This window comes from Triticum urartu, chromosome 3A (assembly GCF_056163025.1).
Source record: "Triticum urartu cultivar PI428250 chromosome 3A, HENAU_Tu73, whole genome shotgun sequence".
Classification (NCBI taxonomy): Eukaryota; Viridiplantae; Streptophyta; class Magnoliopsida; order Poales; family Poaceae; genus Triticum; species Triticum urartu.
In genome coordinates this window covers 479,652,496-479,724,584 of record NC_141875.1, presented here as the reverse complement: position 1 = coordinate 479,724,584, position 72,089 = coordinate 479,652,496, and the positions used below count along the sequence as shown (strand labels likewise).

General features: G+C 44.9%; 2 protein-coding genes across 3 annotated transcripts; both read right to left on the bottom strand.

Moving 5' to 3' along the window:
- Nucleotides 1-20,537: 20,537 nt before the first annotated feature.
- Nucleotides 20,538-20,987, bottom strand: LOC147980188 (uncharacterized). Its single transcript, XM_087515506.1, has one exon. It carries the CDS (start codon nt 20,985-20,987, stop codon nt 20,538-20,540), a length of 450 nt encoding a protein of 149 aa, XP_087371632.1.
- A 7,494-nt stretch (nt 20,988-28,481) lies between these two features.
- LOC147980187 (uncharacterized) lies at nt 28,482-31,568 on the bottom strand. Of its 2 annotated transcripts, none has more exons than XR_015619145.1 (5): nt 29,644-31,568; nt 29,491-29,565; nt 29,317-29,406; nt 29,013-29,230; nt 28,482-28,869 (listed from the first exon to the last, which is right to left on the bottom strand). XR_015619145.1 is itself a non-coding variant. In XM_087547416.1 (5 exons), the coding sequence occupies exons 1-5, from the start codon at nt 29,746-29,748 to the stop codon at nt 28,836-28,838; spliced, it is 522 nt and encodes a 173-aa protein (XP_087403542.1). In that variant the 5' UTR covers nt 29,749-31,556; the 3' UTR covers nt 28,482-28,835. The 2 variants fall into 2 exon arrangements, 1 of the variants encoding a protein (XP_087403542.1); XM_087547416.1 differs by having other exon boundaries at nt 29,644-31,556.
- Between the last annotated feature and the right edge of the window lie 40,521 nt (nt 31,569-72,089).

Below are 72,089 nucleotides of genomic sequence, written 5' to 3'. Positions count from 1 at the left end.
CACGGCAGATGTCCTAGTGAAAGGACTTAGTCGTGGAGCCATCGCAACTAGGAAGCTTAAAGGGGTTAAAACGGGACAAAGGACACGGGAGTTTATACTGGTTTGGCCCCTTGCGGTGAAGGTAATGGCTTAATCCAGTTTGAGGTGGGATTACTTATGTCTCGATTACCAGGGAGTGAATCCGCTTGACCTAGCTCTCGATCTGATGTTACTTGTCCTGAACCGCCGCCGGGTCGTCCCTTTATATATAGAGGTCGACGCCCAGCGGCTCTTAGAGCCCGGCCAGCTCATAAACAGTGTCCGGCTCGGTCTCTGTCTATTCCTATCTTACAACACAAGTCATACACACATATGGCGGTTTATCTCTACGGGCTTTAAGTCGCCTTTGGGCCTTGGGCCCTTAACTGAACCGCCATCTTCAAGTGTTGTCTTGGGCTAGATGAATCGCCATAGGTATAACCCGGCCCCTCCTGGGCGGGTCATACCTAATAGTTATATCCCCAACATTAGGCCCTAGATTGATTTGAACTGGTTCATGTCAATCTTCAACACTTAGAAAAAATCTTCTGCTCTTCATTGTGCGAGAATTTGTAACCCGCCATGACATCATCTTCTGAATTTGCGATAACCCCCATGACGTCATCTGCCATTAATTCACGCTTTATCCAGCATATCTCAATGGATCCTTATCTTTAATGACCATCCCGAGAATCGAGGCGTCCTGGCAGCCGGATAACCATATTTTCGGCCTCCTCGTTTTTCGCGCCCACTTATCAGGCTTTCCTTATAAATAGGCACGACTGGTCTTTCCTCATTCTCCCCCTTTCCAGCGTCTTCTTCCTCTCGCGACCTCTGCCGCTCTAGCTCCGCCGCCACCGCAGAGCACACCGTCGTCTTCGTCCCAGGCCGCTGCATCACCCTGAATTGATCTAGAGAACGGCGGCGACCTTCCACAGTAGATCTGCACCTAAAAGTTCTTGCCTTCCCGAACCTCAGATCCGCATTAGGGTTTCTGCACTTCCCTGTGTTCTTCGTAGTTCATCATGAATGCTCACCGTGAAACTCTTTGATCTGAAAATGGCGTATAACCAATGCGGTAGTTGTTTTACTTTCACCTTTCATACCAGTAGATCCCCTATCCTAAAGAAAAGATCCTTTTAGAGCTGATGAACTCATTTGTACTGGTTTTTAGGTCTAGATTTATTTCCTTTTCCTGAATAGCCGTTGATCCAAAATAATAGCGGCAACTTGTGAAACTTGTTTGTGTAACACTTAGCCAAAAACTGCATTTTGTTAGATCCACCTAGCCATGGCGGCTCAAACCGCCGGCTTAAAAGCAATGCTCAATAGATAACATCAACCACTCATGGCGGCTTAAATAATTTGACTGCTCATGGCAATTTAGATAACCTGACATAATTAGCCCTATACCATTAGGCCCCTTCATAAGCCGCCACTCTCAACATGTGCTGTAATACTTTTCCTCCGGCTTAAATTTGAACCGGCAATTTTTACTCTTTGTTAGGCTTCCTTCTTCACAATGCCACGCAAACCACCCACTTCATGCAATTGGTCAAATCCATCGTCACGGATAGCACACTTGATGACTTCGTGAAGACCGGCTATCTGCCAAAGAAGGAAGTCATGTCATACCGTGCTCCTGATCCAACAGAGGAAAAGCCTCAGCCCAAAGAGGGGGAAGTCATCGTCTTCACTGATCACATGAACCGGGGCTTTTCACCACCCGACTCAAAGTTCTTCAGAGACGTCCTGCACTTTTTTGACCTTCGTCCTCAAGACATCGGACCCAACTCCGTGTCTAATATCTGCAACTTTCAAGTATTCTGCGAGGTGTATCTTGAAGAAGAACCCAGCTTGCTACTCTTCATAGAGTTATTTTATTTGAACTGCCAGAATGAATGTGCCAACGGACCTAGTTTGGAGCTCGGCAGGGTCTCAATCCAACGACGGAGAGACGCCATTTTCCCTTACGCGAATCCACCAAGTCACCCCAAAGACTGGAACCAGACATGGTTCTACTGTCAAGACACTTCTCCGGCTGATGAGAACCCTCTGCTCGGCTTTCGCGCCCTGCGCCTCGAGTCTAATCAGCCTCTTCCACACAAGTTGTCAGCTGCTGATCGCCAGAAACTCGCCCCCACCATGGCTAAAGTCAACGCTCTTTCGGGGAACGGTTTAAGTGGTATTGACCTGGTCCGGGTTTGGGTTGCCTGGCGGATCATTCTGTTGAGCCGCCACTCCGGTTTGATGTGCACCTATACGGGCGAGAAGAATGATCCTCTGCGGCACAGCCCTGACGATTTGCCTGACGATGTCATCGATGATATGACCAAGTCACTCTTGAACGAAAGCCTAGCAGATTGTGGCATGGTGGGCCTAAGCCCTTTTTGCAAAGCTAACCTGGCTGCAGCGGTAAGCCGCCAAACTGAGTAAATTTACCTTCATCCTTGATGTTTTGTCTTTACTCAAACCTTTGCTGATTTTCACAGGCTGGCGACAAATTTTGGAAGAAAAAGTTGTTGGGGAACGTAGTAATTTCAAAAAATTTCCTACGCAAACACAAGATCATGGTGATGCATAGCAATGAGAGGGGAGAGTGTGTCCACGTACCCTCGTAGACCGAAAGCGGAAGCGTTAGCACAACGCGGTTGATGTAGTCGTACGTCTTCATGATCCGACCGATCAAGTACCGAACGCACGGCACCTCCGAGTTCAGCACACGTTCAGCCCGATGACGTCCCTCGAACTCCGATCCATCCGAGTGTTGAGGGGGAGTTTTGTCAGCACGACGGCGTGGTGACGATGATGATGTTCTACCGATGCAGTGCTTCGCCTAAGCACCGCTACGATATTATCGAGGTGGACTATGGTGGAGGGGGGCACCGCACACGGCTAAAAGATCAATGATCAATTGTTGTGTCTTTGGGGTGCCCCCTTCCCCCGTATATAAAGGAGCAAGGGGGGAGAGGCGGCTGGCCAGGAGAGGGGCGCGCTAGGAGGAGTCCTACTCCCACCGGGAGTAGAACTCCCTCCCTTCCTTGTTGGATTAGGAGAAGGGGGAAGGAGGAGGAGGAGAAGAAGGAAAGGGGGCACCGCCCCCCTCCTTGTCCAATTCAGACTAGAGGGGGAGGGGGCGCACGGCCTGCCTTGGCCGCCCCTCCTCTTCTCCACTAAGGCCCATGTAGGCCCATTAAACCCCCGGGGGGGTTCCGGTAACCCCCGGTACTCGAGTATATATCCGATAACCCCCGGAACCATTCCGGTGTCCGAATATAGTCGTCCAATATATCAATCTTCATGTCTCGACCATTTCGAGACTCCTCGTCATGTCCGTGATCACATCCGGGACTCCGAACTACCTTTGGTACATCAAAACATATAAACTCATAATATAAATGTCATCGAAACTTTAAGCGTGCGGACCCTACGGGTTCGAGAACTATTTAGATATGACCGAGACACGTCTCCGGTCAATAACCAATAGCGGAACCTGGATGCTCATATTGGCTCCCACATATTCTACGAAGATCTTTATCGGTCAAACCGCATAACAACATACGTTGTTCCCTTTGTCATCGGTATGTTACTTGCCCGAGATTCGGTCGTCGGTATCTCAATACCTAGTTCAATCTCGTTACCAGCAAGTCTCTTTACTCGTTCCGTAATACATCATCTCGCAACTAACTCATTAGTTGCAATGCTTGCAAGGCTTAAGTGATGTGCATTACCGAGTGGGCCCAGAGATACCTCTACGACAATCGGAGTGACAAATCCTAATCTCGAAATACACCAACCCAACAAGTACCTTTGGAGACACCTGTAGAGCACCTTTATAATCACCCAGTTACGTTGTGACGTTTGGTAGCACACAAAGTGTTCCTCCGATAAACGGGAGTTGCATAATCTCATAGTCATAGGAACATGTATAAGTCATGAAAAAAGAAATAGCATAATACTAAACGATCGTGTGCTAAGCTAATGGAATTGGTCAAGTCAATCACATCATTCTCCTAATGATGTGATCATGTTAATCAAATGACAACTCATGTCTATGTATTCGCACATGTATCATGTTTCCTTATTTCATGATAAATGTTTATTATTCATGCTAGAATTGTATTAACCGGAAACATAATACATGTGTGAATACATAGACAATAAAGTGTCACTAGTATGCCTCTACTTGACTAGCTCGTTGATCAAAGATGGTTAAGGTTTCCTAACCACAGACATGAGTTGTCATTTGATAAACGGGATCACATCATTAGGAGAATGATGTGATTGACTTGACCCATTCCGTTAGCTTAGCACTTGATCGTTTTAGTTTACTGCTATTGCTTTCTTCATGACTTATACATGTTCCTATCACTATGAGATTATGCAACTCCCGATTACCGGAGGAACACTTTGTGTGCTACTAAACATCACAACATAACTGGGTGATTATAAAGGTGCTCTACAGGTGTTTCCGATGGTACATTTTGACTTGGCATAGATCGAGATTAGGATTTGTCACTCCGATTGTCGGAGAGGTATCTCTGGGCCCTCTCGGTAATGCACATCAATATAAGCCTTGCAAGCAATGTGACTAATAAGTTAGTTGCGGGATGATGCATTACAGAATGAGTAAAGAGACTTTCCGGTAACGAGATTGAGCTAGGTATTGAGATACCGACGATCGAATCTCGGGCAAGTAACATACCGATGACAAAGGAAACAATGTATGTTGTTATGCGGTTTGACCGATAAAGATCTTCATAGAATATGTAGGAGCCAATATGAGCATCGAGGTTCCGCTATTGGTTATTGACTGGAAACATGTCTCGGTCATGTCTACATAGTTCTCGAACCCGTAGGGTCCGCACGCTTAACGTTCGGTGATGATCAGTATTATGAGTTTATGTGTTTTGATGTATCGAAGATAGTTCGGAGTCCCGGATATGATCACAGACATGACGAGGAGTCTCGAAATGGTCGAGACATAAAGATCGATATATTGGATGACTATGTTTGGACTTCGGAAGTGTTCCGGGCAAGTTCGGGCATATAACGGAGTACCGGGGGGTTACCGGAACCCCCCGGGGAGTATAATGGGCCATATGGGCCTTAGTGGAGAACAGGAGGGGCGGCCAAGGTAGGGCCGTGCGCCCCCTCCCCCTCTAGTCCGAATTGGACAAGGAGGGGGGCGCCCCCCCCTTTCCTTCCCCCCTCTCTCCTCCTTCCCCCTTCTCTACTCCTACTAGGAAAGGAGGAGTCCTACTCCCGGTGGTAGTAGGACTCCCCTCTTGGCGCGCCCTCCTCCTGGTCGGCCTCCTCCCCCCTAGCTCCTTTATATATGGGGGCGGGGGGCACCCCAAGACACACAAGTTGATCATTGATCTTTAGTCGTGTGCGGTGCCCCCTCCACCATAATCCACCTCGGTCATATCGTAGAGGTGCTTAGGCGAAGCCCTGCATCAGTAGCTTCATCAACACCGTCATCACGCCGTCGTGCTGACGGAACTCTCCCTCAAAGCTCTACTGGATCGTGTATCGTGGGACATCACCGAGCTGAACGTGTGCAGATCGCGGAGGTGTCGTACGTTCGGTACTTGGATCGGTCGATCGTGAAGACGTACGACTACATCAACCGCGTTGTCATAACGCTTCCGCTTATGGTCTACGAGGATACGCGGACGACACTCTCCCCTCTTGTTGCTATGCATCACCATGATCTTGCGTGTGCGTAGGAATTTTTTTGAAATTACTATGTTCCCCAACATATGATTCCCCCACAAGTCCAAATAAAAAAAAGGTCAAAGAAGCCCAAATAAAAAAAGAAAAGAAAATGAGAGAAAAGAGAGAAGGGACGATGTTACTATCCTTTTTCCACACTTGTGCTTCAAAGTAGCACCATGATCTTCATGATAGAGAGTCTCCTATGTTGTCACTTTCATATACTAGTGGGAATTTTTCAATATAGAACTTGGCTTGTATATTCCAATGATGGGCTTCCTCAAAATGCCCCAGGTCTTCGTGAGCAAGCAAGTTGGATGCACACCCAGTTAGTTTTTTTCGATGAGCTTTCATACATTTATAGCTCTAGTGCATCCATTACATGGCAATCCCTACTCCTCGCATTGACATCAATTGATGGGCATCTCCATAGCCCGTTGATTAGCCGCGTCAATGTGAGACCTTCTCCTTTTTTGTTTTCTCACATAATCCATATCATCATACTCTACTCCACCCATAGTGCTATGTCCATGGCTTACGCTCATGTATTGCGTGAGGGTTGAAAAGGCTGAAGCGCGTTAAAAAGTATGAACCAATTGCTTGGCTGAAACCGGGCTTGTGTATGATGGGAGCATTTTATGTAACGAAAATGAAGCATGGCCAAACTATATGATTTTATAGGGATGAGCTTTCTTTGGCTATGTTATTTTGATAAGACATAAACTGCTTGGTTAGCATGCTTGAAGTATTACTATTTTTATGTCAATATGAACTTTTATCTTGAATCTTTTGGATTCTAACATTCATGCCACAATAAAGAAAATTACATTGAGAATTATGTTAGCTAGCATTCCACATCAAAAATTCTGGCTTTATCATTTACCTACTGGAGGACGAGCAGGAATTAAGCTTGGGGATGCTTGATACGTCTCCAATGTATCTATAATTTTTTATTGTTCCATGCTATTATATTATCTGTTTTGGATGTTTAATGGGCTTTATTATACACTTTTATATTATTTTTGGGACTAACCAATTAACCGTAGGCGCAGTCCAAATTGTTGTTTTTTGCCTATTTCAGTGTTTCGCAGAAAAGGAATATCAAACGGAGTCCAAACGGAATGAAACCTTCGGGAGAGTTATTTTTGGAACAAACGCAATCTAGGAGACTTGGAGTGGACATCAAGAAAGAAACGAGGAGGCCACGAGGCAGGAGGGCACGCCAGGGGGTAGGCGCACCCCCCATCCTCGTGGGCCCCTCGTGGCTCCCCTGATCGACTTCTTTCGCCTATATATACTCATATACCCTGAAAACATCCAGGAGCACCATGAAACCCTATTTCCACCGCCGCAACCTTCTGTACCCGTGAGATCCCATCTTGGGGCCTTTTCCGGCGCTCCGCCGGAGGGGGAATCGATCATGGAGGGCTTCTACATCAACACCATAGCCTCTCCGATGAAGTGTTAGTACTTTACCACAGACCTTCGGGTCCATAATTATTAGCTAGATGGTTTATTCTCTCTCTTTGGATCTCAATACAAAGTTCTCCCCGATCTTCTTGGAGATCTATTCGATGTAATTCTTTTTGCGGTGTGTTTGTCGAGATTCGATGAATTGTGGGTTTATGATCAAGATTATCTATGAAAAATATTTGAATCTCCTCTGAATTCTTTTATGTATGATTTGTTATCTTTGCAAGTCTCTTCGAATTATCAGTTTAGTTTGGCCTACTAGATTGATTTTTCTTGCAGTGGGAGAAGTGCTGAGCTTTGGGTTCAATCTTGTGGTGTCCTTTCCCAGTGACACCAGGGGCAGCAAGGCACATATTGTATTGTTGACATCGAGGATAAAAAGATGGGGTTTATATCATATTGCTTGAGTTTATCCCTCTACATCATGTCATCTTGCCTAATGCGTTACTCTATTCTTATGAACTTAATACTCTAGATACATGTGTTGGGGAACGTTGCAGAAAACAAAAATTTTCCTACGGTTTCACCAAGATACATCTAGGAGTTCATCTAGCAATGGGTGATTGGATTGCATCTACATACCTTTGTAGATCACACGCGGAAGCGTTCAAAGAACGGGGATGAGGAAGTCGTACTCGACGTGATCCAAATCACCGGAGATCCTAGCGCCGAACGGACGGCACCTCCGCGTTCAACACACGTACGGTCAGCGTAACGTCTCCTCCTTCTTGATCCAGCAAGGGGGGAGGAGAGGTTGAGGAAGATGGCTCCAGCAGCAGCACGACGGCGTGGTAGTGATGGAGCTGCAGTACTCCGGCAGGGCTTCGCCAAGCTCTATGGAGGAGGAGGATGTGTTGGAGAGGGAGAGGGAGGCACCAAAGGCAAAGGTGAGAGGTCCTCCATCCCCTCCACTATATATAGGGGGGCCTAGGGGGGGCGATCCATATATACACAGGCAAGAACCCCTTCTTAGACTGATCCATATTGAATTTCTTCAATATCTTATCAAGGTATGTGCTTTGTGAAAGACCTATGAGGCATCTTGATCTATCTCTATAGATCTTGATGCCTAATATATATGGAGCTTCTCCAAGGTCCTTCATTGAAAAACTCTTATTCAAGTAGGCCTTAATGTTGTCCAAGAGTTCTATATCATTTCCCATCAAAAGTATGTCATCTACATATAATATAAGAAATGCTACAGAGCGCCCACTCACTTTCTTGTAAACACAGGCTTCTCCATAAGTCTGCGTAAACCCAAACGCTTTGATCATCTCATCAAAGCGAATGTTCCAACTCCGAGATGCTTGCACCAGCCCATAAATCGAGCGTTGGAGCTTGCACACCTTGTCAGCATTCTTAGGATCGACAAAACCTTCCGGTTGCATCATATACAATTCTTCCTTAAGGAAACCATTAAGGAATGCCGTTTTGACGTCCATTTGCCATATTTCATAATCATAGAATGCGGCAATTGCTAACATGATTCGGACGGACTTCAGCTTCGCTACCGGTGAGAAAGTCTCATCGTAGTCAACCCCTTGAACTTGTAGATAACCCTTAGCGACAAGCCGAGCTTTATAGATGGTCACATTACCATCCGCGTCTGTCTTCTTCTTAAAGATCCATTTATTTTCTATGGCTCGCCGCTCAACAGGCAAGTCAGTCAAAGTCCATACTTCGTTTTCATACATGGATCCTATCTCGGATTTCATGGCTTCTAGCCATTTGTCGGAATCCGGGCCCGCCATCGCTTCTTCATAGTTCGAAGGTTCACCGTTGTCTAACAACATGATTTCCAAGACAGGGTTGCCGTACCACTCTGGTGCGGAACGTGTCCTTGTGGACCTACGAAGTTCAGTAGCAACTTGATCTGAAGTTTCATGATCATCATCATTAACTTCCTCTCTAGTCGGTGCAGGCACCTCAAGAACATTTTCTTGAGTTGCGCCATTTTCCGGTTCAGGAGGTAATACTTCATCAAGTTCTACTTTCCTCCCACTTACTTCTTTCGAGAGAAACTCCTTCTCTAGAAAGGATCCATTCTTGGCAACAAAGATCTTGCCTTCGGATCTGAGGTAGAAGGTATACCCAATAGTTTCTTTAGGGTATCCTATGAAGACGCATTTTTCCGGCTTGGGTTCGAGCTTTTCAGGTTGAAGTTTCTTGACATAAGCATCGCATCCCCAAACTTTTAGAAACGACAACTTAGGTTTCTTCCCAAACCATAATTCATACGGTGTCGTCTCAACGGATTTCGACGGAGCCCTATTTAAAGTGAATGCGGCAGTCTCTAAAGCATAGCCCCAAAAAGATAGCGGTAAATCGGTAAGAGACATCATAGATCGCACCATATCTAATAGAGTGCGATTACGACGTTCGGACACACCATTACGCTGAGGTGTTCCAGGCGGCGTGAGTTGTGAAACTATTCCACATTTTCTTAAGTGTATGCCAAACTCGTGACTCAAGTATTCTCCTCCACGATCTGATCGCAGGAACTCGATTTTCCTGTCACGTTGATTCTCAACCTCACTCTGAAATTCCTTGAACTTTTCAAAGGTCTCAGACTTGCGTTTCATTAAGTAGACATACCCATATCTACTCAAGTCATCAGTGAGGGTGAGAACATAACGATAGCCACCGCGAGCCTCAACACTCATTGGACCGCACACATCAGTATGTATGATTTCCAATAAGTTGGTTGCTCGCTCCATTGTTCCTGAGAACGGAGTCTTGGTCATTTTACCCATGAGGCATGGTTCGCACGTGTCAAATGATTCGTAATCAAGAGACTCTAAAAGTCCATCAGCATGGAGCTTCTTCATGCGTTTGACACCTATGTGACCAAGGCGGCAGTGCCACAAGTATGTGGGACTATCATTATCAATCTTACATCTTTTGGTACTCACACTATGAACATGTGTAGCATTACGCTCGAGATTCATTAAGAATAAACCATTCACCATCGGAGCATGACCATAAAACATATCTCTCATATAAATAGAACAACCATTATTCTCGGATTTAAATGAGTAGCCATCTCGAACTAAACGAGATCCTGATACAATGTTCATGCTCAAAGCTGGCACTAAATAACAATTATTAAGGTTTAAAACTAATCCCGAAGGTAAATGTAGAGGTAGCGTGCCGACGGCGATCACATTGACCTTGGAACCATTCCCGGCGCGCATCGTCACCTCGTCCTTCGCCAGTCTCCGCTTATTCCGCAGCTCCTGTTTTGAGTTACAAATGTGAGCAACCGCACCGGTATCAAATACCCAGGAGCTACTACGAGTACTGGTAAGGTACACATCAATTACATGTATATCACATATACCTTTCGTGATGCCGGCCTTCTTGTCCGCTAAGTATTTGGGGCAGTTCCGCTTCCAGTGACCACTTCCCTTGCAATAAAAGCACTCAGTCTCGTGCTTGGGTCCATTCTTTGGCTTCTTCCCGGTAGCTTGCTTGCCTGGCGTGGCAACTCCCTTGCCGTCCTTCTTGAAGGCTTTCTTACCCTTGCCCTTTTTGAACTTAGTGGTTTTATTCACCATCAACACTTGATGTTCCTTTTTGACTTCTACCTCTGCTGATTTCAGCATTGCAAATACTTCAGGAATGGTCTTTTCCATCCCCTGCATATTGAAGTTCATCACAAAGCTCTTGTAGCTCGGTGGAAGCGACTGAAGGATTCTGTCAATGACCGCGCCATCCGGGAGATTAACTCCCAGCTGAGTCAAGCGGTTATGCAACCCAGACATAGTGAGTATGTGCTCACTGACATAACTGTTTTCCTCCATCTTACAGTTGAAGAACTTGTCGGAGACTTGATATCTCTCGACCCGGGCATGAGCTTGGAAAACCATTTTCAGCTCTTCGAACATCTCATATGCTCCGTGTCTCTCAAAACGCTTTTGGAGCCCCGGCTCTAAGCTGTAAAGCATGCCGCACTGAACGAGGGAGTAGTCATCGGTACGTGCCTGCCAAGCGTTCATAACGTCTTGTTCTGCAGGGAGAACAGGTGCGTCACCTAGCGGCGCTTGTAGGACATAATCTTTCTTGGCAGCTATGAGGATGATCCTCAGGTTCCGGACCCAGTCCGTGTAGTTGCTGCCATCGTCTTTCAGCTTGGTTTTCTCTAGGAACGCGTTGAAGTTGAGGACTACGTTGGCCATTTGATCTACAAGACATATTGTAAATATTTTAGACTAAGTTCATGATAATTAAGTTCATCTAATCAAATTATTCAATGAACTCCCACTTAGATAGACATCCCTCCAGTAATCTAAGTATAACATGATCCGAGTTAACTAGGCCGTGTCCGATCATCACGTGAGACGGACTAGTCAACATCGGTGAACATCTTCATGTTGATCGTATCTTCTATACGACTCATGCTCGACCTTTCGGTCTTCTGTGTTCTGAGGCCATGTCTGTACATGCTAGGCTCGTCAAGTCAACCTAAGTGTTTGCATGTGTAAATCTTTCTTACACCCATTGTATGTGAACGTTGGAATCTAACACCCGATCATCACGTGGTGCTTCGAAACAACGAACTGTCGCAATGGTGCACAGTTAGGGGGAACACTTTCTTGAAATTATTATGAGGGATCATCTTATTTACTACCGTCGTTCTAAGTAAACAAGATGCAGAAACATGATAAACATCACATGCAATCAAATGATAATAGTGACATGATATGGCCAATATCACATAGCTCCTTTGATCTCCATCTTGGGGCTCCATGATCATATTGTCACCGGCATGACACCATGATCTCCATCATCGTGTCTCCATGAAGTTGCTCGCCAACTATTACTTCTACTACTATGGCTAACGCGTTTAGCAATAAAGTAAAGTAATTTACATGGCGTTTCTCAATGACACGCAGGTCATACAAAAAATAAAGACAACTCCTATGGCTCCTGCCGGTTGTCATACTCATCGACATGCAAGTCGTGATTCCTATTACAATAGCATGAACATCTCATACATCACATATATATCATTCATCATTCATCACAAATTTGGCCATATCACATCACAGAACACTTGCTGCAAAAACAAGTTAGACGTCCTCTAATTGTTGTTGCAAGTTTTACGTGGCTGCAATAGGGTTCTAGCAAGAACGTTTTCTTACCTACGTGAAAGCCACAACGTGATTTTTCAACTTCTATTTACCCTTCATAAGGACCCTTTTCATTGAATCCGCTCCAACTAAAGTGGGAGAGACAGACACCCGCCAGCCACCTTATGCAACTTGTGCATGTTAGTCAGTGGAACCGGTCTCATGTAAGCGTACGTGTAAGGTTGGTCCGGGCCGCTTCATCCCACAATACCGCTGAAGCAAGATAAGACTAGTAGCGGCAAGAAAGTTGACAACATCTACGCCCACAACAAATTGTGTTCTACTCGTGCAAAGAGAACTACGCATAGACCTAGCTCATGATGCCACTGTTGGGGAACGTTGCAGAAAACAAAAATTTTCCTACGGTTTCACCAAGATCCATCTAGGAGTTCATCTAGCAATGAGTGATTGGATTGCATCTACATACCTTTGTAGATCAGGTGCGGAAGCGTTCAAAGAACGGGGATGAGGAAGTCGTACTCGGCGTGATCCAAATCACCGGAGATCCTAGCGCCGAACGGACGGCACCTCCGCGTTCAACACACGTACGGTCAGCATAACGTCTCCTCCTTCTTGATCCAGCAAGGGGGGAGGAGAGGTTGAGGAAGATGGCTCCAGCAGCAGCACGACGGCGTGGTAGTGATGGAGCTGCAGTACTCCGGCAGGGCTTCGCCAAGCTCTATGGAGGAGGAGGATGTGTTGGAGAGGGAGAGGGAGGCACCAAAGGCAAAGCTGAGAGGTCCTCCATCCCCCCCACTATATATAGGGGGGGCCTAGGGGGGCACCGGCCCTAGGAGATGCAATCTCCTAGGGAGGGCGGCGGCCAAGGGGTGGGGGGCTTGCCCCCCAAGCAAGGGGGCGCCCCCCTTTAGGGTTTCCCCCACCCTAGGCGCATGGGCCCTAGGGGAAGTGGCGCCCCAGCCCACTTTGGGCTGGATCCCTTCCCACTTCAGCCCATGGGGCCCTCCGGGATAGGTGGCCCCACCCGGTGGACCCCCGGGACCCTTCCGGTGGTCCCGGTACAATACCGGTGACCCCGAAACTTGTCCCGATGGCCGAAATAGCACTTCCTATATATAATTCTTTACCTCCGGACCATTCCGGAACTCCTCGTGACGTCTGGGATCTCATCCAGGACTCCGAACAACATTCGGGTTACTGCATATACATATCCCTACAACCCTAGCGTCACCGAACCTTAAGTGTGTAGACCCTACGGGTTCGAGAGACATGTAGACATGACCGAGATTGCTCTCCGGTCAATAACCAACAGCGGGATCTGGATACCCATGTTGGCTCCCACATGCTCCTCGATGATCTCATCGGATGAACCACGATGTCGAGGATTCAAGCAACCCCGTATACAATTCCCTTCGTCAATCGGTATGTTACTTGCCCGAGATTCGATCGTTGGTATCCCAATACCTCGTTCAATCTCGTTACCGGCAAGTCACTTTACTCGTACCATAATGCATGATCCCGTGACCAGACACTTGGTCACTTTGAGCTCATTATGATGATGCATTACCGAGTGGGCCCAGTGATACCTCTCCGTCATACGGAGTGACAAATCCCAGTCTTGATCCGTGTCAACCCAACAGACACTTTCGGAGATACCCGTAGTATACCTTTATAGTCACCCAGTCATGTTGTGACGTTTGGTACACCCAAAGCACTCCTACGGTATCCGGGAGTTACACGATCTCATGGTCTAAGGAAAAGATACTTGACATTGGAAAACTTTAGCAAACGAACTATACGATCTTGTGCTATGTTTAGGATTGGGTCTTGTCCATCACATCATTCTCCTAATGATGTGATCTCGTTATCAATGACATCCAATGTCCATAGTCAGGAAACCATGACTATCTGTTGATCAACGAGCTAGTCAACTAGAGGCTTACTAGGGACATGTTGGTGTCTATTATTCACACATGTATTACGATTTCCGGACAACACAACTATAGCATGAATAAAGACAATTATCATGAACAAGGAAATATAATAATAATGCTTTTATTATTGCCTCTAGGGCATATTCCCAACAACATGCTAGATAGCGGTCGATGTGTGGAGTAATAGTAGTAGATGCAGAATCGTTTCGAACTACTTGTCGCGGACGTGATGTCTATATACATGATCATGCCTAGATATTCTCATAACTATGCACTTTTCTATCAATTGCTCGACAGTAATTTGTTCACCCATCATACTACTTATGCTATCTTAAGAGAAGCCACTAGTTGTCAGGACCCCGATTTCAAGTCACATCGATCTAGCCGGTAACACCTCATATCACTTTGCGGCCTCACGCACGGTATTCCCACGGGTGTCGCCTTACCATGGCCCGGGACCGTTTGCGCCTTTTGGCTCACATATATGATAGTGTCGCTAGCATCCATATGACAGAGAACCCGGGCTGACATGGCTAGTCGTGAACCCAAAGCGGCGCTAACTTATGGGGACAGGCATACATGAATCAACATCGAGCATGTCAGTCTGCAGTGTGTGAATCTGGGTTGTAGCACTGGGCTAACAGGACTCCGGTGAACCAGGCTGTAGCAGGCTAGGCAGGACTCCGGATGTCACCGCGTGACATTTCCCTGAAGGGACAGACACATGAACGAAGTGAATCACATGCCGGCCAGTCAAGTGTTCCGGAGCAGTAGTGTTGGGCTAGCAAGACTCCGATGAACCGGGCTGTAGCGGACTACTATGGCTCATGGAAGCACAAGACTACATTTCCCCATAAGAGAGGCTACCAAGGATAAACAACTAGGTTGTCGGATCCCACACATACCAAGCATTTCAATCATACACACAATATGCTCGATATGTGTAAATACAACATGGCATCACAGCATAACTCTACGACTCAAATATTTATTCATTAGGCTCCGAAGAGCGAGATATTACAAACATGGGTCTCATGACCCAACATTCAGAGCATACAAGTCAAAGCACATGCGGAAGCTTAACATGTCTGAGTACAGACATCTACAAATGAAAAAGGCTGAGAAGCCTGACTATCTACCAGATCCTGCCGAGGGCACAAGATCGTAGATCTGGTGACAAGCTAAACGTTGAAGTCCACGCGGAACTACTAGCGAGACTGATGTCTCTCTGCAAAAACATAAAATAAGCAAAGTGAGTACAAATGTACCCAGCAAGACTTACATCACAACTAACTACATATGCATCGGTATCAACAAAGGGGGTAGTGGAGTTTAACTGCAGCAAGCCAGCTTTGACTCAATGGCTAACCTGAACTACGACTGCAAGCAACTCTTTTGAGGTGGCGCACACGAGTCCACATATTCACCAATCAATACACCACTATGGATCCACTCCCGTCTACCTACGAGAACGCCATCCATAGCACTCACGCTTATCTTGCGAGTTTTAGAGTATCTACTTTCACTTGTCTATGAACTGTATAGGCAACCCAGAAGTCCTTTACCACGGACACGGCTATTCGAATAGATGATGTTAACCCTGCAGGGGGTGTACTTCTTCACACACGCTCTCGCCACTTACCACCATGTACACGTCGTGTATCTCGGCAACCTTCAAGCGGAAGCCTGGCGAGGGAGCCGGCCATGACCTAACTAACCACACAAGTCTCTAGTCTAGGTTTATCGCCTATTCAGGTTCCATCCGCAAGGAAATCTGGCCGGGGTGTCCTCAACGGCCCCGAACGATGTGTGCAGGGTTCCCGAGACACCAAACAGGCGCCTGGTACACCGTGCCACGTGCCTACCGCAACACAGCCCACCCCTCGGGTCAGCGCTGCGCACGGCCCCCGGCATACTACAAACACCAGAAACTACTTGCAACTCCTAGACAGAGGACAAGGGCAGTTAATAAGTCGAGAGGGTCCATTGGTTTCGGGCCCAACGCGTGGTAGTAGCTGATCATGGATCACAAACACAGAACTAAGTTCCTAAAGACGGCTTCAATGAGACAAACCACCATGTACTCCTACATGGCCTCTCACCGCTACCTTTACCAAATCGTGTTCACACATTTAGCTCACACACAGTAGGACATGTTTATCACCATTCCAATTCATCCCCGATGAATCAGACCTTACTCAACTCTAAGCATTAGCAGGCATGACAAACAAGCATGAATGAGTAGGCACATCAGGGCTCAAACAACTCCTACTCATGCTAGTGGGTTTCATCTATTTACTGTGGCAATGACAGGTCATGCAGAGGAAAGGGGTTCAACTACCGCAACATGTAACAGTTGAATCATTGTTGTCCTAATGCAATAAAAGAGAGCAGGAGCGAGAGAGTGGGATTGTATCGGAATGAACAAGGGGGTTTTGCTTGCCTGATGGAGTGGTAGTAGGATACTGCCCTTCAGTCGGATATTCGTGGGTATCCTCGGAGGCAGAACCTACCACGAAAGATACATCGGAACACAATCATCACATGGCAATATGCAACAATATGATGCATGCTATGACATGGCAATATGGGTGTGTTTTGGCTAATGCATTCTAAAACAGGTTGGTTGGAGTCCATTTGAATCAAAGATTCAAATGAAAGCCCATGATATGAAGTCATATTAATGCATTAGCTTGTTTCACTTAAAAAGCAATGTTGAAGTGTTCTGACATGCATGAAACCATTACAGATGGAAAGATTGGATTTTTCTGATCAATTTTCATATATAAATCTTTGCATTTGGAGTTACAGATTAATTTCTATGAATTTTTTAAGTTTGTAGCATTTTCTGGAATTTCCTATATAAGAATAAATCCAGTAAATCCTTTATTGCGTCAGCAGTGCGTCAGGGTGACGTCAGCAGTCAACGGGGACGGTCCAAGTCAAACCTGACCGGTGGGTCCTGCGCGTCAGTGTCATTAGTCTAACTAATTTTTAGTTAGTCCTAATCCTAACTTAATTAGCAGGCGGGTCCCATTTTTCATAGACCCAGGGGGTCTAACTGGGCCCACCCGGGGTTAACTCGGTCAGCGGGGTCAAATCCCTGGTCAGCAGGGTCAAACCCGCTGGCGTTGAGTCGCCGGCGAGGCCAAGACGGCGGAGAGCGTCGGAAACGCTGCTCCGGCCACGGTTCGATGCGCGGGTGGGTGATACGGGTAGCTGGCGGTGTGGCGCATCCAACAGTGGCGGTGGGTGGTGCTGGGGTGGCCGGAAACGACGACGGCGACGAGCCGGGCGGTGGCCGGAGCTCGGGTGTTCGCGGGATCGGCGCTGCGGTGTGCAAACGAGCGCAGCGAGGCGCTGGGGAGACTCTACGCGCGGCGGTGAGCATGTTGGGTGCACGCCCGGGACCAAATGGTCACCGAAGCGTCACCGGCGATGAGCGCAGGCGGCGGCGCGTTTCAGCCGCGGTGGGGAACGGAGCTAGGGGACGAGGGCGAACGCTAAAGAAGAGGGGAAAGAGAGAGGAGCTCACGGCGGAGTCGATGAGTAGGTCAGCTAGCTCGGGGGAGGTCGGCCGGTGACGTGGTGTTCCCGGCGATCTCGGCGACCCGAGGAGGAAGAAGAGGTCAGGGGCGGCGCTTCAGGGCGTTTGGCGTCGCGTGAGTCGATGGAGAGGCGTAGGCGACGGTGGCGGGGCTCGTGGACAGGTCAGTGAGACAAGGGGGAGACGGTGGCCATGGTGAACGGCGATGGTGGCGACGAGCTCCGCTCGGTGGTGCGCGCGAGAGGGGAGCAGAGGAGGGGAGAGGAACGGGGAGAGTGAGAGAGAGAGACCAGGGAGGTGCGTGGCGACGCGAGGGAGGTCCAGGCAGGCAGGGAGAGAGGAGGTGGCCGCAGCGCGTGCGCGCGCGCGGAACACACGCCCTCCTGCCTACTGGCAGGACGTTAAAGACGGTGCGGCGGCTGGGCTGGGCCAGCTACAGTGCTGGGCTGGCTGGGCTGGACAGGTAAGGTTTCTGTCCTTTCCTGTTCTTTTCTAATTCTGTTCTGTTTTCTATTTTACAGGTTTGTTTTGAATTTGGTTTTGAAACCAATTCAAACTTTTTTTTCTTCTAAAAATATTTTTAGGAGCTAAAAGAATGAAACCAATGCTCCACAAAATATTTCAGAATTATTGGACCTATATTTATTTAATAGTAGATATAAATCCAATTCAAATAGCTATTGATTTAATTCAAAGGCCTAAATTAATTGTTTCTGAGACATCAAAAATATTGGTTTGGATTTTATCTCTTGCCAATATTTCCGGAGGATAACAAGAACATTTTCTTGGACTAATTTGAAGCGGTTTTATCTTGATCATTTTTAAAAGGATTCTGAGGTTTTGAAAATTCCTCAATTCAAATTTCATTTGAATTTAAACATGATGCAGCAACCAAGCTAGTCCAAGGCCAAGGTAAAGCTAGGGATGTGACACTAGTGAAACCTATCCCCCCGGGTCTATTTTTCATCATATAATTTTCCGATCTATTTTATTTTGCAATCTTTTCTTTCTAATCTATATCATAAAAATACAAAAAAAAAATTATCTTATCATCTCTATCAGATGTCACTTTTGCAAGTGGCCGTGAAGGGATTGACAACCCTTTTATCGCATTGGTTGCAAGGTTCTTATTTGTTTGTGCAGGTACGAGGAATTTAAGTGTAGCCTTCTACTGGATTGATACCTTGGTTCTTAAAAACTGAGGAAAATACTTACGCTACTTTGCGCTGCAACACCCTTTCCTCTTTAAGGAAAAACCAACGCATGCTCAAAAGGTAGCAAAGAACAAACAAGTGTTGATGGTTAATATATAAGACCGCCAGTTTCAAGAAGAAGGGCAAGTCCAAGAAGAAGTCTACTGGTGCCGCCAATAACAACATAGTGCTACGTGTCAGGCCCTCACTGGATGTGGGACTACCGGACTGTCGGGTTTCAAACTCGGCTGCCCAGTTTTATTAGTTATAAACTCGGTAAAATGTGGCACTGGGCAATAACGTAGTTCCGCGAGACGCGTCCTTATTGGTTAGTAGACTACCGAGTTTGGAACTCGGCAAAGAATTTGCCCAGTTCTGCCATATTAAGAACTTGGCAGATATTTTGTACTGGGCAATGAGTGGTGGCATGTGGCTAATTTTTATTGGCCTTATTTTGCAGAGTTTCACGTCACAAAACTCGACAAATTTAGGTGCCACGTGGCACTTTTGTTAACGTCCCGTCCCGTTTGATGGTGTGGTTCACCGAGCTTTTTCTGGGAGGAACTCGGTAAACATGTATAAATACTCATTGAGTTCGCGATAAAATTAAAAGAACTCGGCTGTATTAATGATTACCGGGCCCCGTCCAGCCAAGTGCGCTACATCGAGTTTGGCACTCGGCGAAGATTTCGCCGAGTTTAATATGGCCTCTGCCGAATTTCTTTGGAACTCGGCAAAAATGACGATTCTAGTAGTGTAACTACGTAACGAATCTATTGTATATCCAGAATTCCAGATGCATGATATATGATTTATCTTTTATGTTTGTACAAAATAACAGTTGATTTCTAGCCATTGTAACCGATTTGTATATCTATTTATATACGTGATTTTACCATTAGTTGCACTTCATCCCCTTGCTAAAATGTTGACTCGTCATTTCTCGTAGGAACATAGCACTGTCGTGACCTCGACTCAGTGATCGTTTGACTTGAAAGTACCACAGGTACGATTCCTCACAATAATCTAATAAAAAAGGATACGAAGTTGCCTTGATGTCCTATCATGAACACTTAACTAAGTGTCCCCTTGCTTAAATCCATCTAGAGTTTATGCATGTGTAGATTTATAGGGTAATGATGATTCCACATAAGAAATTTTGCCTGAAACTATCATGAAATGCCAGAAAAATGTGGTTTTCTAATGCAACCCTTCTTCCAATATTACTCATATCAACATATGTTGGTTTAATTTTTGTGAGATTCCCACTTCCTGATGTATGGATGTACGAGCCTAAAACTAAACCTGTGACGTCCAATTTGGTCGGAGAAGTTTTTTTTTTCGCAAATACGCAGAGGATGCGTAACCTGTGACGTCCAATTTGGTCGGAGAAGTTTTTTTTTTCACGAATACGCAGAGGATGCGTATCTTTGCATTGATAGAAGAAGAGTTATACAGCATGGGATTACAAAAGCTCACTAAGCCATGTATACACGGGGGCATGGAAGTGAACTAGGAGCAGAACAGTCCTGGGGGTGCTCAGCCCCATTAGCCTACAAAGCTATCTCTCGGGGATGATGTTGTGCAGTCCGGTGGCGCCAGCCTTGGCCCATAAGCGCGCCTCATCTCTTATAATGCGGGAGAGCCGGGAGGTGGAGGGCTGCTCGCTATCAAATATGCAAGCGTTTCGGTGTTTCCAGATCCACCACGCGGTAAGGATGATCAAGGAAGCCATGCCCTTGCGAGTCGGGGAAGGTGAGCGGTTGCAGGACGTCTCCCACCAAGTGTAGAAGTCAGTGTCGCAGTCCGGGATGTCGGCCGTGGAGCAAACCCAGCTGAGGGTCTCGTGCCAGATTTGTCGAGAGAAAGAGCAGCCTGCCAGGAGGTGTTGCATGGTCTCCTCCTCTTGGTCACAGAAGGCGCAGAGGTCCTCATGTGGGAGGCCATGTCGAGCGAGACGCTCGGCCGTCCAGCAACGGTCTTGTAGAGCCAGCCATATGAAGAATTTCATGCGGAGAGGAGCCCACAGTTTCCAAGTTAGCCGTCACAGGCACCTTGGAAGAGCGCCTAGTAGCAGGACCTTGCCGAGTAGATAGAGGAGGTGGTCCAGCGCCATCGCAGAGAGTCAGGCGAATCCGAAAGGGCGACGTGACGCACGCAGCGCCAGAGGTCAACGTATTGGACCAGAGCGGCGGGTCCCAAAGCGCCCTGGATGTCGCGAACCCAGGAGCATTGGAGAAGTCCATCATGGACGGTGCGGGCCTTGCGCCGCCTCCGAGTAACGCGTGCGAGGACGAGCGGCGCGATCTCGGCGACGGATCTGCCATTGATCCAGTGATCGTTCCAGAACATGCAAGTGTGGCCGTCGCCAAGTGTCCAGGTCGTAGAAGCACGGAAGATGGCGGCGACGGCGGGGTCATGCGGGATGTGCAGGTGGCTCCAAGGTCGCGTTGGGTCGGTGTACTTGAGCCATAGCCAACGGGTTCGCAGCGCAATACCAGCGTGCTGCAGGTCACGGACGCCGAGGCCGCCAAGGGAGAGAGGGCGGCACACTCTCTGCCAATTGACCAAACATTGTCCACCAGAGGCATCTTTACTTCCCGCCCAAAGAAAGCTGCGGATGATGCGGTTGGCCATCTTGAGGATGGAGGAGTTGAAGGCGATGGCGGTGAGGAAGTGCGTGGGAATGGCACTTAAGACATGACGGACAAGGGCGAGCCGGTCACCAAGGGAGAGGAGCGAGGCCCGCCATGTGGGGAGCTTGCGCTCTAGCTTGTGGACGATTGGCATGAGACTCGTAGTAGACGGCTTGCGAATGGACAAGGGGAGTCCCAGATATTGGATTGGGAATTGCTTCACCGGGCATTGCATCTCGGAAGCTATTGTCGCGATGTCCTCGTCGTTGCATTGGATGGGGGTGGCCGAGCACTTGGGGTAGTTACTGTGCAGCCCAGAGGCAACCCCAAAGACCCGAAGAAGCTCACGGACGGTCGAGATGTCGTGGTGGTCAGGGCGGTAGAAGATGGCGACGTCGTCGGCATAGAGGGAGATGCCGGAGGCCGCGTGCCGCGTGGTCAGTCGTTGGATGAGGCCGAGATCGACGGCCCGGATGAGCATGGAGTTGAGGACGTCGATGACGAGGGTGAAAATCATCGGGGATACTGGGTCACCTTGGCGGAGGCCACATGCATGATCGATCGGGGGGCCGGGTGGCCGTTGAGCATGACACGAGTGGAGGCGGTGGATAGAAGTATCGAGATCCAGTCGCGCCAGCGTTGGCCGAACCCAAGGTGTTGGAGAGTCTCGAGGAGGAAGGGCCACGAGACACTATCGAAGGCACGCGCGATATCGAGCTTCAGAAGCATGCGGGGCACCTTGAGGTTGTGGAGGAGACGCGCTGTCTGCTGAACAAGCAGGAAGTTGTCATGGATACATCTGTCGGCGATGAAAGCGCTCTAGTTTGTCGAAACCATGGCCCCAAGCCGAGGAGCGAGCCGCAGGGACAGCACCTTTGCAAAGAGCTTTGCAATGAGGTGGATGAGGCTTATGGGGCGATAGTCGGATAAGGCAGCGGCGTCCGGCCGCTTAGGCAGAAGAGTGAGGAGTGCTTCATTTACCTTTTGGAACCCACGCCCATTGGCGGTGTACAGCTTGTTGAAAGCTTCACAGATGTCGATCTTGATGATGTCCCAGCAGGCACGGAGGAACTCGGCTGTGAATCCATCCGGGCCGGGAGCCTTTCCGGTCGGTAGGCTTTTAACGGCCCGCCAAATCTCCTCTAATAAAGGCGCTTCCAGGTCAGATAGGTCAAAAGTTGCCGCGTGCAGGTGGGATTGGTCCAGGGAGAAGGCGCGCTCATCCGATGAGCCAAGGACACCGGAGAAGTAGTTGAAGGCCGCCTCGGCCATGGCGGCGTGTTCGATGACCAGATGGTCGTCAACGCGGAGGGAGGAGATCAGGGTGCGCTGCTTCCGGCGAGAGGCATGCACGCTGAGGTAGGATAGCGGGGAGTCACGGAGCCAAGATATGCGCGATCGCTGGCACTTAATGGATCGCTCCATGGAAGCCAACCCTAGGTATGCGCCCTTGAGCTTGCGCTTGAGCCACATCTCGGGCGGCGAAAGCGGCCGGAAATCCTGCGCGGCGTCGAGGCGGGCAATCAACTCCCGTGCAACCTGCAGATGCAACGAGATGCCACCAATGGTGTGTGCGCTCCAGCGCTGAAGGTGTCGCGCCGTGGCCTTTAGGCGAGCCACCAGGCGCCTGAAGGGGTCCATCTCCGGGGTGGTCGAGTTCCAAGCCTCCAAGACCGTGTCGTGGAATCCGTCGAGCTTCGGCCAAAAATGCTCTAAGTGGAAACGGCGCGCCCCAGCGGGACGAGCGGTGCAATCAACAACCAACGGGAAGTGGTCGGACACCGCGGAAGAGAGGCAGTGTAGAAGGCAATGCGGGTGGGCGATCTCCCATCCGGACGTGCAAAGAATCCAGTCATTCCGCACGAGGGTAGGCGTATCACGTTCACTGGACCAAGTGTAGCGGCGTCCATGCATGTACATATCACGGAGCTCCTCATCAGCAATGAAGCGCCGGAATCTGCTCATGACGCGGCGGTTCAGGGTCGGGGTATTCTTGTCGGCGGCCGAAGTGATCATGTTGAAGTCACCGCCGAGGAGCCAAGGCCTGATGCGCGCCTCGCGCACGTCCTGGAGGTCGGCAAGAAATCCGAGCTTGGCCTCGTCGTCTTGGGGGCCGTAGACACCTGTGAGCCACCAATGGCCGGTGCCATCAACGGGGGAGACCAGGGCGGTAATATGGTGCTCGCCAATGAGGGGGTTAGATAGGGAGACGTGGGATCTGCGCCATGCAAGAAGCACGCCACCGCGAGTGCCCGCGGCGGGAAGGAAGAAGAAGTCCTCAAATAGAGAGCCGAGGGTATCAAGGATGATCGAGTCTGTGACATGCGCAAGTTTAGTCTCCTGCAAGCACACGATAGTGGGGGCGGCAGCGGAGATCACGCTGCGGACGGCCGTACGTTTAGCCCCGGAGTTGAGGCCGCGGACATTCCAAAAAATGATCTTGGGGTTGCAATCCATTAAAGTAAAATTATGGGGGCGTTGGGAGACATGGGGCAAGCTATCTATGCTAAGCCTCGACTAGACGAGGCGCAGCACGGGAGCACGATGCACGTCCAGGGAGTTGCCAACCAAAGAAATCAGCAAACGCCTCGAGCACATCCTCCGCCAGAGGCTTCTCGAACAGGTGAGCGTATTTGTCAAGTGTGTCACGCGGGATGGGCATGTTGTCATCTTTGATCAGCCCCAGGAGGCGAAGAAGGACCCGTTTGGCTTTCATCTCAGAGTCAAGACCCTGGTCAGCCTTGGCAATCCGAAAACTTCGACGGGGGGTAAAGTCAGCGGGCAGCTCACGGCGACGGCGACGCGGTGGCCCGCGAGGATGGGCTGGGAGCGGACGGAGATCACGTCCACGAACGCAGCCAGGAAGTGGGAGCCGCTGTCTGTAGCGGCATGCACGGCAACGGAGGGAGCGGTGCCAGGCGACGAGGGGGAGGCCGACGCGCAAATGGGAGCATCCACGGCATGCGAACGGTCGTGCATGCGCAAATCACCACAAGGCGGGCCACTTGCAGCCAATGAGGCGATCGGAGCGCGCGGGGGGGGGGGATCCGCGCGGCCCGCTGAGGCAGCGTTGTCGGCATGTGCGGGACCAGGAGAATCTGCAGCGGGAGCATGGGTTGCGTCGGGCTCGGACACCGAGATTAGCGCGGTCACCGGTTGGCCGAGCAGCGGATCCGATGCCGCGACCAAATCGCGGGTGGGTCCGGGAGAAGATACGTCTCCATGGGTGTCGGCAGCTACCCGTTGGGCAGGAGGCAGGAGCAGCGGGGCAGGCGCATCAGCCGTGGCAGGAACGGCATGCAGGAGTGGGGCCGCAGGATCAGGGCATGCGGTTGGAGCGACAAGCATGGACGGGGTCGCGGGATCAGCGCTGGGGGAAAGGCAGCGGCCTCGGGGCTAGGGGGAGACCGGGTTGTCCACGCCGTTGAAACCCGAGGCGGGCCCAAACACCAGGGGGCCCAACACAGGCTCGACAGCTGGTGGCAGAACACACGCAGTCTGCGAGTCGTGGTGGGCCAAAGGTGATGCCAGGACAGCGGGCGCGCCCAATCGCAGGCGAGCGAAGACTCGCATGACGTCGGCCACGGCGCCGGGGTGGGCCCCGAGGATGCCAGCCCAGAACCGACATGGCGGGGGCACATGCACACGGCGGCGGCGGCGTCGCCGGCGGCCACGGCCATCGCCCGACGGACGAGTCGCGCTGCTGCGAGCCGGGGGGAACACGTGGTGCTGCGGCCAGCTTGGAGGAAGCGGTGGGGAGTCCGGCGCATGGCCAAGGTCATCGGACTCCAGCGGCGAAGGCGATGGCAGCGGCGGCCGGCGGAAGTCGACGCATTCCGTGACGTGAATGCGAATAGGGAACCGGGCCAGGCCCAGGGCGAGGCGCTCCGCACGATCAGGGTCAGCATCAGGCAGCACCGCATCATCGTCGGGGAGGAGGAGCTCAGCGGTGCGTGGGATGGCGTCGGGGTTGAGCGTCCATGCGGTGAGCTTGAAGACGGACATGTCAGACATGTTTCGCGTCTCGGGGGCGAGGTTCTCCACCTTGCAGAAAGGCGAGAGGAGGGTCTCGGAGGAGGAGCGCAGCCACGCGTGGTCGGGGATGCCGTAGAGCTCGAGGGAGACGAGGAAGCGCGCGGTCACCGGCTCGGAACCGGCCGTGCGGCCTCAAGGGTGGAAAATAAAGGCGAAAACGGCGCGTGCGCGCGCGGCCGGCGAGAGCAACACAACAGCGCGCCGCGGGGTCGGGGAACCTGACCAGGAAATCCTCGGGTGCGTGCTTATGGACCGAGAAGTCGGTCGCGGCGAGCCCGAACTGGGAGCAGAGGACGGCGGCGACCTCGTTGCCAGACACGCCCGTGCGACAACCGGCCACGGTGACGAGGAGGGCGCGCTCCACGGCGATGACCTCGGAGGACCGCGACAGGTAGCAGATGGCAGCCGCCGGGCGGCGCGCCGGATGTCCGGAGAACGGGTGGCATGGGTGGAGGCAGAGGCCAGAGGCGACACCGAGCGTGAGGGAGTCGTCGGCCCGGAAGACACGGGCGGCGTCGGAAGACTCGAGGAGGAGCGGGTGGCGACCAAGGTGCCGGCAAGGGAGGAGTCGGAGGGAGGCGCAGACGGCCAAGCCGACGGCCCGGAGGACACGGGCGTGTGCAGCCCCGACGAGGTGCGGGTGGTGGCCGCGGAGCCAGCGCCGGGGTCGCCAGAAGGGGGCGGCGCGGCAGGGAAGGGGCGAGCCGGCTCGCTCGAGGAGACGCGGCGTCGCTGCGGGGGCGGGACGGACCCGCCGGACGACGAGGGGAGCGACGCGGGGTGGGCGGTGCAGTCCTTGGCCTTATGCCCGAAGAACCGGCAGCGCGCGCAGCAGATGTCGCGCCGGCACTCGGAGCGCAGGTGTGCAGTGCTGAAGCAGCGGGGGCATTCCCCCCTCGCGGAGCCCGGACGGGCGCGGGCGGGATGACTCGCCGGTGCCGCGACGCAGGCGACGGGGAGGGCCACGCGGGCGCGGGCGCTTCTTGCCCCGGGCCACCAGCCAGCCGTCGCTAGGGGCGGGCGCACCATCCGTCCGGCAGACCTCGGAGCGGAGCATGCAGCGGGCGGCCAGCGGCTAGGGCGCAGGGGCCGGAGGCGGGGAGGAAGGGGACGCAGGCGCCGGGAGAGGGGAGGCAGCCGGCGAGGGCGTAGGTGCCCTGCAAAGGGCCTGCCGGTAAGACATGGCCGAGTCCGCGGATCCGCCCGAGGACGGGCTCGACTCCAGCCAGCGAACCTCGCACGAGCGACCCAGAGCGAGCGCGGAGAGGAGGCCATGGAGGGTGGACGGCGGGGCCGGAGTGACCAGCGTCGGGGAGGGTGGGCGCCAGGGCCAGGGTGGCCACCGGCGAGCGTGGGAGGCTAGGAGCGTCGGTCGGAATATGCCCTGGTCGGAGAAGTGTATATGTATTCTTATATTTATTGTTTTAGTAGAAGTTTTGTAGTCCTTGTGATGCAAGTACAAGGTGACAGTGCTTGTAGTTATTTGGAAATCAAGACCCGTATCTACAGACCACTCCAGCAATATGTAATCTTTCTGTTGTAAGAAATTTTATTATCTCTTGACAAGAAAGCTAGTCAGACTTGCTTTGAAAAAATTACTTAGCCTAATTATATGATATACCATATTCATATGCACCCGGTCACTATTTTGTAGCAGGCGTACTATTTTTTTCTAAAATAAAAATTGTACCAATACAATTTATATTAAACATGCATATTAGAAATAAATAAGCATCAGATTCCAGAAAAGAAAATAAATAAAGAAGCATGCTATAGAGAGGCGGGTAACCTATTTTTATTTGCACTTGAATACTTGATCATAGAAGTTCACACAACACTAATGTGATTACAATTGTACAATGTCAGTCTATATGTTTGAACCAGAAAGATTCATACATGTTTTTTCGAGTCTTTTATGTATGATTTTTAGGTGTAAACATGTGGTTTGTGCTACCCTTAACGACTGAAAATGAAGCTGCTTGCACTACAAGGTAATGTGCTGAAACTCCAGCTGCTACTCCTGCTACTAGAATTGAAATGACTATAGGTAGTTCATAGTGAGCGACATCTTTGTTGTAAGAAGGTGAGATTACCCATACATATGAATTTTAGCTCATCTTTTTAAAATCTCTTTATACCATATTCTCATGCTCAGTGTTGTCACCATCAGAAATTGTCACCTTTCTTATTACTGAAAATTGTCATCTATGAACCACATTTTGAAAGTAACAGATTGATTTTTCTCAAAGTGCACATTACAACCGCTTTTAAGGGCGTTCTCCCTATTGCTGGCCTAAGATTATTCTTGGTTAGTTACTAGCAAAACGTCAGGTTACAAAAGGACATACGTTTCTGCAGTTTTTAAGCATGTCAACCAAACTGGAAACTGTACGTCAGGTCATACTGTCGTAGCACAAAAGAGCATAGCGCTCTACTTCTCCATGGTTGATGCAGAGAAACGAGGGGAGAGATCAGATCAGACAATAGACGAGAACAAAGGAGAGGAGAGAAGCCTCTCGATTCCATGCCGCCGGCACTGCCTGTTACCTACCGTCGGCGCTCGCCGAGTCCAGCCGGCATTCCAAAATCACCCATGCTGGGGGCTGCAGGAGGTGATCGGAGTGCAGCGAACACGGGTGGTTGCCACCATCCGCCAGACTTTCGGGAACAGCCTCAACCAGTTTTTCGTGAGAATATTCAGGAACCGTGGCTGCCCTCAACCACACTATCCTCTCATCCAAACGACTGCCATCCCTCAAAGAAAAAGGGCTATCCCTATCCCATCCTGGGATAGCCACAACCAAACGCCACCTTAGAATCTTGCAGCAATCAAACGACCAGCATAAAAGGGCTCAGCTTAGCATTTTCTGAGGCAATCATGCTTGGTTTCCAGAAGATATCAACCAATAGAAAGTTTCCGGAAGCTATCAATCTGTCATGTGTCTTCTCCCCGAAGGTACCACTAAACTAGGAGACTGGGATAAAAAGATGTGCTAAACCACACGGCACTCGCTCAGTATCATTACAAAAAAAATACTAGCTAACAAAGAACTTGATCAGTTATCATGGGCAGCGAGCGCCTTCTCCCAGCTAGCCCACCTCCTTCTCCCAGCTCAGTATCATCACAAAAAATACTAGCTAACAAAGAACTTGATCAGTTATCCTGGGCAGCGATCTCCTTCTCCCAGCTAGTCCACCTCCATGACTTTTTCACCTCCAGAGCTAAAAAAAACACAATTCCAGCTATTAAAACATCATCTTGGTACAAGTAAGAAACCTCCACCAACTCAATGTCAAATAACACAACATATGGCCGAAACAGAATGTTGCAGCACAAAAATGCAATACATAACTTGAAGGAATACCTGGCATTGTCTTCCTCGAGTTCTTCGAGAAATCTCTCAGGAATCATATCATAAGGTACATACCCCACAATGGGAATACCTCTATCATAAGAGTTCCAAATTTCCCGAAGACACTCTTGTTTATCCTTCTCTTTGTACAAGAGGTCAACAAATGCAGGCATAAATTCTCTGAAATAATAATGGGCCAGCATGTCTCTCTCCGGCATCAGCAACAACACCTTAATGCACAATTACACAAATACAATTAGAAACAGGCACCTACTGAGCAGTGGGATAGGGATGGAAAAAGGAATGCGAACAATACCTTGGGCTTAGGGTGGGGACCTGCGGAGGAGCTGCTGGGGGTTGTCTTCTTCGCTTTAGCTTGAGACATAATTGCAGGAAAGAGAGCGTCCTGATTTAATGTAAATTATGAGCTGGAGAGTAAGTGCGGGAGAAGTGAGACAGGGGAAGATGAGAGAGTAGAGGATAGCCATACCTTTCTTGTGGGCTGAGGAGGGAGGCGGGGGCGAGCTCCAGAGTGACTCGCCGACGCCGCCAAAGGATCATGGGCCTGTAATTTGTGAGTCAATTGGTTAAAGCAGGCAATTTAATATTGTTTTCCTCATCAGGTAGAAAAAGAAACGAGTACCTTCTTTTTGTTATCAGATAGATACTTCTTCTTCTCCTTGTCCTCAGGTGAGTGCACCACAAGATGCCGCATGTAATGGCACTGCTTCCCAAATTTGTCCTCCATACCACTGCTCTCTATTAACTTTTTAACAGAAGTTCATCAACCTTGGTGATGTGCTGCCAGTCCTCTAAATGCACTGGGGCAGAACTGTCAAAGGCCCTCCATTCAGGAGTGTCAAATTCCAGGTCCAAGGTGTTGGTGTAGAACTCTTGAACACCGTATGACCTCAGTTCAGGTGTAGCGAAAGCAGGTCTTTTCAACACCTTCAAGTGGAATTTTCTTAGTTCCTCAACATTCAGTGTTCTTGGTGGTTTCTTCAGTTTGTCTATCATTTCAGCATAGTATTGTGGTAAATGACCGTTGATCCTGTACAATGGATCAATTGCTTGTATAATACTTAAGATGTCGTCGGCCATGTCTTCCTCGCTTGTCATGTTCACCGTCTTCAATAGGATAGCACACAAGTTCATTTTTTTTATATGGCTAAATGCCTTGTCTTGATTTTACCTTTCCAGGTTCTTCCACTCAAATGCGCGGCGAATGCATGCCCGAGTATGCTAGCGACGATGTAGTTTCCCATAGGGCCTGCTGCACATAGCGTTATCTTGGGGCTGACCGAACCTCGGATTGCAGCAGCCACAAACTTAAAAGCCCTCACAAGCTCATTCTCAGGTTTTTCTTTTGAGAAGTCCTCAACCGTGCACCATTTATAGGGGTCGTCTTGCAGACTCCTCGCTGCATCATCTCGTTTATGTCGCTTCACTGCTTCCATTTGAGACGACTTTATTCCAACTTCTTCCTCTCTCTGTCTCTTAGTCGCTATGGAACCCAGCTCAGGTACCATTCTGCCGTATGGCACTGATCTGATGTGCTTTTTGTAATCTTCACTCCTTTGGAGAATCTTTTCCTTAATGGTCCATCTTTTTTGTGCTGCCTGTGCATCTTCAAAGTTGCTAAATTGCACTGTGCCTCTTTTTCCAACCTTCAGAACATGCTCTGGTATCTTCCTGAACATGAAGCATAGATTGCTTTCCTCAATGTGGGGAGGCAGATCTAGACCAATTGTCCAAAGAACTGGTACATTCTGCACACTGGATGTTGTCTCAGGTGATGAGCCTACGAGCAGCTGCTGGTGGTGAACCTCCTGGGATGATGATTGTGAATCTGCAGCTGCTGCTGAATCTGATGGGCTCTCGTGCTGCAGCTGGGGCTGACTGGCGGAGGAGATCTGACCCTGTCCTTGCTGCTGGATCTTACTGGCTGTTGAGAGCTGCTGCTGCTGCTGCTGCAGCTGCTGGGCCTGACCAGCTGACGAGAGCTGATGCAGCTGCAGCTGCTGGGCCAGACTACTTGATGAGAGCTGCTGCTGATCATATGAAAGCTGGCCGAATTGGTGCTGACTGTATGAGAACTGGCGAAGTTGCTGCTGCTGCTGACTATATGAGGACTGGCCGAGTCGCTGCTGCTGTTGCTGGCCGTGATACGGGTTGTACTGGCCCTGTTGGTGATGCCCCTGGGCGTAAGGGTGTTGATCCCGCCAATAGGTAGACAGATTCAGAGGGGGTTGATGCTGGACGTGGTGGTGGCCGTAGGCGTCACAGTAGGGGTTGTAGACAATCCCCGCCGGCAAGGGGGCATCCTCCTCCTGCGGGGAGCGGGAGGGGATGAATTCCTTCGCATCAAAATTTAGCGGAGGAGTGGGGTTGGGATGTTTATCCATGGAGAGGACGGCGCGGCGGCGGAGAGGACGGCGCGGCGGCAGAGAGGACGGCGCGGTGGCGGGTGGAGTGCGGCGGGACGGCGCGGCGGGCGGAGGCTTCCTCCTCTCTCCCTCGGGAGAACGCAAAAACCTAGATCTGCTCCTCTAGTCCTCTGTTGGGGTTGGGTGCCCTAGGAGGTCTAGGGGGTTTTGTTGTGCCGAGAAAGTTTGGGCCTGGCTGTCTCTCCGAGAAAGTTTGACCCGCTTTTGGGCACCCATGTTTTGTGTTTCATTTTCGTTCATTTTTGTTTTTCTTTTCTTTTTTCCTCTTTACTAAAAAATGTTTGGGATTAAAAAAATCAAAAATTTCATGAATTATTTTTACCTGCAAATTTTAAAAAAAATTGTTCCCAATTTTTTTACAAAATTTTGATTGATTATACAGATGCTTGCTGATTTTAAAAAAACCAATTAAAAAATCTTTGCGGATTTCAAAATTGTTTGTCGATTTCAAAAAATGTTCCCAAATTTTTAAAAACTTTTATGACTAAAAAATGTTCACCAATTCAAAAATCATTCACGAATTCAAGTCGATTCAAAAAATGTTAACAGATTCAAAAACCGTTCACCAATTTAAAGAAATATTTGTTGATTCAATAAATGTTTGATGATTCAAAATATTCATGAATTTATAAAAATGATTTTTAAAAATATTCATTGATTCAAAAAATATTTGCCAATTCAGAAATTGCTCATGAATCATAAAAAAGATCCTTAATTAAAAAACATATTTAGAAGAGGTAACAGAAAAAAAGAAATTAGAAGAACAAAACAGGTTGAGGGAAGGTTCTAGAACCTTCCAAACCATGTGGGAGAAGAACACATAATAACCCAAATATGGGTCAACCCATATCTAGCAAGGTCTCTCGTGAGGGGCGCGTGTGTGGACACTGTCCACCGACCCGCGCAATAAATAGGAATTCCGTTACACAACCTTCTCATTAATTATCTCCTCCTTCTGATTTAACGGGGTGGGCCCGTTCTTCCCCTACCCAACATAGTATCATAAGCAGTGACCTAGCTAGGCCCCAAGCTACCAGGGATGTGGCCTAGGGCGTAGCGGTGATACGTCATATTGTTTTTTTATGCATAATAATATTTTATGGAGTAGTTTTAATGCTTTTTGTCTCATAATGTGCAATGTTTACACAAAGAGGGAGAATGTCGGCGGATGGAATTCTGGACCTGAAAAAGCTACGTCAGAGTTACCTATTCTGCACATCTTCAAATAAACTGAAAATTTACGGAGAATTGTTTTGGAATATATAAAAAATACTGGAGCAAATAACTACTGGAGGGGGTCACCATGGTGAGCACAAGACACCAGGGCGCGCCTGGGGCCCCAAGCGCGCCCTGGTGGGTTGTGCCCTCCTTGGCCCACCTCCGGTGCCCATCTTCTGGTATATAAGTCATTTTGACCTAGAAAAAAATGAGAGGATGACTTTCAGGACGAAGCGCGGCCGTCTCGAGGCAGAACTTGGGTAGGAGCACTTTTGCCCTCTAGCGGAGCGATTCCGCCGGGGGAACTTTCCTCCTGGAGGGGGAAATCGAAGCCATCATTATCATCACCAACAACCATCTCATCTTTGGGAGGCCAATCTTCATCAACATCTTCAACAACACCATATCCGCTCAAACCCTAGTTCATCTCTTGTGTTCAATCTTTGTACCATAACCTCAGATTGGTACCTGTGGTGCCTAGTAGTGTTGATTACATCTTGTAGTTGATTGCTATATGGTTTATTTGGTGGAAGATTATATGTCCAGATCCATTATGCTATTTGATACCCCTCTGATCTTGAGCATGATTATCATTTGTGAGTAGTTACTTTTGTTCTTGAGATCACGGGAGAAATCTTGTTGCAAGTAATGATGTGAACTCGATATGTGTTCGATATTTTGATGATATGTATCTTGTGCTTCCCTTAGTGGTGTCATGTGAATGTCGACTACATGACACTTCACCATATTTGGGCCTAAGGGAATGCATTATGGAGTAGTTATTAGATGACGGGTTGCTAGAGTGACAGAAGCTTAAACTCTAGTTTATGCGCTACTTCGTAAGGGACTAATTTGGACCCAAAGGTTTAATGCTATGGTTAGATTTATCTTAATACTTTTCTCGTAGTTGCGGATGCTTGCGAGGGGGTTAATCATAAGTAGGAGGTTTGTTCAAGTAAGAACAGCACCTAAGCACTGGTCCATCCACATATCAAATTATCAAAATAGCAAGCACGAATCGAATCAACATGACGAAAGTGACTAGATGAAATCCCGTGTACCCTCAAGAACGCTTTGCCTATATAAGAAACTGTTTTGGCCTGTCCTTTGCCGCAAAAGAATTGGGCTACCTTGCTGCATTTTATTTACCGTTACCGTTACTTGCTCGTTATAAATTACCTTGCTATCAAACTACTCATTACCGACAATTTCAGTCCTTGCAGAAAATACCTTGCTGAAAACCACTTGTCATTTTCTTCTGCTCCTCGTTGGGTTCGACACCCTTACTTATCAAAAGTATTACGATTGATCTCCTATACTTGTGGGTCATCAAGACTCTTCTCTGGCACCGTTGCCTGGGAGTGAAGTGCTCTTGGTAAGAAAAAAATTATTACTACGTGCTGAAATTTATTGTCACTTGTTACTATGAAGAATCATCCTTTGAGGGGTTTGTTCGGGGTATCTTCACCTTGACCGGAACCACAATTAGTTGCCCCTCAACCTACTGCACCTACTGAAAATATTGGTTACGAAATTCCATCGGGTATGATAGAACAACTGCTAGCTAATCCTTATGTAGGAGATGGAACTGAGCATCCTGATATGCATTTGATATATGTGGATGAAATTTGTGGATTGTTTAAGCTTGTAGGTTTATTCGGGGATGAAACTAAGAAGAAGGTTTTCCCTTTATATTTGAAGGGAAATGCATTGACATGGTATAGGCTATGCGATGATATCAGATCTTGGAACTGGAATCGACTGAAATTGGAATTTCACAAAAAAATTATCTTATGCATCTGGTTCATCATGATCGGAATTACATATATAATTTTTGGCCTCGTGAAGGAGAAAGTATCGCTCTAGCTTGGGGGAGGCATAAGTCAATGTTATATTCATACCCCAATCATGAGTTCTCGAGATAAATTATTATTCAGAACTTTTATCCTTGGCTTTCTCGTGATGATCAATCAATGCTCGATACCTCTTGTACGGGTTCTTTTATGAAAAAGGCTATTGAATTCGGGTGGGATCTTTTAGAAAGAATTAAACGCAACTCAGAAGATTGGGAACTCGACGAAGGTAAAGAGTCGAGTATTAATCTTGAGTTTGATTGTGCTAAATCTTTTATGAATACCGATGCTTTTCAAAAGTTTAGCACTAAATATGGACTTGACTCTAAGATAGTAACCTCTTTTTGTGAATTATTTGCTATTCATGTTGATCTCCCTAAGGAGAAGTGGTTTAAATATCATCCCCCTATTAAAGAATAAATTAAAGAACCAGTAATAGCTAAAGATGAAACTATCATTTACAATGTTGATTCAATTGTGCCTACTGCTTATATTGAAAAACCACCTTTCCCTGTTAGGATAAAGGAACATGCTAAGGTTTCAACTATGGTTCGCAAAAGTAATATTAAAGCACCTAGACCCTCAGAACAAATCAAAGTAGAACCTAGTGTTGCTATGGTTAAAGATCTCTTGGTAGAAAATATTGATGGGCATGTTATTTATTTCTGTGATGAAGTTGCTAGAATTGCCAAACCCGCTGAAAAAGATAAACATAGACCTGTTGTTGGAATATGCCTGTTGTCTTAGTCAAAATAGGAGACCATTGTTATCATGGTTTATGTGATTTAGGTGCTAGTGTGAGTGCTATTCCTTTTACCTTATACCAAGAAATTATGAATGACATAGCACCCGCTAAAATAGAAGACATAGATGTTACTATTAAACTTGCTAATAGAGACACCATCACACTACTTGGGATTGTTAGAGATGTTGAAGTCTTGTGTGAAAAAATAAAATATCCTACAGATTTTCTAGTTCTTGGTTCCCCACAAGATGACTTTTGTCCCATTATTTTTGGTAGACCTTTTTTGAACACTGTCAATGCTACTATAGATTGTCATAAACAAACTGTTAGTGTTAGCATTGGTGATGAGTCTCATGAATTTAATTTCTCTAAGTTTAATAGACAACCTCATAAGAAAGAACTATCTAATAAGGATAAAATAATTGGTCTTGCTTCTATTGTTGTGCCTCCTGCTGATCCACTAGAACAATATTTGCTTGACCATGAAAATGATATGCATATGCGCGAAAGAAATGAAATAGATAAAATATTCTTTGAACAATAACCTCTACTTCAACACAATTTGCTATTGAAACTCTAAGAGGTCCTCCTCCGCCTAAAGGTGATCCTGTGTTTGAATTAAAAACAATTGTCCGACACTTTGAAATATGCTTATCCTGATGAGAAGAAGATATATCATGTTATTATTAGTGCTAACCATTCAGAACATGAAGAAGAAAGATTATTGAAAATTCTGAAAAAGCACCGAGCTGCTATTGGATATACTCTTGATAATATTAAGGGCATTAGTCCCACTCTATGTCAGCACAAGATTAATATGGAACCTGATGCTAAACACATTGTCGATCACCAACGACATTTGAATCCTAAGATGAAAAAGGTCGTAAGAACTAAAATACTAAAACTTCTGGAACCAGGTATAATCTATCCCATAGCTGATAGTAGACAGGCAAGTCCCGTTCATTGTGTCCCCAAGAAAGGAGGGATTACTGTTGTTCCTAATGATAAAAAAGAACTTATTCCACAAAGAATTGTTACTAGCTATAGAATGGTAATTAATTTCAGTAAATTAAATAAAGCGACTAGAAAAGATCATTACCCTCTATCTTGATCAAATGCTAGAAAGACTATCTAAGCACACACACTTATGTTTTCTCTCGATGGATATTCTGGTTTTTCTCAAATACCTGTTTCACAACCTGATCAAGAGAAACCATCTTTACTTGTCCTTTTGGAACTTATGCTTATAGAGGTATGCCTTTTGGTTTATGCAATGCACTTGCTACCTTTTAAAGATGTATGACTGCTATATTCTCTGATTTTTGTGAAAAGATTGCTGAGGTTTTCATGGATGATTTTTCCATTTATGAAACTTCTTTTGATGATTGCTTAAGCAACCTTGATCGAGTTTTGTAGAGATGTGAGCAAACTAATCTTGTCTTGAATTAGAAGAAGTGCAACTTTATGGTAAATGAAGGTATTGTCTTGGGTCATAAAATTTCTCAACGAGGTATTGAGGTGGATAGAGCTAAAGTGGATGCAATTGAGAAAATGCCATGCCCTAAAGATATTAAAGGTATCGTAGTTTCCTCGGTCATGCTGGTTTCTATAGGAGGTTTATTAAAGATTTCTCTAAAATTTCTAGGCCTCTTACAAATCTTTTACAAAAGGATATTCCATTTGTTTTTATGATGCTTGTGTAGAAGCCTTTGAAACACTTAAGAAAGCCTTAACATTTGCACCTATTCCATTCGTCGCGAGTTTCTCGATTATATAAATTGTACTTTCCAATGATCAATCAACAGAAGTTTCCATTCACTCCAAACACGATGAGCACCCCAGCGATCGCCCTTCCCCCGCACCTTATTGTGTGCGATTATGCGATATGTGTGGATGTGGGTTGGGGTTGGTCTGTTCAGTCAGGGCAGGTCCTGAGGGGGCGGGAGGGGCGGCCACTCCGGGCCCCCATGATCGAGGGAGGGTGCCCCTCCCAGGTATGTACGTGTAGTTGTAGCATACGCACGCATCGCAAGGAGTTCCTATGTGCCGCATTCTATGTCAATCATTCTATGTCAATTGATGCACGTTCGCATAGGGCTGCTCGTTCGCGGGCTTAGTGGGCCCATCTCGCTAGCGACAAGTAGAAAACGCTGGAATAAAAAAGGATATTCCATTTGTTATTATGATGCTTGTGTAGAAGCCTTTGAAACACTTAAGAAAGCCTTAACATTTGCACCTATTCCATTCGTCGCGAGTTTCTCGATTATATAAATTGTACTTTCCAATGATCAATCAACAGAAGTTTCCATTCACTCCAAACACGATGAGCACCCGAGCGATCGCCCTTCCCCCGCACCTTATTGTGTGCGATTATGCGATATGTGTGGATGTGGGTTGGGGTTGGTCTGTTCAGTCAGGGCAGGTCCTGAGGGGGCGGGAGGGGCGGCCACTCCGGGCCCCCATGATCGAGGGAGGGTGCCCCTCCCAGGTATGTACGTGTAGTTGTAGCATACGCACGCATCGCAAGGAGTTCCTACCTATTCCATTCGTCGCGAGTTTCTCGATTATATAAATTGTACTTTCCAATGATCAATCAACAGAAGTTTCCATTCACTCCAAACACGATGAGCACCCCAGCGATCGCCCTTCCCCCGCACCTTATTGTGTGCGATTATGCGATATGTGTGGATGTGGGTTGGGGTTGGTCTGTTCAGTCAGGGCAGGTCCTGAGGGGGCGGGAGGGGCGGCCACTCCGGGCCCCCATGATCGAGGGAGGGTGCCCCTCCCAGGTATGTACGTGTAGTTGTAGCATACGCACGCATCGCAAGGAGTTCCTATGTGCCGCATTCTATGTCAATCATTCTATGTCAATTGATGCACGTTCGCATAGGGCTGCTCGTTCGCGGGCTTAGTGGGCCCATCTCGCTAGCGACAAGTAGAAAACGCTGGAATAAAAAAGGATATTCCATTTGTTTTTATGATGCTTGTGTAGAAGCCTTTGAAACACTTAAGAAAGCCTTAACATTTGCACCTATTCCATTCGTCGCGAGTTTCTCGATTATATAAATTGTACTTTCCAATGATCAATCAACAGAAGTTTCCATTCACTCCAAACACGATGAGCACCCCAGCGATCGCCCTTCCCCCGCACCTTATTGTGTACGATTATGCGATATGTGTGGATGTGGGTTGGGGTTGGTCTGTTCAGTCAGGGCAGGTCCTGAGGGGGCGGGAGGGGCGGCCACTCCGGGCCCCCATGATCGAGGGAGGGTGCCCCTCCCAGGTATGTACGTGTAGTTGTAGCATACGCACGCATCGCAAGGAGTTCCTATGTGCCGCATTCTATGTCAATCATTCTATGTCAATTGATGCACGTTTGCATAGGGCTGCTCGTTCGCGGGCTTAGTGGGCCCATCTCGCTAGCGACAAGTAGAAAACACTGGAATATAAAAAGGTTGCATTGTCGTGGTTTGAACCCAAGACCGGCCACTTGAGAGCACATGACTCTAACCAGTTGAGCTATTGACCTTTCTTGATTATAGTACAGCGCAACACCTTAAGAAACTTAAATGTTGATCCGAATGTTTTAAAAAATTCGAACACAAAACATTTTTTTCGAAAACAAAACATTAATGTTTTATCAAACGGGAACATTTTTCAAATTTGTTAACAACTTTGAGAAAACGCAAACATTTTTAAACACACAAAGGAATTTTGGGGAGCGAACATTTTTTAAACTACCCAAAAAACTGAACAGGAAAAGTTTTTCAAAAACAGGAACAATTTCCAAATTCCAAAACAAAATTTGGAAACACGAACAACTTTTGCATGCGAAAAAATTTTATTTTTCCAAAAAATTTTTAAAACATGAAGGTTTTGGAATTGTGAACAGTTTTTAAAGCACGGATATTTTTTGAATCTTGAGAACAAATTTTGAAACGGAGAACAAATTTCGAAGCACGAACAATATTTTAAAGCACGAACATTTTTTGAATTTTAAGAACGAATTTTGAAATGGAGAACAATTTTTAAAAATCTCGAAGAAATTTGGAAGTGTATTTTTTTAATACATGAACAAAAAATTGAAATCCGATACATTTTCTGAATTTCGTAAGTTTTGGGCTTTTCTGTGTAATCAGGAAAAAAATTTAATGTTGAGAACACCTTTTTCGAAAACTAAACATTTTATGGAAACATGAACGTTTTGGAATTTCTGAACAATTTTTTAAAGCACAAACATTTTTTGAATCTTGAGAACAAATTTCAAAATGGAGAACAAATTTCAAAGCACGAACAAAATTTAAAAGCACAAAATTTTTTTGGATCTTGAGAACAAATTTTGAAACGAAAAACAATTTTGAGAAATCCCTAACAAATTTGGAAGTGTGAAACTTTTAATACATGAACAAAAAATTGAAATCCGGTACATTTTCTAAATTTCGAAAGTTTTGAACTATTTTGTGTAATGAGAACAATATTTGAATTTTGAGAACATTTTTTTGAAAACTGAATATTATGAAAAAAGTTTGAAAAAAGGAGAAGAAAAGAAAAAGATATAAAAACCAAAGAAAGAAAATTTCTTGAAAAGAGAACTTAACTTGAAAAGGAAAACTGAAAGAAACAAAAATGTAACAAAAAGAAGAAAAAACCAGAAAAAGGAAGAAGAAGAAAGAAGAAGAAAAAGAAAGAGTAATAAAATAAAAAGAAAAGGGAAAAAACCGGTTAAGGAACCTTCTAGATGGTTCCCAAAACTAGTAAGAACCGGTGGGAACGCTCTAGAAAGTTTCGAAAACCGGATCCTGTACGTACGCCAAAGATGGGCCAGCTCCAATCGCTCGCTAGTTGCATCTCCTGTCCGATTCGTTGACAGTTTGACGCAGTATGCGTCAAATAGGTTTTCCCCGCATCGCAGCCGAGCACACACGTACGTACGTCGTAGACTCGTAGTGGTTTCGTTCCTCTCCGATCGCTGACTGCCAAAATGCTCTGATCTCTATCTCTACATCTACATCTACATCTACACTACTACTAAAAAGCAAATATAAGTTTTTCTAAAGCCACACAACAAATTGTACATGGAATAATTAAGACCTAGCAATTAAATCAATTTAACCACACCCTACTGCCCGTATTACGTCAAAGGTCTGTCACCAAATTAACGAATTACATTAAATGTTCTGCCGAGCAGACGCCGGGTGTGCCGATACTAGCGCTCGCTTCCGTTGATCTGGCGACCCCGCCCGCGACAACCCCGATTTGCGCGTCGATTCCACCCGACGTTGATGAGTTGGTTATCTCGATAATTTCTCTCTGCTCTAGACTCGGTCCTTTCCATCTTCCCACAAGCGTTGCAGGGTCCTATCCTCCGGCGCGAAGGGGACGGAGGCCTGAAGAGCCACGAGTCTCGGAGGAGGACAAGCGGTGGGCGTAGTTGGTGGTCAACCGAGAGAGCGCGCACCTGTCGCTGTAGAGGAAGAAGCAATGCGCTCGCCGGCGCCCTTCATCGCATTCGTGCCTCCCCTCACTCCGGCACCGCGAGCCGCTTCACCAGCCGGATCCACTCGTTCTGGACACGCCACTACTACATCCCACTCCTCGCATGGCGTCCACTGCCTGAACGCGACCACCGCCGATCCATCCACGCGCGGACGTGCCAGCCTTAATGCCATCTCCTTCCACTTGCTGGCGTACTCCTCGCCTGAACGCCCGCCACATTCTAGATGTTGTGCCGCCTCAGCTGCCTGACGCCACCGATGAATCAGTTCTTGTTTTCCCCTTTATTCCATACAAGACGCAATTCCAAATGTTTTGCTTTATTAACTACTGAACAAAGTTCAAGTTTGATCTCAGTGTATCATTGGCCTAATTATTAGCCGTGGAAGGGGACAATGATTGTGGAATTAGTGGCTTCTCCTTGATGACCCGTTATGACACAACAATGTTACACAGTGAATTGGAGTTTTTTGTACCAACTAGGTGGTGGATCGGTTGAACTGATTTGAGAGGATTGTGCTTTGATTTTCAGACCTCTTGCAGCTTGAGGACGAGGTATGTGCCTCTCCCCTGGTTACTTGCCTGTTCAATTAACCATATCGGATTCGGTATAATTTTTAACCCATTTATAAGAAGAGATGGATCTGCCTCTAGTGGTGGGAGACAGACAATGCCTTTTGGTGCTATTTTCTACTCCCTCCGTTCTCTAATATTTGTCTTTCTAGTCATTTTAAATGGACACAACATACGGATGTATATAGACATATTTTAGAGTGTAGATTCACTCATTTTACTCCGTATGTAGTCACTTGTTAAAATCTCTAGAAAGATAAATATTTGGGAACGGAGGAAGTACTAAATAAGATATACGCATGTCTTCACACCGCCATTGTTGTATTGTGTGTGATTCGAAGTTTGGCAACTGGCATGATGTGAGAAAAAAACATCAGTGGATACCTCGACAGTTGGTTTGTTACTTTCGACTGATGAGTGAATCTACATGTAATGTTTGCATCAATAAAACTGCAACCAAGGTTTGTTACATTACACGACAAGTTCTACCCGAATATCATGGATTTGTCTTCAGATAATGTTCTCTTAGTCGGATTGCGGCATGCAGCAAGGTGAGCAACCAATCATTGTCGGATTACGGGTTCCGCAAACCCTTGAGAGGTTCGAACTCTAGGGTGCGTGCAGAGATCTCAACCTACCCAGCCTGCCTACTCGCAATCCTCCTAAGCCTAGCGCGACGAGCTCGAAGAGACAAAGAGACACAACAGTTTATCCTGGTTAGGGCCACCTTGCGGTGTAATACCCTACTCCAGCATTTTGGTGGGTTACCTTGGAGGGCTGAGGATGAACTAGTACAGTGGATCAACTGGCCTCAGGAGGCGAGGTGTTCTTGAGCTCGATAGAGCTGAGGGGATGTGAACCAGATCAGATGCCCCTCTATGGTGGTGGCTAAGTCCTATTTATAGTGGCCTCGGTCCTCTTCCCAAATGTTGGCGGGAAGGGATCCCACAACAGCCGGATTTGAAAGGGGACAAGTAGTACAGCTTATCCTGACAAAAGTGGTCTTCGCCTGCGAAAAGCTGATATGTCCATTTTGCATCATGCTTTTATATCGATATTTATTGCATTATGGGCTGTTATTACACATTATGTCACGATACTTATGCATATTCTCTCTTATTTTACAAGGTTTACATAAGGAGGGAGAATGCCGGCAGCTAGAATTCTGGACTGGAAAAGGAGCGAATATTAGAGACATATTCTGCACAACTCCAAAAGTCCTGAAACTCCACGAAAGCTATTCTTGGAAATAATTAAAAATACCGAGTGGAAAAAATACGTCAGGGGGGCCTCCACCTGTCCACGAGGGTGGGGGCGCGCCCCCCTGCCTCGTGGGCCCCCTGTTGGCCCTCCGGTGCCTATCTTCTGCTATATGAAGTCTTTCATCCGAAGAAAAACCATAAGCAAGCTTTCGGGACGAGACTCCGTCGCCACGAGGCGGAACCTTGGCGGAACCAATCTAGGGCTCCGGCAGAGCTGCTCTGCCGGGGACACTTCCCTCCAGGAGGGGGAAATCATCGCCATTGTCATCACCAACGCTCCTCTCATCGGGAGAGGGCAATCTCCATCAACATCTTCACCAGCACCATCTCCTCTCAAACCCTAGTTCATCTCTTGTATCCAATTCTTGTCTCTAAGTCTGGGATTGGTACCTGTAGGTTGCTAGTAGTGTTGATTACTCCTTGTAGTTGATGCTAGTTGGTTTATTTGGTGGAAGATCATATGTTCAGATCCTTTATGCATATTAATACCCCTCTGATTATGAACATGAATATTCTTTGTGAGTATTTATGTTTGTTCCTGAGGACATGGGAGAAGTCTTGCTATTAGTAGTCATGTGAATTTGGTATTCGTTCGATATTTTGATGAGATGTATGTTGTCTATCCTCTAGTGGTGTTATGTGAACGTCGACTACATGACACTTCACCATTATTTGGGCCTAGAGGAAGGCATTTGGAAGTAATAAGTAGATGATGGGTTGCTAGAGTGACAGAAGTTTAAACCCTAGTTTATGCGTTGCTTCGTAAGGGGCTGATTTGGATCCATATGTTTCATGCTATGGTTAGGTTTACCTTAATACTTTTGTTGTAGTTGCGGATGCTTGCAATAGAGATTAATCATAAGTGGGATGCTTGTCCAAGTAAGGAAAGCACCCAAGCACCGGTCCACCCACATATCAAGTACCGAACGCGAATCATATGAACGTGATGAAAACTAGCTTGACGATAATTCCCATGTGTCCTCGGGAGCGCTTTTCTTTATATAAGAAATTGTCCAGGCTTGTCCTTTGCTAAAAAAGGATTGGGCCACCTTGTTGCACCTTATTTACTTTTGTTACTTGTTGCTCGTTACCAATTACCTTATCACAAAACTATCTATTATCGATAATTTCAGTGCTTGTAGAGAATACCTTACTGAAAACTGCTTATCATTTCCTTCTGCTCCTCGTTGGGTTCGACATTCTTACTTATCGAAAGGACTACGATAGATCCCCTATACTTGTGGGTCATCAAGACTCTTTTTTGGCGCCTTTGCCGGGGAGTGAAGCGCCTTTGGTAGGTGGAATTTGGTAAGGAAAAATTTATATAGTATGCTGAAATTTATTGTCACTTGTTACTATGGAAAGTAATCCTCTGAGGGGCTTGTTCGGGGTATCTTCTGTTGGGTTTCGTAGTAATTTTAAAAAATTTCCTACGCACACGCAAGATCATGTGATGCATAGCAACGAGAGGGGAGAGTGTAGTATACGTACCCATGCAGACCGACTACGGAAGCGTTGACGCAACGTAGAGGAAGTAGTCGTACGTCTTCACGATCCAACCGATCAAGTACCGAAACTACGGCACCTCCGAGTTCGAGCACACGTTCAGCTCGATGACGATCCCCGGACTCCGATCCAGCAAAGTGTCGGGGAAGAGTTCCGTCAGCACGACGGCGTGGTGACGATCTTGATGCACTACAGCAGCAGGGCTTCGCCTAAACTCCGCTACAGTATTATCGAGGAATATGGTGGCTGGGGGCACCGCACACGGCTAAGGAATAGATCACGTGGATCAACTTGTGTGTTCTAGGGTGACTCTACCTCAGTATATAAAGGACTAGAGGGGGGGAGGGCTGGCCGGCCATAGGAGGCGCGCCAGGAGAGTCCTACTCCCTCTGGGAGTAGGATTCTCCCCCCCAATCCTAGTTGGAATAGGATTCCTTGAGGGGGGAAAGAGAGAGAGGGGGCCGGCCACCTCTCCTAGTCCTAATAGGACTAGGGGAAGGGGGGAGGCGCACAGCCACCTTGGGCTGCCCCTTTCTCCTTTCCACTAAAGCCCACTAAGGCCCATATAGCTCCCGGGGGGTTCCGGTAACCTCCCGGTACTCCGGTAAAATCCCGATTTCACCCGGAACACTTCCGATATCCAAACATAGGCTTCCAATATATCAATCTTTACGTCTCGACCATTTCGAGACTCCTCGTCATGTCCGTGGTCACATCCGGGACTCCGAACAACCTTCGGTACATCAAAATGCATAAACTCATAATATAACTATCATCGTAACCTTAAGCGTGCGGACCCTACGGGTTCGAGAACAATGTAGACATGACCGAGACACGTCTCCGGTCAATAACCAATAGCGGGACCTGGATGCCCATATTGGCTCCTACATACTCTACGAAGATCTTTATCGGTCAGACCGCATAACAACATACGTTGTTCCCTTTGTCATCGGTATGTTACTTGCCCGAGATTCGATCGTCGGTATCCAATACCTAGTTCAATCTCGTTACTGGCAAGTCTCTTTACTCGTTCCGTAATACATCATCTCACAACTAACATATTAGTTGTAATGCTTGCAAGGCTTATGTGATGTGCATTACCGAGAGGGCCCAGAGATACCTCTCCGACAATCGGAGTGACAAATCCTAATCTCGAAATACGCCAACCCAACATCTACCTTTGGAGACACCTATAATGCTCCTTTATAATCACCCAGTTACGTTGTGACGTTTGGTAGCACCCAAAGTGTTCCTCCGGAAAACGGGAGTTGCATAATCTCATAGTCATAGGAACATGTATAAGTCATGAAGAAAAGCAATAGCAACATACTAAACGATCGGGTGCTAAGCTAATGGAATGGGTCATGTCAATCAGATCATTCACTTAATGATGTGATCCCGTTAATCAAATAACAACTCATTGTTCATGGTTAGGAAACATAACCATCTTTGATTACCGAGCTAGTCAAGTAGAGGCATACTAGTGACACTCTGTTTGTCTATGTATTCACACATGTATTATGTTTCCGGTTAATACAATTCTAGCATGAATAATAAACATTTATCATGATATAAGGAAATAAATAATAACTTTATTATTGCCTCTAGGTCATATTTCCTTCAGTCTCCCACTTGCACTAGAGTCAATAATCTAGATCACATCACCATGTGATTAACATCAATAGTTCACATCATCATGTGATTAACACCCATAGTTCATATCGCCATGTGACCAACACCCAAAGGGTTTACTAGATTCAGTAATCTAGTTCACATCGCTATGTGATTAACACCCAAGGAGTACTAAGGTGTGATCATGTTTTGGTTGTGAGAGAATCTTAGTCAACGGGTCTGCCACATTCAGATCCGCATGTATTTTGCAAATTTCTATGTCAACAATGCTCTGCATGGAGCTACTCTAGCTAATTGCTCCCACTTTCAGTATGTATCTAGACCGAGACTTAGAGTCATCTAGATCAGTGTCAAATCTTGCATCGACGTAACCCTTTACGGTGAACCTTTTTGTCACGTCCATAATCATGAAACATATCCTTATTTCACTAAGGATAATTCTGACCGCTGTCCAGTGATCTACTCCTAGATCACTATTGTACTCCCTTGCCAAATCAGTGCAGGGTACACAATAGATATGGTATACAGCATGACATACTTTATAGAACCTATGGCCAAGGCATAGGGAATGACTTTCATTCTCTTTCTATCTTCTGCCGTGGTCGGGCTTTGAGTCTTACTCAACTTCACACCTTGTAATACAGGCAAGAACTCTTTCTTTGACTGCTCCATTTTGAACTACTTCAAAATCTTGTCAAGGTATGTACTCATTGAAAAAACTTATCAAGCGTCTTGATCTATCTCTATAGATCTTGAAGCTCAATATGTAAGCAGCTTCACCGAAGTCTTTCTTTGAAAAATTCCTTTCAAACACTCCTTTATGCTTTACAGAATAATTCTACATTATTTCCGATCAACAATATGTCATTCACATATACTTATCAGAAATGCTGTAGTACTCCCACTCACTTTCTTGTAAATACAGGCTTCACCGCAAGTCTGTATAAAACTATATGCTTTGATCAACTCATCAAAGCGTATATTCCAACTCTGAGATGCCTGCACCAGTCCACAGATGGATCGCTGGAGCTTGCACAATTTGTTAGCACCTTTCGGATTGACAAAACCTTCTGGTTGCATCATATACAACTCTTCTTTAATAAATCCATTAAGGAATGCAGTTTTGTTTATCTATTTGCCAGATTTCATAAAATGCGGCAATTACTAACATGATTCGGACAGACTCAAGCATAGATACGAGTGAGAAACTCTCATCGTAGTCAACACCTTGAACTTGTCGAAAACCTTTTTGCGACAATTCTAGCTTTGTTAGATAGTAACACTACTATCAGCGTCCGTCTTCCTCTTGAAGATCCATTTATTTTCTATGGCTTGCCGATCATCGGGCAAGTCAACCAAAGTCCATACTTTGTTCTCATACATGGACCCCATCTCAGTTTTTAAACCATTTCGCGGAATCTGGGCTCATCATCGCTTCCTCATAGTTCGCAGGTTCGTCATGGTCTAGTAACATGACTTCCAGAACAGGTTTACCGTACCACTCTGGTGCGGATTTCACTCTGGTTTACCTACGAGATTCAGTAGTAACTTGATCTGAAGTTACATGATCATCATCATTAGCTTCCTCACTAATTGGTGTAGTAGTCACAAGAACAGAATTTCTGTGATGAACTACTTTCCAATAAGGGAGAAGGTACAATTACCTTATCAAGTTTTCTAATTTCCTCCCACTCACTTCTTTCGAGAGAAACTCCTTCTCTAGAAAGTTTCCGAATTTAGCAACAAAAGTCTTGCCTTCGGATCTGTGATAGAAGGTGTATCCAATAGTTTCCTTTGGATATCCTATGAAGACACATTTCTCCGATTTGGGTTTGAGCTTATCAGGTTGAAACTTTTTCACATAAGCATCTCAACCCCAAACTTTAAGAAACGACAACTTTGGTTTCTTGCCAAACCACAGTTCATAAGGCGTCGTCTCAACGGATTTTGATGGTGCCCTATTTAACGTGAATGCAGCTGTCTCTAATGCATAACCCCAAAACAATAGTGGTAGATCGGTAAGATACATCATAGATTGCACTATATCCAATAAAGTACGGTTATGACGTTCGGACACACCATTACATTGTGGTGTTTCCAGGTGGCATGAGTAGTGAAACTATTTCACATTGTTTTTAACTGAAGGCCAAACTCGTAACTCAAATACTCTTCTCTACGATCAGATCGTAGAAACTTTTATTTTCTTTTTACGATGATTTTTCACTTCACTCTGAAATTCTTTGAACTTTTCAAATGTTTCAGACTTATGTTTCATCAAGTAGATATACTCATATCTACTCAAATCATCTGTGAAGATCAGAAAATAATGATACTTGTCGCGAGCCTCAATATTCATCGGACCACATACATCAGTATGTATGATTTCCAACAAATCTGTTGCTCACTCCATTGTTCCGAAGAACAGTGTCTTAGTCATCTTGCCCATGAGGCATGGGTCGCAAGCATCAACTGATTCATAATCAAGTGATTCCAAAAGCCCATCAGCATGGAGTTTCTTCATGCGCTTTACACCAATATGACCTAAACGGCAGTGCTACAAATAAGTTGCACTATCATTATTAACTTTGCATCTTTTGGTTTCAATATTATGATTATGTGTATCACTACGATCGAGATCCAACGAACTATTTTCATTGGGTGTGTAACCATATAAGGTTTTATTTATATAAACAGAACAACAATTTAATCTCTTTAAATGAATAACCGTATTACAATAAACATGATCAAATCATATTCATGCTCAACACAAACACCAAATAACACTTATTTAGGTTCAACACTAATCTCAAAATTATAGGGAGTGTGCGATGATGATCATATCAATCTTGGAACCACTTCCAACACACATCGTCACTTCACCCTAACTAGTCTCTGTTTATTTTGCAACTCCCGTTTCGAGTTACTAATCATAGCAACTGAACTAGTATCAAATACTGAGGGTTTGCTATAAACACTAGTAAAGTACACATCAATAACATGTATATCAAATATACTTATGTTCACTTTGCCATCCTTCTTATCCGCCAATCACTTGGGGTAGTTCTGCTTCCAGTGACCAGTCCCTTTGCAGTAGAAGCACTTAGTCTCAGGCTTAGGACCAGACTTGGGCTTCTTCACTTGAGCAGCAACTTGCTTGCCGTTCTTCTTTAAGTTCCCCTTCTTCCCTATGCCCTTTTCTTGAAACTAGTGATCTTGTCAACCATCAACACTTGATGTTTTCCTTGATTTCTACCTTCGTTGATTTCAGCATCACGAAGAGCTTGGGAGTTTTTTCCGTTATCCCTTGCATATTATAGTTCATTACGAAGTTCTACTAACTTGGTGATGGTGACTAGAGAATTCTGTCAATCACTATCTTATCTGGAAGATTAACTCCCACTTGATTCAAGCGATTGTAGTACCCAGACAATCTAGGCACATGCTCACTAGTTGAGCGATTCTCCTCCATCTTTTAGCTATAGAACTTGTTAGAGACTTCATATCTCTCAACTCGGGTATTTGCTTGAAATATTAACTTCAACTCCTGGAACATCTCATATGCTCCATGACGTTCAAAACATCTTTGAAGTCTCGATTCTAAGCCATTAAGCATGGTGCACTAAACTATCAAGTAGTCATCATATTGAGCTAGCCAAACGTTCATAACGTCTGCATCTGCTCCTACAATAGGTCCGTCACCTAGCGGTGCATCAAGGACATAATTCTTCTGTGCAGCAATGAGGATAAACCTCAGATCACGGATCCAATCCTGCATCATTGCTACTAACATCTTTCAACACAATTTTCTCTAGGAACATATCAAAATAAACACAGGGAAGCAACAACGCGAGCTATTGATCTACAACATAATTTGCAAAATACTACCAGGACTAAGTTCATGATAAATTTAAGTTCAATTTAATCATATTACTTAAGAACTCCCACTTAGATAGACATCCCTCTAATCTTGTAAGTGATCACGTGATCCAAATCAACTAAACCATGTCCGATCATCACGTGAGATGGAGTAGTTTTCAATGGTGAACATCGTTATGTTGATCATATCTACTATATGATTCACGCTCGACCTTTCGGTCTCCGTGTTCCGAGGCCATATCTGTATATGCTTGGCTCGTCAAGTATAACCTGAATATTCCGCGTGTGCAACTGTTTTGCACCCGTTGTATTTGAACATAGAACCTATCACACTCGATCATCACGTGGTGTCTCAGCACGAAGAACTTTCGCAACGGTGCATACTCAGGGAGAACACTTCTTGATAATTTAGTGAGGGATCATCTTATAATGCTACCGTCAATCAAAGCAAGATAAGATGCATAAAAGGATAAACATCACATGCAATCAATATAAGTGATATGATATGGCCATCATCATCTTGTGCTTGTGATCTCCATCTCCGAAGCACCGTCGTGATCACCATCGTCACCGGCGTGACACCTTGATCTCCATCGTAGCATCGTTGTCGTCTCGCCAAGTTTATGCTTCTACGACTATCGCTACCTCTTAGTGATAAAATTACATCGTGATTGCATTTCATACAATAAAATGACAACCATAAGGCTCCTGCCAGTTGCCGATAACTCGGTTACAAAACATGATCATCTCATACAATAAAATTCAGCATCATGTCTTGACCATATCACATCACAACATGCCCTGCAAAAACAAGTTAGACGTCCTCTACTTTGTTGTTGCAAGTTTTACGTGGCTGCTACGGGCTTAAGCAAGAACCATTCTCACCTACGCATCAAAACCACAACGATAGTTTGTCAAATAGACTCCGTTTTAACCTTCGCAAGGACCGGGCATAGCCATACTTGGTTCAACTAAAGTTGGAGAGACAGTCGCCCGCAAGCCACCTGTGTGCAAAGCACGTCGGGGGAGCCGGTCTCGCGTAAGCGTATGCGTAATGTTGGTCTGGGTCGTCTCGTCCAACAATGCCGCCGAACCAAAGTATGACATGCTGGTAGGCAGTATGACTTATATCGCCCACAACTCACTTGTGTTCTACTCGTGCATATAACATCAACATAAATAACCTAGGCTCGGATGCCACTGTTGGGTTTCGTAGTAATTTCAAAAATTTTCCTACGCACACGCAAGATCATGTGATGCATAGCAACGAGGGGAGAGTGTAGTCTACGTACCCACGCAGACCGACTGCGGAAGCGTTGACGCAACGTAGAGGAAGTAGTCGTACGTCTTCACGATCCAACCGATCAAGTACCGAAACTACGGCACCTCCGAGTTCGAGCACACATTCAGCTCGATGACGATCCCCGGACTCTGATCCAGCAAAGTGTCGGGGAAGAGTTCCGTCAGCACGACGGCGTGGTGACGATCTTGATGCACTACAGCAGCAGGGCTTCGCCTAAACTCCGCTACAGTATTATCGAGGAATATGGTGGCTGGGGGCACCGCACACGGCTAAGGAATAGATCACGTGGATCAACTTGTGTGTTCTAGGGTGCCTCTACCTCAGTATATAAAGGACTAGAGGGGGGAGGGCTGGCCGGCCATAGGAGGCGCGCCAGGAGAGTCCTACTCCCTCTAGGAGTAGGATTCCCCCCCCCCCCAATCCTAGTTGGAATAGGATTCCTTGAGGGGGGAAAGAGAGAGAGGGGGCCGGCCACCTCTCCTAGTCCTAATAGGACTAGGGGAAGGGGGGAGGCGCACAGCCACCTTGGGCTGCCCCTTTCTCCTTTCCACTAAAGCCCACTAAGGCCCATATAGCTCCCGGGGGGTTCCGGCAACCTCCCGGTACTCCGGTAAAATCCTGATTTCACCCGGAACACTTCCGATATCCAAACATAGGCTTCCAATATATCAATCTTTACGCCTCGACCATTTCGAGACTCATCGTCATGTCCGTGATCACATCCGAGACTCCGAACAACCTTCGGTACATCAAAATGCATAAACTCATAATATTACTATCATCGTAACCTTAAGCGTGCGGACCCTACGGGTTCGAGAACAATGTAGACATGATCGAGACACGTCTCCGGTCAATAACCAATAGCGGGACCTGGATGCCCATATTGGCTCCTACATATTCTACGAAGATCTTTATCGGTCAGACCGCATAACAACATACGTTGTTCCCTTTGTCATCGGTATGTTACTTGCCCGAGATTCGATCGTCGGTATCCAATACCTAGTTCAATCTCGTTACTGGCAAGTCTCTTTACTCGTTCCATAATACATCATCTCACAACTAACATATTAGTTGTAATGCTTGCAAGGCTTATGTGATGTGCATTACCGAGAGGGCCCAGAGATACCTCTCCGACAATCGGAGTGACAAATCCTAATCTCGAAATACGCCAACCCAACATCTACCTTTGGAGACACCTGTAATGCTCCTTTATAATCACCCAGTTACGTTGTGACGTTTGGTAGCACCCAAAGTGTTCCTCCGGAAAATGGGAGTTGCATAATCTCATAGTCATAGGAACATGTATAAGTCATGAAGAAAAGCAATAGCAACATACTAAACGATCGGGTGCTAAGCTAATGGAATGGGTCATGTCAATCAGATCATTCACTTAATGATGTGATCCCGTTAATCAAATAACAACTCATTGTTCATGGTTAGGAAACATAACCATCTTTGATTAACGAGCTAGTCAAGTAGAGGCATACTAGTGACACTCTGTTTGTCTATGTATTCACACATGTATTATGTTTCCGGTTAATACAATTCTAGCATGAATAATAAACATTTATCATGATATAAGGAAATAAATAATAACTTTATTATTGCCTCTAGGGCATATTTCCTTCATCTTCACCCCGACCAGTAGAGCAAAGAGTTGCTCCTCAACATACTGAACCTACTGAAAATGAAAATGTCTACTTTGAGATTCCTTCGGGTATGTTAGAAAAACTGCTAGCTAATCCTTTTACAGGAGATGGAACAAAGCATCCTGATGAGCACCTAATCTATGTGGATAAAGTTTGTGGATTATTTAAGCTTGCAGGTATACCCGGTGATGTTATTAAGAAGAAGGTCTTCCCTTTATATTTGAAGAGAGATGCATTGACATGGTATAGGCTGTGTGATGATACGGGATCATGGAACTACAAACGATTGAAATTGGAATTTCATCAGAAATTTTATCCTATGCATCTTGTTCATCGTGATCGCAATTATATATATAATTTTTGGCCTCGCGAAGGAGAAAGCATTGCTCAAGCTTGGGGGAGGCTTAAATCAATGTTATATTCATGCCCCAATCATGAGCTCCCAAGAGAAATAATTATTCAAAGTTTTTATGCTCGGCTTTCTGATAACAATCGCACCATGCTCGATACTTCTTGTGTTGGCTCTTTTATGATTAAAACTATTGAACTCAAATGGGATTTATTGGAAAGAATTAAATGCAACTTTGAAGATTGAGATCTCGACGAAGGTAAGGAGTCAGGTATGACACCTAAGTATGATTGTGTTAAATCTTTTATGGATACCGATGTTTTCCGTAAATTTAGCACTAAATATGGACTTGACTCTGAGATAGTAGCCTCTTTCTGTGAGTCTTTTGCTGCTCATATTGATCTCCCTAAGGATAAGTGGTTTAAATATCATCCTCCCATAGAAGTAAAAGTAGCTGCACCTATTAAAGTTGAAGAAAAGACCATCACTTATAATGATCCTATTGTCCCTACTACTTATGTTGAGAAACCACCTTTCCCTGTTAGAATAAAGGATCATGCTAAAGCTTCAACTGTGGTTCGTAAAAGCAATATTAGAACCTATAAATCTCCTGAGCAAGTTAAAGTTGAACCTAATATTGCTATTGTTAAAGATCTCTTGTCTGATAATATTGATGGGCATGTTATTTATTTCTGTGATGAGACTGCTAGAATTGCCAAACATTGTGCTAAAGATAAACATAGACCTGTGGTAGGCATGCCTGTTATTTCTGTTAAAATAGGAGATCATTGTTATCATGGCTTATGTGATATGGGTGCTAGTGCTAGTGCAATACCTATTGACTCATACAAAGAAACTAAGCATGATATTGCACCTACTGAGTTAGAAGATATTAATGTCACAATTAAACTTGCCAATAGAGATACTATTTCACCAATGAGAATTGTTAGAGATGTTGAAGTCTTGTGTGGGAAAACTAAATATCCTGCTGATTTTCTTGTTCTTGGTTCCCCACAAGATAGATTTTGTCCCATTATATTTGGTAGACCCTTCTTGAACACAGTTAATTCTAGGATAGACTGTGAAAAGGATGTTGTTACTATTGGTCTAGGTGATATGTCTCATGAGTTTAATTTCTCTAAATTTCGTAGACAACACCGTGAAGAGGAATTGCCTAGTAAGGATGAAATAATTAGTCTTGCTTCTATTGTCGTACCTCCTAGTGATCCTTTAGAATAATATTTGCTAGACCATAAAAATGATACGTTCATGAATGAAAGAAGGGAAATAGATGAAGTGTTCTTTAAATAGGAACCCATCCTGAAACACAATTTGCCTGTTGAAATCCTAGGGGATCCTCCTCCACCCAAGGGTGATCCCATGTTTGAACTAAACCATTGCCTGATACTCTTAAATATGCTTATCTTGATGAAAAGAAGATATATCCTGTTATTATTAGTGCTAACCTTTCAGAGCATGAACAAGAGAGATTATTGAAAACTCTGAAGAAGCACCACACTGCTATTGGATATACTCTTGATGATCTTAAGGGCATTAGTCCCACTCTATGTCAACACAAAATAAATTTGGAGAAAGATGCCAAACCAGTTCGTGATCACCAACAACGGCTCAATCCTAAGATGAAAGAAGTGGTAAGAAAGGAAATACTAAAGATCCTTGAGGCAGGTATAACTTATCCCGTTGCTGATAGTCAATGGGTAAGTCCTGTCCATTGTGTCCCTAAGGAAGGAGGTATTACTGTCGTTCGTAATGATAAAGATGAATTGATTCCGCAAAGAATTATTACAGGTTATAGGATGGTAATTAATTTCCGCAAACTAAATAAAGCTACTAAAAAGGATCATTACCCCTTACCTTTTATCGATCAAATGCTAGAAAGATTATCCAAACATACGCATTTTTGCTTTCTAGATGGTTATTCTGGTTTCTCTCAAATACATGTGTCAGCCGATGATCAATCTAAGACCACTTTTACTTGCCCTTTCAGTACTTTTGCTTATAGACGTATGCCTTTTGGTTTATGTAATGCACCTGCTACCTTTCAAAGATGCATGATGGCTATATTCTCCGACTTTTGTGAAAAGATATGTGAGGTTTTCATGGACGACTTCTCCGTCTATGGATCCTCTTTTGATGATTGCTTGAGCAATCTTGATCGAGTTTTGCAGAGATGTGAAGAAACTAATCTTGTCTTGAATTGGGAAAAGTGCCACTTTATGGTCAACGAAGGAATTGTCTTGGGGCATAAAGTTTCGGAAAGAGGTATTGAAGTTGATAAAGCCAAAGTTGATGCTATTGAGAAGATGCCATGTCCCAAGGACATCAAAGGTATAAGAAGTTTCCTTGGTCACGCCGGATTTTATAGGAGGTTCATTAAGGACTTCTAAAAAAAATTCTCGGCCTCTGACTAATTTATTACGAAAAGATATACCATTTGTCTTTGATGATGATTGTGTAGAAGCATTTGAGATACTTAAGAAAGCATTGATCTCTGCACCTATTGTTCAGCCACCTGATTGGAATTTACCTTTTGAAATTATGTGTGATGCTAGCGATTATGCTGTAGGTGCTGTTCTAGGGCAAAGAGTTGATAAGAAATTAAATGTTATTCAATATGCTAGTAAAACTCTAGACAATGCTTAGAGAAATTATGCTACTACTGAAAAGGAATTCTTAGCAATTGTATTTTCTTGTGATAAGTTCAGACCTTATATTGTTGATTCTAAAGTAACTATTCACACGTATCATGCTGTTATTAAATATCTTATGGAAAAGAAAGATGCTAAACCTAGACTTATTAGATGGGTTCTCCTGTGATACGTCTCCAACGTATCTATAATTTTTGATTGCTCCATGCTATATTATCTACTGTTTTGGACATTATTGCGCTTTATTATCCACTTTTATATTATTTTTGGGACTAACCTATTAACCGGAGGCCCAGCCCAGAATTGCTATTTTTTTGCCTATTTCAAAGTTTCGAAGAAAAGGAATATCAAACGGAGTCCAAACGGAATGAAACCTTCGGGAACGTGATTTTCTCACCGAATATGATCCAGGAGACTTGGACCCTATGTCAAGAAAGAAGGGAGGAAGGCACAAGGTAGGGGGGCGCGCCCACCCCCCCAGGGCGCGCCCTCCACCCTCGTGGGCCCCCTGTTGCTCCACCGACGTACTCCTTCCTCCTATATATACCTACGTACCCCCAAACGATCAGATACGGAGCCAAAAACCTAATTCCACCGCCGCAACCTTTTGTACCCACGAGATCCCATCTTGGGGCATGTTCCGGAGCTCTGCCGGAGGGGGCATCCATCACGGAGGGCTTCTACATCAACACCATAGCCTCTCCAATGAAGTGTGAGTAGTTTACTTCAGACCTTCGGGTCCATAGTTAGTAGCTAGATGGCTTCTTCTCTCTTTTTGGATCTCAATACAATGTTCTCCTCCTCTCTCGTGGAGATCTATTCGATGTAATCTTCTTTTTGCGGTGTGTTTGTTGAGATCGATGAATTGTGGGTTTATGATCAAGATATCTATGAACAATATTTGAATCTTCTCTGAATTCTTTTATGTATGATTGGTTATCTTTGCAAGTCTCTTCGAATTATCAGTTTGGTTTGGCCTACTAGATTTGTTTTTCTTGCAATGGGAGAAGTGCTTAGCTTTGGGTTCAATCTTGCGGTGTCCTTTCCCAGTGACAGTAGGGGCAGCAAGGCACGTATTGTATTGTTGCCATCGAGGATAACAAGATGGTTTTTTTTATCATATTGCATGAATCTATCCCTCTACATCATGTCATCTTGCTTAAGGCGTTACTCTGTTTTCTTGAACTTAATACTCTAGATGCATGCTGGATAGCGGTCATGAGTGGAGTAATAGTAGTAGATGCAGGCAGGAGTCGGTTTACTTGTCTCGGACGTGATGCCTATATACATGATCATACCTAGATATTCTCATAACTATGCTCAATTCTGTCAATTGCTCAACAGTAATTCGTTCACCCACCGTAAAATACTTATGCTCTTGAGAGAAGCCACTAGTGAAATATATGGTCCCCGGGTCTATCTTCATCATATCAATCTCCCAACACTTTATTTATTTCCTTTGCTTTTACTTTGCTTTTATTTTACTTTGCATCTTTATCACAAAAATACCAAAAATATTATCCTATCATATCTATCAGATCTCACTCTCGTAAGTGACCATGAAGGGATTGACAACCCCTTATCGCATTGGTTGCGAGGAGTTATTTGTTTTGTGCAGGTACGAGGGACTCGCGCGTAGCCTCCTACTAGATTGATACCTTGGTTCTCAAAAACTGAGGGAAATACTTACGCTACTGTGCTGCATCACCTTTCCTCTTCAAGGAAATCCAACGCAGTGCTCAAGAGGTAGCAAGAAGAATTTCTGGCGCCGTTGCCGGGGAGTCTACGTAAAAGTCAACATACCAAGTACCAATCACAATCCCTTATCTCCCGCATTACATTATTTGCCATTTGCCTCTCGTTTTCCTCTCCCCCACTTCATCCTTGCCGTTTTATTCGCCCTCTCTTTTCCGTTCGCCTTCTTCTTTTTGCCCCTCGCTCTCTGTGTCGTTATGTCTGAATTTGGGGAAATTATTGCCGATATGGACAATAATAATTTCATAGAGAATTCTGATGCTCCTGCTGAAGAGCCCGCTACCTTGCATACAAAAAGATTTTGAATTGGTAGTGGTAATATTATTGGAAAAGGAGTTATTCAAGATTTTTTTACTTGTGCCGGTGCTTTGCCCTCTATGGGTGGTTCTATTCTCCATAGAACTAGTAGTCTTGCGGACGCTATTGCCATGCTTATAGTTGAACTTGAAAGGCAATTTATGCACATGCATCCTTGCATACAAAGAGTTTTCTTAGAATTCTCTAATATTGAGCATTCTTCTGTTAAGCGTGCTGCCACTATCTTTTTGGCTCATGAGTTTAGATTTATAATAAAAGAGGCCAAAGAAATCTTTGCGCATTATATGGTAGATGCTAGTCATCCTCCCATTGAAGCTATCCTTTTTAATCAAGAAGACATGATGCGTTTAGAATCTCTAGATCATATTGCTTATAATGAAAATCTTAGGAAAAAGGTTCCCGCCGATGTTCTACTGGATAGAATTTCTGAGCTTAATGATGATTTTGCTATTCAGAATAATGGATTAGGTTTTCCTCTTGAACAAAGGCTTGTGACTTTTTGCCAAAAGAATGCTCTTAATGATGAATTGGTTGTGCACTACAAAGGGCCTAGGGAGGAACCCATACCTCCCGAGATTGATCTTGGGGACTTTTGTCCCATTAAATTTAGCCCTTTTGATTATTTTTGCTTGCCTCAAAGAAAACTTGCTGCTGAACGTAGAGAATATGAGAAAAGTTTTCATGACTTGCCATATCACTATTATGGCAATACCTAGATCTATCCTTGCTTTTTATGCCTAGCTAGGGACGTTAAACGATAGCGCTTGTTGGGAGGCAACCCAATTTTATTTTTAGTTTTTTTTGCTTTTGCTTCTGTTTAGGAATAAATGTTTTATCTAGCCTCTGGTTAGTTGTGTTTTTATGTTTTAATTAGTGTTTGTGCCAAGTTAAACCTATAGGATCTTCTTGGATGATAGTTATTTGATCTTGCTGTAATTTCCAGAAACTTTCTGTTCATGAAAAAATTGTTAAAACTCACCAGAATGTGATAAAATAGTGATTCCAATTGCTTTTGATCAATAAACAAATTGTCTAGGTCGTCCTATTTTGGCTGAATTTTTGGAGTTCCAGAAGTTTGCGTTAGGTACAGATTACTACAGACTGTTCTGTTTTTGACAGATTCTGTTCTTCGTGTGTTGTTTGCTTATTTCGATGAATCTATGGCCAGTAAAATAGTTTATAAACCATAGAGAAGTTGGAATACAGTAGGTTTAACACCAATATAAATAAAGAATGAGTTCATTACAGTACCTTGAAGTGGTCTTTTGTTTTCTTTCGCTAACGGAGCTCACGAGATTTCTGTTGAGTTTTGTGTTGTGAAGTTTTCAAATTTTGGGTGAAATCTTTTGATGGATTATGGAACAAAGAGTGGCAAGAGCCTAAGCTTGGGGATGCCCATGGCACCCCCAAGATAATCTAAGGACACCAAAAAGTCAAAGCTTGGGGATGCCCCGGAAGGCATCCCCGGAAGGCATCCCCTCTTTCGTCTACTTCCATCGGTAACTTTACTTGGAGCTATATTTTTATTCACCACATGATATGTGTTTCGCTTGGAGCGTCTTGTATGATTTGAGTCTTTGCTTTTTAGTTTGCCACAATCATCCTTGCTGTACACACCTTTTGAGAGAGCCATACATGATTTGGAAATTATTAGAATACTCTTTGTGCTTCACTTATATCCTTTGAGTTATATAGTTTTGCTCTAGTGCTTCACTTATATCTTTTAGAGCATGGTGGTGGATTTGTTTTATAGAAAATATTGATCTCTCATGCTTCACTTAGATTATTTTGAGAGTCTTAAATAGCATGGTAATTTGAATAATCCTAATATGCTAGGTATTCAAAAATAGTAAAAACTTTCTTATGTGTGTGTTCAATACTAAGAAAAGTTTGATGCTTGATGATTGTTTTGAGATATGGAGGTAATAATATCAAAGTCGTGCTAGTTGAGTAGTTGTGAATTTGAGAAATGCTTGCGTTAAAGTTTGCAAGTCCCGTAGCATGCACGTATGGTAAAAGTTATGTAACAAATTTGAAACATGAGGTGTTCTTTGGTTGTCCTCCTTATGAGTGGCGGTCGAGGACGAGCGATGGTCTTTTCCTACCAATCTATCCCCCTAGGAGCATGCGCGTAGTGCTTTGGTTTTTGATGACTTGTAGATTTTTGCAATAAGCATGTGAGTTCTTTATGACTAATGTTGAGTCCATGGATTATACGCACTCTCACCCTTCCATCATTGCTAGCCTCTTCGGTACCGTGCATTGCCCTTTCTCACATTGAGAGTTGGTGCAAACTTCGTCGGTGCATCCAAACCCCGTGATATGATACGCTCTTTCACACATAAACCTCCTTATATCTTCCTCAAAGCAGCCACCATACCTACCTATTATGTCCTTCCCATAGCCATTCCAAGATATATTGCCATGCAACTTTCCACCATTCAGTTTATCATGACACATTCATCATTGTCATATTGCTAGCATGGTCATGTAGTCGACATAGTATTTGTGGCAAAGCCACCTTTCATAATTCTTTCATACATGTCACTCTTGGTTCATTGCATATCCCGGTACACCGCCGGAGGCATTCATGTAGAGTCATACCTTGTTCTAGTATCGAGTTGTAATCATTGAGTTGTAAATAAATAGAAGTGTGAGGATCATCATTTTCTAGAGCATTGTCTCAAGTGAGGCATAAAAAAGGCCATAAAAAAGAGAAGTCCCAAAAAAATGAGAGAAAAAGAGAGAAGGGACAATGCTACTATCCTTTGCCACACTTGTGCTTCAAAGTAGCACTGTAATCTTCATGATAGAGAGTCTCTTGTTTTGTCAATTTCATATACTAGTGGGAATTTTTCATTATATAACTTGGCTTGTATATTCCAGCAATGGGCCTCCTCAAGTGCCCTAGGTATTCATGAGCAATCAAGTTGGATGCACACCCACTTAGTTTCTTTTGTTGAGCTTTCATACATTTATAGCTCTAGTGCATCCGTTGCATGTCAATCCCTACTCCTTGCATTAACATCAATCGATGGGAATCTCCATAGCCCATTGATTAGCCTCGTTGATGTGAGACCTTCTCCTTTTTTGTCTTCTCCACATAACCCCCATCATCATATTCTATTCCACCCATAGTGCTATGTCCATGGCTCGCGCTCATATATTGCGTGAAAGTTTATAAGTTTGAGATTACTAAAGTATGAAACAATTGCTTGGCTTGTCATCGGGGTTGTGCATGATGAGAGCATTCTTGTGTGACGAAAATGGAGCATGACTAAACTATATGATTTTGTAGGGATGAACTTTCTTTGGCCATGTTATTTTGAGAGGACATAATTGCTTAGTTAGTATGCTTGAAGTATTATTATTTTTATGTCAATATGAACTTTTGTATTGAATCTTTCGGATCTGAATATTCATACCACAATTAAGAAGAATTACATTGAAATTATGCCAAGTAGCACTCGGCATCAAAAATTATCTTTTTTTATCATTTACCTACTCGAGGACGTGCAGGAATTAAGCTTGGGGATGCCTGATACGTCTCCAACGTATCTATAATTTTTGATTGCTCCATGCTATATTATCTACTGTTTTGGACAATATTGGGCTTTATTATCCACTTTTATATTATTTTTGGGACTAACCTATTAACCAGAGGCCCAGCCCAGAATTGCTGTTTTTTTGCCTATTTCAGAGTTTCGAAGAAAAGGAATATCAAACGGAGTCCAAACGGAATGAAACCTTCGGGAACGTGATTTTCTCGCCGAACATGATCCAGGAGACTTGGACCCTACGTCAAGAAAGAAGGGAGGAAGGCACGAGGTAGGGGGCGCGCCCTCCACCCTCGTGGGCCCCCTGTTGCTCCACCGACATACTCCTTCCTCTTATATATACCTAGGTACCCCCAAACGATCAGATACGTAACCAAAAACCTAATTCCACCGCTGCAACCTTCTGTACCCACGAGATCCCATCTTGGGGCCTGTTCTGAAACTCCGTCGGAGGGGGCATCCATCACGGAGGGCTTCTACATCAACACCATAGCCTCTCCGATGAAGTGTGAGTAGTTTACTTCAGACCTTCGGGTCCATAGTTAGTAGCTAGATGGCTTCTTCTCTCTTTTTGGATCTCAATACAATGTTCTCCCCCTCTCTTGTGGAGATCTATTCGATGTAATCTTCTTTTTGCGGTGTGTTTGTTGAGACCGATGAATTGTGGGTTTATGATCAAGATTATCTATGAATAATATTTGAATCTTCTCTGAATTCTTTTATGTATGATTGGTTATCTTTGCAAGTCTCTCCGAATTATCAGTTTGGTTTGGCCTACTAGATTTGTTTTTCTTGCAATGGGAGAAGTGCTTAGCTTTGGGTTCAATCTTGCGGTGTCCTTTCCCAGTGACAGTAGGGGCAGCAAGGCACGTATTGTATTGTTGCCATCGAGGATAACAAGATGGTTTTTTTATCATATTGCATGAATCTATCCCTCTACATCATGTCATCTTGCTTAAGGCGTTACTCTGTTTTCTTGAACTTAATACTCTAGATGCATGCTGGATAGCGGTCGATGAGTGGAGTAATAGTAGTAGATGCAGGCAGGAGTCGGTCTACTTGTCTCGGACGTGATGCCTATATACATGATCATACCTAGATATTCTCATAACTATGCTCAATTCTGTCAATTGCTCAACAGTAATTCGTTCACCCACCGTAAAATACTTATGCTCTTGAGAGAAGCCACTAGTGAAATCTATAGCCCCCGGGTCTATCTTCATCATATCAATCTCCCAACACTTTATTTATTTCCTTTTCTTTTACTTTGCTTTTATTTTACTTTGCATCTTTATCACAAAAATACCAAAAATATAATCCTATCATATCTATCAGATCTCACTCTCGTAAGTGACCGTGAAGGGATTGGCAACCCCTTATCGCGTTGGTTGCGGGGAGTTATTTGTTTTGTGCAGGTACGAGGGACTCACGCGTAGCCTCCTACTGGATTGATACCTTGGTTCTCAAAAACTGAGGGAAATACTTACGCTACTGTGCTACATCACCTTTCCTTTTCAAGGAAATCCAACGCAGTGCTCAAGAGGTAGCATCCTGCTACAAGAATTTGATTTGCATATTGTTGATAGAAAGGGAGATGAGAACCCCGTTGCAGACAACTTGTCTAGGTTAGAAAATGTTCTTGATGACCCACTACCAATTGATGATAGCTTTCCCAATGAGCAATTAAATGTTATAAATGCTTCTCGTAGTACTCCGTGGTATGCTGATTATGCTAATTACATCGTTGCTAAATTCATACCACCTAGTTTCACATACCAGCAAAAGAAAAAGTTGTTCTATGATTTGAGACATTACTTTTGGGATGACCCACATATTTATAAAGAAGGAGTAGATGGTGTTATTAGACGTTGTGTACCTGAGCATGAACAGGAACAGATCCTACGCAAGTGTCACTCCGAAGCTTATGGAGGACACCACGCTGGAGATAGAACTGCACATAAGGTATTGCAATCCGGTTTTTATTAGCCTACTCTCTTCAAGGATGCCCGTAAGTTTGTCTTATCTTGTGATGAATGTCGAAGAATCGGTAATATTAGTAGACGTCAAGAAATGCCTATGAACTATTCACTTGTTATCAAACCATTTGATGTTTGGGGCTTTGATTATATGGGACCTTTTCCTGCCTCTAATGGATACACACATATTTTAGTTGTTGTTGATTATGTTACTAAGTGGGTAGAAGCTATTCCAACTAGTAGTGCTGATCATAACACCTCTATTAAGATGCTTAAGGAAGTTATTTTTCTGAGGTTTGGAGTCCCTAGATATTTAATGACTGATGGTGGTTCACATTTTATTCATGGTGCTTTTCGAAAAATGCTAGCTAAATATGATGTTAATCATAGAATTGCATCTCCTTATCACCCGCAGTCTAGTGGTCAAGTAGAATTGAGTAATAGAGAACTCAAATTAATTTTGCAAAAGACTGTTAATAGATCTAGAAAGAATTGGTCCAAGAAACTTGATGACGCATTATGGGCCTATAGAACTGCATAAAAAATCCTATGGGTATGTCTCCGTATAAAATGGTTTATGGAAAAGCTTGTCACTTACCTCTAGAACTAGAACATAAGGCTTATTGGGCTATTAAAGAGCTCAATTATGATTTCAAACTTGCCGGTGAGAAGAGGTTATTTGACATTAGCTCACTTGATGAATGGAGAACCCAAGCCTATGAAAATGCCAAGTTGTTTAAAGAAAAAGTTAAAATATGGCATGACAAAAGGATACAAAAGCGTGAGTTTAATGTAGGTGATTATGTATTGCTATACAACTCTCGTTTAAGATTTTTTGCAGGAAAACTTCTCTCTAAATGGGAAGGTCCTTACGTTATCGAGGAGGTCTATCGTTCCGGTGCCATAAAAATTAACAACTTCGAGGGCACAAATCCGAAGGTGGTGAACGGTCAAAGAATCAAACATTATATCTCAGGTAATCCTATAAATGTTGAAACTAATATTATTGAAATCGTAACCCCGAAGGAATACATAAGGGACACTTTCCGGAACGTTTCAGACTCCGAAAAGGAATAGGTATGTGGTACGGTAAGTAAACCGACTCCAAAACAGTTCTAAAGGCAATTTTTCTCCGTTTTGGAATATTTAGAAAAATAGAAAAATAAGAAGCAGTCCGGGAAGGACACGAGGCCTCCACGAGGGTGGAGGGCACGCCCTACCCCCTGGGCGCGCCCCCTACCTCGTGGGCACCTCGTGCACTCTCCGGACTCCGTTTTCTTGCACGTTACGTATTTTGGTCGGTAAAAATTCATTATATAATCTCCCGAAGGTCTTGACCACCGTATCACGCAATTATCCTCTGTTCTTGTTTCGAGCTGTTTCTCTAACTGATCTAGATCATCATGACGTCTCCAAGCGCCCCCAAGGACAAGTTTTTCGAGAAGGTCATCAACCCCTACCTCGCGGAGGTGCTGCAACACCCTCAAACCATTGAGATGCGTGATGGGTTGCTACACATCCGCGATGTTGAGGGACCACGGAGGACCGGAAGCATGGAGACAAGGCTTGAAGCAATGAAGCAACAAGTTTTCAAGTGCCAGGAGATGGTGGAGCGTGGACTTGACTCCAATCACATAATGATCACGGAGTTCACCAACAACCACAAGCTGGATGCCAAGGACATTGGGGAGGCCATCTTCAAGCTCCATGAGAAAATAGAGCACCTCCAAGCCCAAATCTATGACCTGCAAAACCAAAACTATGAGTATGAATATAGATTCAAAAGAATGAGTTTGGCTGCAGATTTAAGGATCCCGGAGACTCGGTCATCTTTCTATGATGGTGAGCCTATGCCTTGGAAGATGGACGACAAGCCTACATCATCAACAATCCCTTCACCTGCAAAGGAGACATAATCACATGGGTATGGCTACTCCCCTTGGCAACTGCCAAGCTTGGGGGAGGTGCCCCGGTATCGTATCACAACCACATCTCCTATCTTTACTATTTTCCTTAGATCGATCCTTTTGGTAATATCTTGATCTAGTAGAATAAAGTTTTGGTATGATCTAGTTTTGAGTTTTGCTTTATGATCCTTCTATGTAATCGAGTCCGTGAGCTATATATAATAAAGATTAGTGTTGAGTCAAGGGCTTGACTATTTTGCCATTATCTTGAGGGAATAAAAGAAAAGAGAAAAGAATAAAAAGAAACAAAGAGATCATATTGATCTTATTGAGAGTAATGACTTCACATAGAAAGAGTATGATGATTAAAAATTGTTGGGAGTTGGCAAACATAGCTTTGGTCATCGTTGCAATTAATAGGAAATAATAAATAAATAGAGGTTTCACATATAAACATACTATCTTGGACATCTTTTATGATTGAGAGCACTCATTAAAATATGACATGCTAAAGAGTTGATGTTGGACAAGGAAGAAAACGTAATGGGTTATGTTTTCTTATATCTGAGATAAAGTATATTGTCATGGATCATCCAACATGTTGAGCTTGCCTTTCCCCCTCATGCTAGCCAAATTCTTTGCACCAAGTAGAGATACTACTTGTGATTCCAAATACCCTTAAACCAGTTTTGCCATGAGAGTCCACCATATCTACCTATGGATTGAGTAAGATCCTTCAAGTAAGTTGTCATCGGTGCAAGCAATAAAAATTGCTCTCTAAATATGTATGATTGATTGGTGTGGAGGAAATAAGCTTTATACGATCTTGTGATGTGGAATAAATAAAAGCGACGGACTGCATAATAAAGGTCCATATCACAAGTGGCAATATAAAGTGACGTTTTTTCGCATTAAGATTTTGTGCATTCAACCTTGAAAGCGCATGGCAACCTCTGCTTCCCTCTGCGAAGGGCCTATCTATTATTATTGTCTTCTACCTTATGCAAGAGTCATGGTGATCTTCACTTTTCCTTTTTACATTTTATCCTTTGGCAAGCACAGGATGTTGGAAAGATCCTGATATATATATATATATATCTAATTAGATGTGGGTTAGCATGAACTATTATTGTTGACATTACTCTTGAGGTAAAAAGTTGGGAGGTGAAACCATAAGCCCCTGTCTTTCTTGGTGTCCGATTAAAACTCCGTAACCACAAGTATTGCGTGAGTGTTAGCAATTATGAAAGACTAAATGATAGTTGAGTATGTGGACTTGCTAGAGAGCTCTGACATAGACTCTTTCTGATGTTATGATAAATTGCAATTGCCTCAATGACTGAGATTATAGTTTGTTAGTTCTCAATGAAGTTTCTGATTCATACTTTGCATTGTGAATAGATTATTACTTGAGCATAAGAAATCATACGACAATATCCATATATGCTACTGTTATGAGAATAATCATGATGCCCTCATGTCCGTATTTTATTTTATCGACACCTTTGCCTCTAAACATGTGGACATATTTATCGTTATCGGCTTCCGCTTGAGGACAAGCAAGGTCTAAGCTTGGGGGAGTTGATACGTCCATTTTGCATCATGCTTTTATATCGATATTTATTGCATTATGGGCTGTTATTACACATTATGTCACAATACTTATGCCTATTCTCTCTTATTTTACAAGGTTTACATAAGGAGGGAGAATGCCGGCAGCTAGAATTCTGGGCTAGAAAAGGAGCAAATATTAGAGACCTAGTCTGCACAACTCCAAAAGTCCTGAAACTCCATGAAAGTTATTTTTGGAAATAATAAAAAATACTGAGCGGAAGAAATACGTCAGGGGGGCCTCCACCTGTCCACGAGGGTGGGGGGCGCGCCCTACCCCCTTGGGCGCGCCCCCTGCTTCATGGGCCCCCTGTTGGCCCTCCGGTGCCTATATTCTGCTATATGAAGTCTTTCGTGCGAAGAAAAACCATAATCAAGCTTTCAGGACGAGACTCCGCCGCCACGAGGCGGAACCTTGGCGGAACCAATCTAGGGCTCCGGCAGAGCTGTTCTGCCGGGGACACTTCCCTCCCGGAGGGGGAAATCATCGCCATCGTCATCACCAATGCTCCTCTCATCAGGAGAGGGCAATCTCCATCAACATCTTCACCATCACCATCTCCTCTCAAACCCTAGTTCATCTCTTGTATCCAATTCTTGTCTCTAAGTCTGGGATTGGTACCTGTAGGCAGTGGCGGACCTAGCACAGTGGGTCAGGGTGGGCCAACGGTGCAATTGTGCATTTAGATTTAGTTTTTCCTTTATTTATTCAAGACTTTTTGCTATGGTATAAATGCCATTTCCTAATCCCAGGGTGGGCCGTGGCCCACCCTGTCCACCCTCTACCTCCGCCACTGCCTGTAGGTTGCTAGTAGTGTTGATTACTCCTTATAGTTGATGCTAGTTGGTTTATTTGGTGGAAGATAATATGTTCAGATACTTTATGCATATTAATACCCCTCTGATTATGAACATGAATATGCTTTATGAGTAGTTACGTTTGTTCCTGAGGACATGGGAGAAGTCTTGCTATTAGTAGTCATGTGAATTTGGTATTCGTTCGATATATTGATGAGATATATGTTGTCTATCCTCTAGTGGTGTTATGTGAACGCCGACTACATGACACTTCACCATTATTTGGGCCTAGAGGAAGGCATCGGGAAGTAATAAGTAGATGATGGGTTGCTAGAGTGACAGAAGCTTAAACCCTAGTTTATGCGTTGCTTCGTAAGGGTCTGATTTGGATCCATATGTTTCATGCTATGGTTATGTTTACCTTAATACCTTTGTTGTAGTTGCGGATGCTTGCAATAGAGGTTAATCATAAGTGGGATGCTTGTACAAGTAAGGACAGCACCCAAGCACCGGTCCACCCACATATCAAGTACCGAACGCGAATCATATGAACGTGATGAAAACTAGCTTGACGATAATTCCCATGTGTCCTCGGGAGCGCTTTTCTTTATATAAGAAATTGTCCAGGATTGTCCTTTGCTACAAAAAGGATTGGTCCACCTTGCTGCACCTTATTTACTTTTGTTACTTGTTGCTCGTTACCAATTACCTTATCACAAAACTATCTGTTACCGATAATTTCAGTGCTTGCAGAGAATACCTTACTGAAAACTGCTTATCATTTCCTTCTACTCCTCGTTGGGTTCGGCACTCTTACTTATCGAAAGGACTACGATAGATCCCCTATACTTGTGGGTCATCAAAAGCCTCTAGTCGTGACGCTACGGTGGGCTCGTTGATGACCTCCGTCCTGCCGTCCTGGCGGTCTTGGTTTCGTTGCACCAGAATGGAAACCTTTGGCCGATTCCTTGGGACTCCGCGCCTGCGGCTTGCCTCCTTTGCACCGAAGAGGAAACCTGCGCTCTGCGCCCGCCTGGCGCCCGCCTTGCCTTGGTCGTCATGGCTCACGTTAGTTGAGCCTCGTGAGGTATACCTTGCATAGAACTCTCCGCCCCTCGGGAACCAGCCTGAAGAGGCCGATCCCCTCGGGGGTCTTGGCGTCGTCCGCCTCGCGAGGCTTGGCCCCTCGTGAGGGTCTTGAGTTGTTGATGCTGAAGCTGGGCTGTACCATGCCGTCGATGGAGCCACGCGGTGGGCCGCAGGCAGGTAGGGCTGGATACCCCCATATACAGAACACCGACAGTAGGCCCCAGGCCCAGGCGCGCTCGGACTTGGCTTCCAGGTGAAGCCAAAGGGCAAGTGCGGAGTGCCGCAGGCGCTAACCACCTGTGGCCTTGATGACGCGTGGCGATTGATGGGACGTGGGTGACTCCACTTCCCCACGCTGCCTCGACGACTGTTTTTGTCTGACAAAAGGAGTGCCATCTGCCGCCAGGCTTTCATTTCCTCTTCTTCACCTTGCTCCAGATCCCCTTCTCCTAGCAGCGGAAGAACTCACCAGATTTGCTGATTTTCCCCTCCAATCCTTCGCTCAATGGCCGCTGAGAAGATGATACGTCTCCAATGTATCTATAATTTTTGATTGCTCCATGCTATATTATCTACTTTTTTGGACATTATTGGGTTTTATTATCCACTTTTATAGTATTTTTGGGACTAACCTATTAACCGGAGGCCCAACCCAGAATTGCTGTTTTTGCCTATTTCAGAGTTTCACGGAAAAGGAATATCAAACGAAGTCCAAATGAAATGAAACCTTCGGGAACGTGATTTTTAGGAAGATTATGATCCGGGAGACTTGGACCCTACGTCAAGAAACAAAAGAGGAGGCCACGAGGTAGGGGGCGCGCCCACCCCTAGGGCGCTCCCTCCACCCTCGCGGCCCCCCTGTTTCTCCACCGACGTACTCCTTCCTCCTATATATACCTACGTACCCCAAACGATCAGATACGGAGCCAAAAACCTAGTTCCACCGTCGCAACCTTCTGTACCCACGAGATCCCATCTTGGGGCCTGTTCCGGAGCTCCGCCGGAGGGGGCATCCATCACGGAGGGCTTCTACATCAACACCATAGCCTCTCCGATGAAGTGTGAGTAGTTTACCTCAGACCTTCGGGTCCATAGTTAGTAGCTAGATGGCTTCTTCTCTCTTTTTGGATCTCAATACAATGTTCTCCCCCTCTCTCGTGGAGATCTATTCGATGTAATCTTCTTTTTGCGGTGTGTTTGTTGAGACCGATGAATTGTGGGTTTATGATCAAGATTATCTATGAACAATATTTGAATCTTCTCTGAATTCTTTTATGTATGATTGGTTATCTTTGCAACTCTCTTCGAATTATCAGTTTGGTTTGGCCTACTAGATTGATCTTTCTTGCAATGGGAGAAGTGCTTAGCTTTGGGTTCAATCTTGCGGTGTCCTTTCCCAGTGACAATAGGGGCAGCAAGGCACGTATTGTATTGTTGCCATCGAGGATAACAAGATCGTGTTTTTATCATATTGCATGAATTTATCCCTCTACATCATGTCATCTTGCTTAAGGCGTTACTCTGTTTTCATGAACTTAATACTCTAGATGCATGCTGGATAGCGGTCGATGAGTGGAGTAATAGTAGTAGATGCAAGCAGGAGTTGGTCTACTTGTCTCGGATGTGATGCCTATATACATGATCATACCTAGATATTCTCATAACTATGCTCAATTCTGTCAATTGCTCAACAGTAATTCGTTCACCCACCGTAAAATATTTATGCTCTCGAGAGAAGCCACTAGTAAAACCTATGGCCCCCGGGTCTATCTTCATCATATTAATCTTCCAACACTTTGTTATTTCCTTTGCTTTTATTTTACTTTGCATCTTTATCACAAAAATACCAAAAATATTGTCCTATCATATCTATCAGATCTCACTCTCGTAAGTGACCGTGAAGGGATTGGCAACCCCTTATCACGTTGGTTGCGAGGAGTTATTTGTTTTGTGTAGGTACGAGGGACTCGCGCGTAGCCTCCTACTGGATTGATACCTTGGTTCTCAAAAACTGAGGGAAATACTTATGCTACTTTGCTGCATCACCCTTTCCTCTTCAAGGAAATCCAACGCAGTGCTCAAGAGGTAGCAAGAAGATTTCTGGCGCCGTTGCCGGGGAGTCTACGCAAAAGTCAACATACCAAGTACCCATCACAAATCCCTTATCTCCCGCATTACATTATTTGCCATTTGCCTCTCGTTTTCCTCTCCCCCACTTCACCCTTGCCGTTTTATTCGCCCTCTCTTTTTCGTTTGCCTCTTTTTCGCCTGCTTTTTGTTTGCTCGTGTGTTGGATTGCTTGTTTGTCACGATGGCTTAAGATAATACCAAATTGTGTGACTTTACCAATACCAACAATAATGATTTCATTAGCACTCCAATTGCTCCTCTTACCGATACTAAATCTTGTGAAATCGATGCTGCTTTGTTGAATCTTGTCACGAAAGATCAATTCGCCGGCCTTCCTAGTGAAGATGCCGCTACTCATCTAAATAGCTTCATTGATTTGTGTGATATGCAAAAGAAGAAAGATGTTGATAATGACATTGTTAAGTTGAAGCTATTTCCTTTTTCACTTAGAGATCATGCTAAAGCTTGGTTTTCGTCTTTGCCTAAAAATAGTATTGATTCTTGGAACAAGTGCAAAGATGCTTTTATCTCTAAGTATTTTCCTCCCGCTAAGATCATCTCTCTTATAAATGATATTATGAATTTTAAGCAACTTGATCATGAACATGTTGCAAAAGTTGCGAGAGGATAAAGTTAATGATACGTAATTGCCCTACTCATGGTTTGAATTTGTGGATGATTATATGAAAATTTTATGCCGGATTGAATTTTTCTTCTAGAAATCTTTTAGATTCAGCCGCGGGAGGCACTTTTATGGAAATCACTTTAGGAGAAGCTACTAAACTCCTAGATAATATTATGGTTAATTATTCTCAATGGCACACTGAAAGATCTACTAATAAAAAGTGCATGCGATAGAAGAAATTAATGTTTTGAGTGGAAAGATGGATGAACTTATGACATTATTTGCTACTAAGAGTGTTTCTTCTGATCCTAATGATATGCCTTTGTCTACTTTGATTGAGAATAATAATGAATCTATGGATGTGAATTTTGTTGGTAGGAACAATTTTGGTAACAACGCGTATAGAGGAAACTTTAATCCTAGGCCTTATCCTAGTAATTCCTCTAATAATTATGGAAATTCCTACAACAACTCTTATGGAAATTTTAGTAAGATGCCCTCTGAATTTGAGACTAGTGATAAAGAGTTTATGAATTTGCAAAAGAATTTCAATGCTTTGCTTGAAGAGAAATTGCTTAATGTTGATGAATTGGCTAGGAACGTTGATAGAATTTCTCTTGATGTTGATTCTTTAAAGCCTAGATCTATTTCTCCTAAGCATGATATATATCAATGAGTATCTCAAAGCCATGAGAACTTCCATTGATGAGTGCAAAGAAAGAACCGCTAGGATGCGTGCTAAGAAAGA

Coding starts and splice junctions, on each gene's coding strand:
- LOC147980187 (XM_087547416.1), bottom strand. CDS start 29,748: ATGGAGGACAAATTTGGGAAGCAGTGCCATTACATGCGGCATCTTGTG. Junction 29,566..29,643: donor TATCTGATAACAAAAAGAAG/GTACTCGTTTCT, acceptor CACAAATTACAG/GCCCATGATCCTTTGGCGGC. Junction 28,870..29,012: donor CTCGAGGAAGACAATGCCAG/GTATTCCTTCAA, acceptor TGTTTTTTTTAG/CTCTGGAGGTGAAAAAGTCA.
- LOC147980188 (XM_087515506.1), bottom strand. CDS start 20,987: ATGAAATTCTTCATATGGCTGGCTCTACAAGACCGTTGCTGGACGGCC.